Source organism: Hevea brasiliensis, chromosome 14 (assembly GCF_030052815.1).
Source record: "Hevea brasiliensis isolate MT/VB/25A 57/8 chromosome 14, ASM3005281v1, whole genome shotgun sequence".
NCBI lineage: Eukaryota > Viridiplantae > Streptophyta > Magnoliopsida > Malpighiales > Euphorbiaceae > Hevea > Hevea brasiliensis.
The window spans coordinates 85,106,806-85,178,894 of record NC_079506.1 but is presented as its reverse complement, the minus strand read 5'-3'; the positions used below and the strand labels follow the sequence as shown (position 1 = coordinate 85,178,894).

Genomic DNA, 72,089 nt, shown 5'->3' with positions numbered 1-72,089 from the left:
TCTAAAATAATAAGTAAAATACCTTATTTATTATTTATTTACTTATTTTAAAACTACTCTTTAACCAAATAAAAAAATATATCATCCTAATAATTTTTAAATATATCAACACTCTCCTCATTTTAACAACTACAAACATTTTAATAAAATCTTCCTTGCTTATATATATAAAAAAAAGACACACAACACTCAACGATATATCTTTTTAGTTTTTTTGACAATTTAAGTTACTTTTAAGTACATTTTAATCAAACACTTAAACTATTTAAAACTATTTAGGAAATATGAAAATAATTCAATAAATTCAATTAAAAATTGCCACTTGGTATAAAATGTGATGGCTTTGAAATTAGCACCAGGGATAACTTGCCCACTTTAATTCAATTAAAAATTTCCACAATAACTATTTATAGGCAGAGATAAAGAAAATTCAAATCATAATTAATTAGGTCATTAAACCTTTGTTAATTAAAAGAAGTTATTCTTTAATTGAAAGAATTTTAATGTTAATATTTAAATAGGGATAAACCAATGTTAATTAAAAAAAGTTATTTTTTAATTGAAAGAATTTTAATGTTACTATTTAAATAGGGATAACCGCTAAAAAAATCTGTACTTTTCAAAATTTGCAATTCTTTCCTATACTATAAAAATTGCCAAATAAACCTTAAACCTTTTAACCCTTACTAATTCTACTTACCGTTAACAAAACCGTTATCTCATTAATGGAAACACCACGTTAGCCGCCACATCAACTACTACAACATGCCAGTGATATGGTATAATTGGTAAAAATTAAAAAGTATACGGTTTAATTGGCAATTTAATCAATATAGGTTATAATTGCAAAAAATTGAAAGTGCAGGGTTTTTCTGCCAATTTCTTCTGCAACTATTAAAATTAAAATATAAATTATTAATTATTAATTATAAATATATGTTATGTAGATAATTTTCATATGTACTTTATACGTTGCCATCCCTGACATAATGTAAAGACTAAGAAATAAATTTTCCTTAAATATTTACTATAAAAGTTATATACAATTAATTAAAATACATACAACAACAATTACAATTAAGTTTCTAAAAATAGTTAAAATTGGTTATATAAATCAATTTTCTCCATTCAATCATGTTCGAAGCCAATTTTGCATCAATATTTAAAGGTTATAATTTTTGTTATTATTACTTCCTTTCATGTCATTTTAGGCATCTCCATTTTCATTTTCATTTATTTCACCATTATTTTATCATGTTTTAGTGTTAAATCATTTTTAGATTAAGTAAATTAATCCAAATCAAATTGTTAATTAACTCTTAATTTTAAAAGTAATTTGAATTTTGTATAAATTAAAATAGATTGGAAAATTTGCCAAAAAAAACCATACACTTATACATAATTAACAATTATACCCATACTAAAAAAATTACTAATTAAACCCAATACTTTTTAATTCTTACAATTGTGCCCTACCATAGCGTGATGTAACAACTAACGTTTCGTGACATCTAACGTGGCTCTCTATTAGTGAGATAATGGTTTTGTTAATGGTAGGGTAGAATTAGTAAAAGTTAAAAAGTTTAGGGTTTAATCGATACTTTTTATAATATGGGGTAGAATTACAAAAATTTGAAAAATACAGGGTTTTTTGGACAATTATCCCTTTAAAATATTAAAACTCTAAAACGTTAGCAATAAACTTTAGTTAAATAAGTTCGCAATTGCTCTCGAATCAATAGCCCTAATGGCCATAAGTTTTTTTAATGACCATAAGTTATTCTTTATTTATAGTAACAATAATTATAATAATAATAATAATAAATGTGTTTAAAAATATTTCAAAGTAAAAATGAGCTTTGATTTTATTGTTATTGACGTTTTCAAATAAAAAAATTAAGGAACATGATATTGGATAATAATTATATTTATTATTTAATATTTTTTCATTATTTAAATTTGAAAAATCAAATTAATTAAGGATTCTATTTAAAAAATTAAATTCTATAATAATTATATATATTATAACTATTTAAAAAATAAAAAAATTCAATAAATTCAATTTAAAATTATCACTTGGCATAAATGTAATAGTTTTGAAATTCTATATGGCAACATCAGGCAGAAAATCTGCTTGTTATATATATATATATATATATATATATATATATATATATATATATATATATATATATATATATATATATATATATATATATATATATATATATTAAGTGTTGTAATTATTAAAATAAAGAAAATTTTGATATTTTTAAAAATTATTAGGATAATATAATATTTTATTAAGTCAAAGAATAGTCCTAAAATAAGTAGATACGTTATAAGCTAGAAGGGTATCTTAATTATAACTTCTAATTCATTGTAAATAATTTTTTTTATTTATAAATAAAATCAAATACTTATTTACTTATAATTTTTTACTTATAAATGTGTTCGATTAACTTATAAGTCAAGACTAAATATTTTCTTTAGTTTTCTCAAAGTGATAAATAATTGTAGACAAAATAATATTTGGAAAGTAATAAATAAAACTGGATTGATTGAGCACTTTAAAAAAAAAAAATTAATAATCGAATTTTATTAAAATTAATAAAAAAAGACTTTACAATTGATGGACGGATATCCCAACCTTTTTTTTTTTTATTATTTTCTTAAATTTGAATTGAAACCGTGAAACCGATGGGTGACCCGCCTCAACTTGAATATCCATAGGAAATGTTACATAAGGGATTGATTGGGGCTTTCCTTTTCCAAAGTCCAGAAATTAATAATTAAAATTTTCATTTTTATATTCTGAGGACTGTTCTTTTTCTACACAGCAATTTCTGCAGCTTGACCCTACTCAGCCTCCGAAGACTTGCTAATTACCAAAGACTAAATTCCCATTTGGACTACAAGTCTATTGATTTGTCATGTATAATAATAAATTTAAGACCTCGCTTTCCCCTCTCCCTGTATTGACCTAAATAATAATTCAAGCTCATTTCGGAAAATTTAATTTAATGTGTAAATAATTTCCACAACAATATAATTTTTTTTATTACAAATAAGAGAATTGACTAAACATTAAATAATTAAATTAAATTTTTATAAAATTTTAGATTTTAAACGGGAGATTGTATTAACAGATGTCATGATAAAGATGTGTATAGAATGTGCAGACATACGAGTAAAAACAACAAATTAATTTTAATGACATAATCTCATATTTACTAACTCTTAAAACAGAAAATTAAATTGCAAGTTCTCTATAAATAATAAATGATAGTATGTTATAAATAACAAAACTAAAACTAAACTTTAATTTCGGAATTTATAACATTTTAATAAATAGAATTGCCATTCTGTATCATCAAGTTCTTCATTCGGTTCCTTTACAGTGTGGAGAACATGGCCATTTTAATCTTTGTATGGTGCCATTTAATAATGCTAATGCTATCCTAATTTTTTTTATACGTAATTTTTTTAAAAAAAAATTATCAAAAATTAAAATCACTGTTGCCTTCTATCTTTGCAAAATGGACAAGGGAAAATAGAATAGTGTTGAAGCCATTAAAATCCATGCCTTGTTCTTCTCGGCCACACTTTTCTCGATAGAAGCAAGTATTATAATGTATTTGTGTGTATATATATATATATATATATATATATATATATATATATATATATATATATATATATTAGCCACATGCGCAATGCAAATTCAGTTTCTTAATTTTTTTAAAAATTAATATATAAAAAAAATAGCTAATAATAATAAATATGGGAAACTGTGATGTAGAGCAACTGATATTTAATTAAGATCAAAGAAAAAAAGGTTGTAATTTGAAGTATTCTTGTTGTTTAAATTAACTTTGGAGTATAAAAATCTAATTGTTTTTGTTAGTATAAAGTCCAACTCAATTATAAGAATTGAAGATAGAAAAATAAAAGTTCCATAAAAAAAATGGTGAAATTTGCCAAAAAATACCCACACTAATAAATTTTTTACAATTGTACCATACTAAAAAAATTACTAATTAAATCATCTACATTTTAATTCTTACCAATTATACCCTACTGTGGCGTGACATGGCAGCAAATGTGGCATCTGGCGCGGCTATCCATTAGTGAGATAATGGTTTTATTAACAGTAGAATAGAATTGGTAAGAGTTAAAAAATTTAGAATTTAATTGATAATTTTTATAATATAGGGTAGAATTGCAAAAATTTGAAAAGTACAATTTTTTTGGCACTTATCCCTTTAATATTAAAACTCTAAAATGTTAGCCATAGTCTTTGGCTAAATAAATTGGCAATTGCTTTCAAATCAATAGCCGTAATGGCCATAAGTTTTTTCCTAGTGACCATAAGTTTTTTTTTTTTTTAATGACCATAAGTTATTCTTTATTTATAACAACAACAACAACAATAATAATAATAAATGTGTTTAAAAATATTTTAAAGTAAAAATTAAGTTTTGATTTTATTGACATTGACGTTTTCAAATTAAAAATTAGGGAACATGATAATGGATGATAATTATATTTATTAATTAATCTTTTTTATTATTTAAATTTAAAAATTAAATTAATTAAGGATTGTATTTAAAAAATTAAATTCTATAATAATTATATATATTACAACTATTTAGTAAATAAAAAAAATCAATAAATTTAATTTAAAATTGTCACTTGGCATAAATGTAATAGTTTTAGAATCCTATATGGTAATATCAAGGGAAAATTTTGCCTGCTTTATATATATATATATATATATATATATATATATATATATATATATATATATATATATATATATATATATAGATTAGGTGCCATAATTTATTAAAATAAGGATAATATTAATATTTTTAAAAATTATTAAGATAATATAGTCAAAGAGTTGTCATAAAATAAGTAAGATAAGTAAGAAGGATATATTACTTATGACTTCTAATTTATTTTAAATAATTTTTTTATAAGTCAAATTAAATACTAATTTACTTATAATTTTATACTTATAAATATGTTTAATCGACTTATAAGTCAAACTAAAAATTTTCTTTGGTCTTCTCAAAGTGATAAATAATTTTGAACAAAATAATATTTGAAAGGTAACAAATAAAAGTGGATTGACTGAGTACTTATTTAAAAAAAATTTTAATAATTGAATTTGGTTAAAATTAATAAAAAAATACTTTATAATTGACGGACGGATATCCCAACTAATTATTATTTTTATAATTTTCTTAAATTTTGAATTGAAACCATGAAGCCGATGGGTGGCCATCTCAAAGGGATTGATTAGGGCTTTCCTTTTCCAGAGTCCATATATTAACAATAAAATTTTCATTTTTCTATTCTGACGACTGTTCTTTTTCCACAAGACCTCGCTTTCCCCTCTCCCTGTATTGACCTAAATAATAATTCAAGCTCATTTCGGAAAATTTAATTTAATGTGTTAATAATTTTCACAACATTGATAAAGATTTCATGATAAAGATGTGTATAGCATGTGCAGACATACGAGTAAAAACAACAAAATAATTTTAATGATATAATCTCATATTTACTAACTCTTAAAACAGAAAATTAAATTGCAAGTTCTCTATAAATAATAAATGATAGTATGTTATAAATAACAAAACTAAAACTAAACTTTAATTTCGGAAAATATAAAATTTTAATAAATAGAATTGCCATTCTGTATCATCAAGTTCCTCATTCGGTTCCTTTACAGTGCGGAGAACATGGCCATTTCACTCTTTGTATGGTGCCATTTAATAATGCTAATGCTATCCTAATTTTTTTTTATACGTAATTTTTTTTTTAAAAATGGCCAAAAATTAAAATCAATGTTGCCTTCTATCTTTGCAAAATGGACAAGGGAAAATAGAATAGTGTTGAAGCCATTAAAATCCATGCCTTGGTCTTCACGGCCACACTTTTCTCGATAGAAGCAAGTATTATAATGTATTTGTATATATATATATATATATATATATATATATATATATATATATATATTTTTTTTTTTTTAATCCTTTTGGTAAGTGATGCTTCAAAAAATTTATACCATCTCTATTTATTTTTATTTGTTGCATTAATTTTTTTTTTAAATTATATATATATATATTAACCACATGCGCAATGCAAATTCAGTTTCTTAATTTTTTTAAAAATTAATATATAAAAAAAATAGCTAATAATAATAAATATGGGAAACTGTGATGTAGAGCAACTGGTATTTAATTAAGATCAAACAAAAAATGTTGTAATTTGAAATATTCTTGTTGTTTAAATTAACTTTGGAGTATAAAAATCTAATTTTTTTCTTAGCATATAGTCCAACTCAATTATAAGAATTGAAGATAGAAAAATAAAAGTTCCATTAAAAAAAATGGTGAAAGAAGAGTGTTTGTTTGCTTCTTTGGTCTTCGGTCTTCATGTCCTACAGACATTACAAACAAATAACTCATAATATACAAATTATTTTTCCTCTCTCCATTCGGATTATAAATACCAACTGGTTACTCTGATTTTTTAATAACTCAACTTTTCAACTTTAGCTTTCCACTTAAAGAGAATGGCTAGTCTACTATGGTTTGCTCACTTTCTCTCCTTCCTTTTGTTTCACTTGCGTTTCCAAGCTGGTTCTTCTCTACCTTTTTCTTTCAATTCCTCCTCTGCAGCCATGCCGTGCCAACATGACCAGAGTCTTGCCTTGGTCCAATTCATGAAAACCTTTTCTATTAGAAGTAATGCCTCTTCCTGGGATTTCCTTTACCCCAAGCCTTATCCCAAGACAGAGTCTTGGAAAGAGGGCACAGATTGCTGCTTGTGGGATGGGGTCACTTGCGAAATAGAAACAGGTAATGTAATTGGCCTTAACCTTTCTTCTAGCTTGCTCTATGGTACCATCCATTCTAATAATTCTATTTTCCTCCTTCCTCATCTCCATAAGCTTGACCTCTCCAACAATGACTTCAACCAATCTCAAATTGTGCCTCAATTTGGCCAGTTTTTGAATTTAAGGTATCTTAACCTAAATCACTCTGTTTTTGAGGGCCAAATTCCGCTAGAAATTTCTTATCTGCCTGCTTTGGTTTCGCTTGATCTTTCTAAGAACCCTTATTTGATACTTGAAACCTTTATTTTTAACGAGCTTGTTCAAAACCTGACCCAGTTACAGCAATTGGACTTGAGTGAAATAAACATGTCCTTGGTCGGGTCTAGTTCCTTGATGAATTTGTCTTCTTCTTTGACATCTCTCAAACTCAGCGAATGCCAATTGCAAGGGAAATTCCCAGATATCAGTCATCTATCCAAGTTGGTTTTATTGGACCTCTCCTATAACAATTTTAGTGGTGAGATTCCATCCTCATTGGAAAATTTTAAACAGCTTGATACTTTATACCTTGACAACAACAATCTCAATGGTCAAATTCCATCCTTACTCGGAAGCCTTAAGGAACTCTCCTCATTGGACCTCTCCTATAACAATTTTAATGGTGAGATTCCCTCCTCATTTGAAAACCTTAAACAGCTTGACAGTTTGTACCTCTATAAAAACAATCTCAGTGGTCAAATTCTGTTGAAGTTAATAAGTTTCTTATATTTTGTGTTTACTATTTTTAGTAGTATTTAAAATGGTCAATCTAGGAATATGGGTTGCTTTATGTGGGTAGTTTTTCTAAGTGACTTTTAAGTATTTCAATGCAATATTCTGTATCTATATAAGCCCTCATTATCAATGAATTAAGATATGAGAACACACATATGAAAGTGTGTCTTTTGGGCTCCATTTCTAGTTCTGTGCTAATTCACAGTTCTTGAGTTAATATTCCAGACTTGTTCTATTCTGGAATTGTTCTATTTCATCTATTTTCTAACAAGTGGTATCAGAGCTTCCTTGTTCTTGAGGGACTTGTGAAGGGTTCAAACACTTTTTTCTTTGTGAGTGAAATTCAGGTTTTGGGTGAGAGAAAACACAACCCGAAAATGGCCTCTAGTAACAACTCTCTTGGAAATGGTCCTCCAATGTTTAATGGAGAAAATTACCATATTTGGGAGATTAAAATGAAGTCTTATTTAAAGGCTTTGAATTTGTGGGATGCTGTTGAAAATGGAGCAGATCCGCCTCCCCTTGGTCCTAATCCAACTTTGAATCAAATCAAGAATTTTGAAGAAGCAAGTGTAAGAAAGCCGAAAGCTTTGACTTGTCTTCATTCAAGTGTGACAGATGTGATTTTCACTAGAATTATGGCTTATGAAACTCCAAAAGAAGTTTGGGATAAACTTAAGGAGGAGTTTGAAGGGAGTGATAGGGTGAAGAAAGTCAAACTTCGAACTCTAAAAAGAGAGTTTGAGATGCTTAGAATGAAAGAAGATGAAACCGTGAAGCAATATGCCTCAAAGTTGATGGAATTGGTGAATAAGATCAGGCTGCTTGGAGAAAAGTTTGAAGATGCTGAAGTGGTGGAGAAAATCTTGATTAGCTTGCCAGCAAGATTTGAACCAAAGATTTCTTCTATTGAGGAGTCTTGTGATCCTTCCAATTTGTCTATTGCTGAACTAATTGGCAAATTACAAGCCCAAGAGCAGAGAACTAATTTAAGGGAGAATGAGTCAAGTGAAGGAGCCTTTCAAGCTAATCAAACCAGATCTACTAGCTCAACTCAGAATGCTGGATTGGAACAACAATCTGATAAAGGGAGGTCTACTAGCACAAGAAAAGGAAAAGGCAAGGTTCTCTCATGCTCTTTTTGTGGTAAAACTAATCATTTGGTGAAAGATTGCTGGAAGAAAGATAAGTCCAAGGCTCAATGTAGATTTTGCAAGAAGTTTGGACACTTTGAGAGGGATTGTAAATCAAAACAGAATCAGCACAACAACTATCAGGCCAAGAACCAGAACACCAATCAGCATAAGCAGCAAGCTAACTATACAGATGATCAAGATGAGTCCGGAAATGCTTTTATAGCTCAAGTCACAAAAGAGGTCAGTCAACACACTTGGTTGATTGATAGTGGCTGTACTAGTCATATGGCCAAGGAGGAAAGCATGTTTAGCAAGCTTGATAGATCAGTCAACACCAAAGTCACTCTTGGGAATGGACAAGTAGTTCAAGCTCAAGGAAGAGGCACTGTTTCTATGAAAACTAATGTTGGTACAAAGCTTATTCACAATGTCTTATTCATTCCTTCTCTAGCTAAAAATCTCTTGAGTGTACCTCAAATGATGGCCAATGGTTATTCCTTAACTTTCAAGGGCCAACATTGTTTTGTTTATGACAAAGATAGTAATTTGATGTGTAAAGTTGCTATGGTGGAGAAATGTTTTCCATTAAATTGGAATTCATTTTGTGATAGTGTTAACTATGCAAAAATGGATGAGTCTTTTCTATGGCATAAAAGGTATGGGCACTTTAACATGGGTGCTTTGAAGGAAATGCAATCTCAAGGAATGACAAGAGATTTGTATGTTTCCTTTGATGATGGAGCTGTTTGTGGCATTTGTCAATTGGGAAAGTCTCAAAGGCAATCATTTCCTTCTAGTTCTTCATGGAGAGCAAAGAACAAGTTGGAGTTGGTTTACACAGATATTTGTGGTCCAATGAGCATGGAATCTTTTGGCAAAAGTAGATATTTTGTGCTATTCATTGATGACTTTACAAGGATGACATGGATTTATTTTTTGAAGAATAAGGGGAATGTTCTTGAAGTTTTCAAGAAGTTCAAATCCATGGTGGAATTGCAAAGTGGATGCAAGTTGAAGGCCTTGAGATCTGATAATGGGAAAGAGTATGTTTCCCATGATTTCCAAAATTTTTGTGCTAACAGTGGCATAGATCATCAACTGACAGTGAGCTACTCACCACAACAGAATGGTGTGTGTGAAAGGAAGAATAGATCAGTAGTAGAGATGGGAAGATGTCTTCTAGAAGAAAAGAGCCTACCTAAAGAGTTTTGGGCTGAAGCAACATCAACAGCAGTCTATTTGTTAAATAGACTTCCTACAAAGGCAGTAGATCAATTCACTCCAGTTGAAGCTTGGTCCGGAAAGAAACCAACAGCAAAACATTTGAAAGTGTTTGGATCTATTTGCTATATTCATGTTCCAGCAGTTAAAAGAACCAAACTAGATCAAAAGGCAGAAAGAGGAATTTTCTTAGGCTACTCCACTGCATCTAAGGGTTACAGGGTTTATAATCTTGTTTCCAACAAAGTTCAGATTAGTAGGGATGTTGTGGTTGATGAAACATCTCACTGGAATTGGGAGTTGAAGAAAATTGAATTAGATCAAGTTCCCACTTGGCCTAGTTCTGCAGACTCCAGTGCTATTGGCTCAAACAGTAGCACTCAGCTCTCTAATGGCGTGATTAGCTCAAGATCGTCCAATTTTGAAGTTGGACAGTGTAGCACAAATCAACTTCCTTGTGCTAACAACAATGTAGATCAGTCTTCCATTTCTGGTCTAACAAAAAAGGCAGTAGCACAAAAAGGCAGATTGCAGGAAGAAGAGCCACTAGTTCAAAAGACTAGATCACTTTCTGAAATTTATGAGCAATGTTGTCTTGCTATGGAGGAACCTTCAAGCTTTGAAGAAGCTATTAAACAGGAAGAATGGAAAGTTGCAATGAAGGAGGAGATGAAGATGATTGCCAAGAATCAAACTTGGGAATTGGTTGATAGACCAAGTGAGAAGAAAGCTATTGGAGTAAAATGGGTGTATCGTCTCAAGCTAAATCCAGATGGATCAATTAACAAGCACAAGGCCAGACTTGTGGTGAAGGGTTATTCTCAACAACCCGGTATTGATTTTGGAGACACTTTTGCTCCAGTTGCGAGACATGAGACTATTAGGCTTCTTTGGGCATTAGCAGCTCAAAAACAATGGGAAATCTATCATATGGATGTCAAATCGGCATTCCTAAATGGTGAACTTGAAGAGGAGCTGTATGTAGAACAACCTGAAGGTTTCAAAGTTCCCAGCATGGAAGATAAGGTGTACAAGCTTCATAAGGCTTTGTATGGTCTTAAGCAAGCTCCAAGAGCGTGGAACATCAAACTAGATTCTTACTTAGCTCATTGTGGCTTTGTGAAGAGTGAAAATGAGCCAACTTTGTATGTAAAAAATACTGAAAATGGTGATTTGCTAATTGTCTCTATTTATGTTGATGACTTGTTAGTTACAGGAACTAGCTCAAGTCTGATTGATCAATTCAAAAAGGAGATGCAACAAATGTTTGAGATGACAGATCTTGGTCTAATGACATATTTTCTTGGGATGGAAATTTGCCAATCCTCACAAGGCATTTTCATTTCCCAAAGGAAGTATGCTCAAAATTTATTGAAGAAGTTCAAGATGGAGAATTGCAAGGCTGTTAGCACTCCATTAGCTCAAAATCAGAAGCTGTCTAGAACAGAAAAAGGAGAAGAAGTTGACTTAAGCTACTACCGAAGTCTAATTGGTAGTTTACTCTACTTGACTGCCACTAGACCAGATATGTTATTTGCAACAAGTGTGCTATCAAGGTTTATGCAAGCACCAGTTCAAAATCATCTAGTTGCAGCAAAGAGAGTTCTTCGTTATGTCAAAGGTACTATGGACTATGGTATCTCTTTCACACAAGTTCAAGATGGAAAGTTGTGTGGATATGTGGATAGTGACTGGGCTGGATGTCTAGATGATATGAAGAGCACCACAGGCTATTTTTTCTCTTTTGGATCGGGAGTTTTTTCATGGATTTCAAGAAAGCAAGATGTGGTAGCTCAATCTACAGCTGAAGCAGAGTATATAGCTGCTGCAGCTGCTGCTAATCAAGCTGTCTGGCTTAGAAAAGTTCTTTTAGATCTAAAACAGACAAGATCTCTTGAGCTACAACAGAACAAGGCTAATCAGCAGCAATTAGCTCAAGACCAGTTTCTTGATCCAACAGTGATCAAGGTGGACAATCAATCAGCTATTCTAATAGCCAAGAATCCAGTTCAGCATGGTAGAACCAAGCATATTCAGGTTAAGTATCATGCAATTCGACAAGCAGAAAAAGATGGGGAAATTTCTCTTGTCCATTGTAGTTCAAATGATCAACTAGCTGATATTTTGACCAAGTCCTTGGGAAAAGCAAAGTTTGAAGAATTAAGAGAGAAGATTGGGGTTATCAAGAAAACTTATTAAGGAGGAGTGTTGAAGTTAATAAGTTTCTTATATTTTGTGTTTACTATTTTTAGTAGTATTTAAAATGGTCAATCTAGGAATATGGGTTGCTTTATGTGGGTAGTTTTTCTAAGTGACTTTTAAGTATTTCAATGCAATATTCTGTATCTATATAAGCCCTCATTATCAATGAATTAAGATATGAGAACACACATATGAAAGTGTGTCTTTTGGGCTCCATTTCTAGTTCTGTGCTAATTCACAGTTCTTGAGTTAATATTCCAGACTTGTTCTATTCTGGAATTGTTCTATTTCATCTATTTTCTAACAAATTCCATCCTTGCTCGGAAGCCTTAAGGAACTCTCCTCATTGGACCTCTCCTATAACAATTTTAATGGTGAGATTCCCTCCTCATTTGAAAACCTTACACAGCTTTATTATTTGGACCTCTCCTGTAACAATTTTAATGGTGAGATTCCCTCCTCATTTGAAAACCTTAAACAGCTTTATTATTTGGACCTCGAAGACAACAATCTCAATGGTCAAATTCCATCCTCACTTGGAAGACTTAAGAAACTCTCCTCATTGTACCTCTCCTATAACAATTTTAATGGTGAGATTCCCTCCTCATTTGAAAACCTTAAACAGCTTCACAGTTTGTACCTCTATAAAAACAATCTCAGTGGTCAAATTCCATCCTTACTTGGAAGCCTTAAGAAACTCTCCATATTGGACCTCTCCTATAACAATTTTAATGGTGAGATTCCCTCCTCATTTGAAAACCTTAAACAGCTTGACATTTTGTACCTCCACAAAAACAATCTCAGTGGTCAAATTCCATCCTCACTTGGAAGACTTAAGAAACTCTCCTCATTGTACCTCTCCTATAACAACTTTAATGGTGAGATTCCCTCCTCATTTGAAAACCTTAAACAGCTTGATACTTTATACCTTGACAACAACAATCTCAATGGTCAAATTCCATCCTTACTCGGAAGCCTTAAGGAACTCTCCTCATTGGACCTCTCCTATAACAATTTTAATGGTGAGATTCCCTCCTCATTTGAAAACATTAAACAGCTTGACAGTTTGTACCTCCACAAAAACAATCTCAGTGGTCAAATTCCATCCTTACTTGGAAGCCTTAAGAAACTCTCCTCATTGGACCTCTCCTATAACAATTTTAATGGTGAGATTCCCTCCTCATTTGAAAACCTTAAACATCTTGTAATTTTGGACCTCAGCAACAACAATCTCAGTGGTCAAATTTCATCCTCACTTGCGAGGCTTAAAGACGTCTTATCATTGGATCTCTCTTATAACGAGTTTAAAGGTGAGATTCCTTCCTCATTTGAAAACCTTAAACAGTTTCAAATTTTGGAACTCCAAAACAACAATCTTAGTGGTCAAATTCCTTATTATTTTACAAACTTTAAACAATTTCTTGTGTCCCATCCTTTTCCAGGGAAGCAAGCTTTCAAGTCTGGTATACCTCGATTTATCCAATAACTTGTTACATGGCCCAATTCCAAGTTCAATTTTCAAACTTATGGACTTGAGAGTTCTCATTCTTTCATCCACCAAATTGATAGGAGAAGTCTCATCTGTAGTTTGCAATCTAAATTCTCTTGAAATTCTTGACTTGTCGAACAACAGTTTGAATAGCTTCATACCACAATGTTTGGGAAATTTCAGCAATAATCTTTCAGTATTGCACTTGGGCATGAACAAATTCCAAGGAACCATCCTTGAAACGTTTTCAATAGGCAGCAACTTGAGATATTTGAACTTCAATGGTAACCAATTGCAAGGGAGAATCCTACCTTCCATCTGCAATTGTATAAATTTGGAAATTTTAGATCTTGGAAACAATAATATAGATGACACATTCCCCCATTTTCTGGAAACACTTTCGAAGCTACAAATTCTAATTCTAAAATCCAATAAATTTCATGGTTTGGTGAAAGGGACTTCTGCCAATTATTCATTCTCAAAGCTGCGAATTTTTGACCTCTCCAACAACATGTTTAGCGGACCTCTACCTGCGGAGTATTTCAACAATTTCAAGGCAATGATGATCTTTGATTTGAATATGAAATACATGGGGGCGCCAAATCATTCTTATGATTATTCTGTGAGTCTAACACTCAAAGGCTTAGAGATTGAGTTGGTGAAAATCCAAACGCTTCTTACATCCATTGATTTGTCGGGCAATAAATTCACAGGGGAGATCCCATACCAATTGGAAAACTTAAATCACTTAAGTTGCTCAACTTGTCTCACAATCAACTCACAGGCAATATTCAACCATCATTGGGGAATTTGAGCAATTTGGAATCTTTAGACCTCTCTTCAAATCTTCTTGTTGGAAGGATTCCAATGCAGTTGAGACATTTGACATTTTTGGAAGTGTTTCGGGTTTCACATAATCAACTTGAAGGACCTATTCCGGAAGGAAAGCAGTTCAACACATTCGATAGCACTTCATATGAAGGAAATTTGGGATTGTGTGGATTTCCGCTAGAAAAATGTGACAGTGGGGAGAGGCAACAACCAACAAAGATCAAAAGAAATTGATTCCAAGTCTAAAATTGGATTTGGATGGAAAGCTATATCGGCGGGGTATGGATGTGGAGTAATATTTGGTATTGCAATGGGATATGTTGTGTTTAAAACAAGAAAACCTGCATGTTTTGTGAGGATGGTTGAAGGTGAAAGGCATCGAAAGCTAAAAAGATTTAGCAATTAATGTTCAAAGAGAAACTTTTCAATGTGACTGGTGTTTACAGGTATTATGTCGTGATATCTCTTGCTTTGCATATAATCTTAGGTTAATTAGCTTTTTTTTTTTTTTTTCTCTTTTTATATAAATATACTTAAATTGTTTTTTTAGGAAATAAATTATTCTTATTGTTAATTAGCACAATATTTGATCTTATTGTTATAAGATTTTATCCATTTACTATGAATTTCTTACAATTCTTTTTTTTCTTTATGAATTTTCTACCTTGTTAGGCAGATGAAGAATAAGTAAGAAGATGCGGCCAAATGAAGATACGGTCTTGGATGCATAGCACATGTGAATGTGGGGCAAATCTAGCACAATTGTTCTATCATGTATAAATTTATCTTGTTATGCTTCTCTCTTTGTCTTTGTTTTCTACATATATAAGTTTTCTTCGATAAAGAAAGTTTTTGTATATCTAAAATTGGGAGTTGTTGTGACAATTCATTTTAATTTAGCTATCGTGTTTGGGCTGAGTTCCATTTCCGATTGGCCTTAATTATATGTTGGTTGGTTATTATTATTATTGTTTTTTAATAATCTCCAAACACATTGATTTATTTAAAAATCTTTTTTTATATTTATATATGGTAGATTGGAAAGTGTTTATTGGCAATGATTTAAGCTCATACATATATAGATAGCTTTGATGAATGGGTCTTTTCCTTCAATGTGGTTGGCTGGGTTCCTCTTCCCGTAGGATGGGCGAAGGTAAATACTGGCGACAGTGTTATTCCAAGAGTGTCTAAAGCTACCTCAAAGGGCCTTGTGCGCCAATAGAGGGGACTATGGCTAGGCTGATTTGCTTGTAATTTGGCAGCTTGCGATGTGTACGGGTTGAGCTTTGGAGGTTGCTACGTGGTTTGGATCTTGTGTTAGATTTTAATTTCGATTTTGTTATTGTAATTAGGCCAGATCAAGAGCTTCAGTTTGCCAATGAAGTTCGGAAACCACAGAGGCTTTGTACTTGTGGAGTATGTTACAAAGCAGGAGGCACATAATGCAGTTCAAGCACTTTCAAGCAACCATCAGTATGGTCGACATTGGGCTCTGAAGAAGGCAAAGGAGGGCCCGAAACGGCTGCTCAATTTATTGAAGAGCAAGCATAATCCAACTAAGTTACCAGAGAAAAGGAAGCACCTGGCTGTCTTTGGATGAAGGAACGATGAAGCACAACTAATTCTATTAATTTGTCTCTAAAACTTTTTCCTCCTTTGAGAGTAATAATTTTATGGAATTTAATATTTAAAATTTATTTTACCACAAATTATGAAAATAGATTAAATGTTGTCTCTATTTATTTTATCGATTAAATGGTAAAAAAAAATTTAAACATTTGTAAGTTTTGCAAATTGATGAATTCAATTGTTTTTATTAAATTTATTGTTAAAAATTGAAAGTAATATGAAAGGTTTAGAATCAAATTGATAATACTAAAATGTTGGACTAAAGCTGAAAAAACTTAGAAAATTTTAGATTCTTTTATTCATTTAGCCTATTTTATCCCTATAAAGTCAAAATTTTGAAGTAATAATTAATATAATAATCATAACTTAAGGTTCTAATGTATTTCCACTTTGGATTAGGCGACAAACTAATTAATAAGACTAATCATGCCTCAATAAGGACAGCGTTTTAAATATTAGTCCCACATTTTAAAAGAAGAGACCGCTCCTCCACAAGTGACTATAATTTGAAACAGCTTAAAAAAAAATAATAATAAATTTATCTTTATGAAATAATGGATCTTTATCAGATAATGGGAGTAAAATAATTATTTTAAACATGACGCAAGAGCATGATGTGTGTCGACTAATAGGGCTACTCATGTTTTAATAAGGACAACCTTTTTAAATGTTATTCTCATATTTTTAGAGAAGTGTCTACCCCTAAAAGCGAATATAATTTGAGGTAGATGAAAAAAAAAATAAAGTGAGATGATGTGTCACTTCTACTATGGCCTGCTCACTTCTTCCATTTGTTTCACTTGCACTTTCAAGCTTCTTCTTAATTTGCCCTTTTTCTCTCTCTTTTTTATTTTTTTTTATTTTGACTTCCTCCTCCTCTGCAATGTTGTGCCTTCGTGATCAGAGCCATGCCTTGCTTTATATCAAGAAAACATTTCCATTAAAATTTGAAAGGGCTACAGGGTTGACACCATAAATTTGGGTTTTGCAATAAAGAGTGAGAAAACTGTTGGGCTTGAGTCCCTTCTATGTGGAGAGCCCATTTTGTTGAAGTCCACAATCATTTTGGCCCACACACACACACACACACACACACACACACACACACACACATATATATATATATATGTTTTCTTTCTGTTACACATTTACAGCAGCCCTATTCTCACTTTTGATAGTCCAAAGACATTAGAAGGGTGGGAAAAAAACGGAGAAGTACTCTGCACAATTTTCTGCAGAAATTTTCATGGTGGACAACTCACATTTCTGAGATTTCTGAGCTTGTTTACCGTTGGATCAAGCTTAAATTTGGTCTGTAGCATCTTCACCTCTGGTTCTTCATTGTGAACGGTGGATATCTTGTTTGGAGCTCTGTCTACTGCTTTTGGTTGCTTGAACAGTTATTGTTTTTATTGATTCTCAGCACAAACTAGTTTCATCATTTACAACAATCGGAAGGTCATTTGTGGTCCGATTGAGCTGAATTTTAGTGGGCACAGTGGGGACATATCATTTTTTGACAATTAGAAGGTGTTCAATTTGGATGGGCAGTAGCTGTGTTTTAGCGAATTCTCTCCAAAACTTTGTTTTCTCTTGTTAATTCATTTGAATTGTCTTGAGATTTTTGGTTGAGAATTGTTTATGGTGTTTGTAATTGTTGTAAAACTTGATTTTGTGATAGTAGAGCTGTTTCAATGGACCAAGAGAGGTCCCATGACTTTTATCCTTCACTTTGAATGAGTTTTCCACGCAAAAAATTGCCTTGTTCTTGTGTGATTGATTTGTGCATTTGTTGAGCAGCTTATTATTGTGATTATTTGCTACATATATACTCAATTGTTGTTCTTCATAGGTTCAGACAAATAGGAAGAGTTTTTTGGTTTAAATTGTTGTCCATTTACTTCCTATCAAACTGGTATCAGAGCTCAGTTCCTTGAGTGATTGCCTTGTGTAAAACAATGGAAGTTAATACAAGTAGAATGATTTGTTTGAATGACACAAATTATCACTTGTGGAAAAATAAAATGACAGACCTTTTATTTGTGAAGTCACTGCATTTACCTGTATTTGCTAGTCAAAAGCCAGATTCTAAAAGTGATGAAGAATGAGATTTTGAGCATGAGCAAGTATGCGAGTTTATTCAGCAATTTGTTGATGATAATTTTTATAACCACATTTACAATGAAAAACATGTTAGAACCTTATGGAATAAGCTTGAATCATTGTATGCTTCAAAGAGTGGTAATAACAAATTATTTTTGCTGAACAAAATGAAGCAGTTGAAATTTAAAGAAGGTAGTTCTATAGCTGACTATTTGAATGAGTTCAGGAAAACTATAGATTAGCTGTCTAGTGGGGGCATAAAATTTGATGATGTGATTCTTGGCCTCTGGTTACTTAATACTCTACCTAATTCTTGGGAGAACTTTTTAAGTATCACTTACAAATTTAGTTCCCAATTGTGTTGTCTCCTTCGAAGCTGCTGAGAAAGGTGTTCTAAATGAAGAAATGAGAAGAAGGTCTCGAGCTTCTTCATCACATACAAAGGTTTTGGTTACTAAAAGCAGAGGGAGAAGTAAAAGCAAGAGTCATGATCAGAATAATAGAAGCAGAAGTAGGAGTAAATCAAAGTCAAGGTATAAAACCTTGAATGTCATCACTGTGGTAAAACAGGGCACATCAAGAAATATTGTTTCAAGTGGAAAAAACAGAATAAAGCTAAAAATGGCAAGCAAGAAAGGAAGGGCAATGATGATACTAATGATCGTGTCAACACTACTACTTCAGATGATTTGGCTGTTGTTTATCATGAAAACATGGTTAATGTTGCCAGCAATGAAGTCAATTGGGTATTTGACAGTGATGCTTCCTTTCATGTTACATCAAGGAAGGAATTCTTTACATCTTATACTCTAGATGATTTTGGGGTCTTGAAGATGGGTAATGATGGAGTGTCAAAGGTAGTGGGCACTGGAACTGTTTGTTTGGAGATCAACACTGGAACAAATTACTGCTCAAGGATGTCAGACATGCATTAGATGCTCAATTGCATTTGATCTCTGCTAGTAAACTTGATGATAATGCATACTCTGGCATATTCAATGATGGGCAATTGAAACTCACTAAAGGTTCACTAGTTGTGGCTAGAGGAAAGAAGTCTTCGGGCTTATACTGGTTGCAAGCTTTAATCTCTACCAATCTTGTGAATGCAATTGAGAGTGATAGTTCTTCAGAATTATGGCATAAGAGGTTGAGTCACATTAGTGAAAAAGGGCTTAATTGTCTAGCTAAGTAGAATCTGCTTTCAGAATTAAAAGATGGAAAGATAGACAGATGTGATCATTGCTTGATTGGGAAGCAGAGAAGGGTCTCTTTCAAACATCATCCTCCTTTCAAGAAAAAGGATTTGCTTGAGCTGGTACATTCAGATGTTTGTGGTCCTTTGAAGGTAAAGTCATTTAGTGGTGCACTTTATTTTGCTACTTTTATTAATGATTGCTCAAGAAAGCTTTGGGTTCATGTCTTGAAGTCGCTTTGATCAAGTGCTTGAAGCATTTAAAGAATTTTAAGCTTCTATTGAAAGAGAAATAGGAAAGAAGCTAAAATGTATCCAAACTGATAATGGTGGAGAATATTGTGGGCCTTTTGATGTATATTGCACAGAACAATGTATTAGATATCAGAAAACACCTCCTAAGACTGCTCAGTTAAATGGTTTAGCAGAAAGGATGAACAAAACATTAATAGAGAGAGTCAAATGTTTGCTTTTAGATGCAAAATTGCCTAGATCTTTTTGGGGAGAGGCATTATGCACTATTCCACATTCAATTAATTTAACTCCTACTGTTGCATTGGAGGCTGATGTTCCTGATAGGGTGTGGTATGTTAGGGATGTTTCCTATAACCACTGATGTGTTTTTGGCTGCAAATGCTTTGTGCATGCCCTTAAAGATGAGAGATCCAAGTTAGATGCCAAGACAAGGCAATGCATCTTTATTGGCTATGGTCAAGATGAGTTTGGCTACAGGTGTTATGATCCAGTTGGAAAGAAACTTGTTAGAAGCTGTGATGTGATCTTTGTAGAGGATTAGACCATTGAAGATATTGACAAGGCAGAGAGGTCAAAGTCTGAAACTAATGGTTTGATTGATTTGGATCCAACTCCTACAATAGATATGCCTAATGAAGTTGAGGTTGATGTGCAAAATGATACTCAGAATAATGAAGCTGAGGGTGAACATGAAGTTAGAGATGAGGTAGATTCTCTTATACATGAAGTAATTGATGATCAATAATAGACACATGTTGAGCAACCTGAATGCTACCAAGAAGCTATTGAGAGTGAGCACAAGGTAGAATGGGTTACACCTATGAAGGATGAAATGCAGTCTTTGCTCCATAATCATACTTTTGAACTAGTTAAGCTTCCCAAAGATAGAAAAGCCTTGAAGAAATGGTGGGTCTTTAGGGTGAAGCAAGAAAAAAATTCCTCATTTCCACGATATAAAGCTAGATTGGTTGTTAAAGGCTTCAGTCAGAAAAAGGGATTTAATTTTGAGGAGGTCTTATCACCAGTGGTCAAAATGTCATCAATTCGAGTTATTTTGGGTTTAACTGCAAGTCTTAACTTAGAAGTTGAACATATGGATGTGAAAATAGCTTTTCTCCATGGTGACCTAGAGGAGGAAATTTACATGGAATAGCCTGAAGGTTTTATGGTAAAAGGAAAAAAGAATTGTCTGCAAATCAAAGAAGACCTTGTATGGTTTAAAATAAGCGCCTAGGCAGTGGTATAAGAAGTTTAAGTTAGTTATGGTTCAACAAGGCTATAAGAAGACTACTTCTGATCCTTGTGTCTTTGTGTAGAAATTCTCTAGTAATGACTTTATCATTTTGCTTGTGATACCCCTTACCCATCAGCCGAGTGGTGGCTGGAGCTTGACTCACTGGGACCCGATCCTTATTATGGATAAGTCAGGGTGGACACAGCTCAAGTTGATCTCGCTGGCCCCTGCATTTGAACATTAAGAGAAAGTCTGGCTTTGAGTTGATCTCGCTGGCAAATGTTGGAACTAAGAGAGCTTTTCAAGAAATAAATCAGACAGAGTCTGACCATAAACTGGGCCTCGCCTATATATAGGGAACTCAACTCACCCTCACAACCCACAATCAATCAGTTTAATAAAATGGGAGCTCAGCTCGCTCATCCAAAATATATGTCCATCTCATTCAACCATACATGCATAATATTAAGTTTACAACCTCAATTAATAATCTTTTACAGCCCCAAATTAATAAAATATTTCTAGGACATGCGGAATTCTACAGTTTAAATCAACAACATAACATAAATATAAATACAGGGACTAGTAGACCTTCGAAAAAGAAAGCAGGTAAGTCACAAAGAAAAGCCTTCCTGAAGCCTAAAAAAAAATGGTGAACAGGAGTGAGTGTTCAACTTATAGAGTAAGATATTGATTTTATATACAATTTATATAACTATCTAAATCTAGTGTATCCCTAAGAATGAAATGCAACATCTTCACAGAATTCAAACAAGTCAAGTCATAATCACACCAAAGGCAATGTGGAGCACTCACACACCCTTGTGTCAAATCCATACTTACTCCCATATTTACGACCTCGCTTTCCCCTCTCCCTGTATTGACCTAAATAATAATTCAAGCTCATTTCGGAAAATTTAATTTAATGTGTAAATAATTTTCACAACAATGATAAAGATGTCATGATAAAGATGTGTATAGCATGTGCAGACATACGAGTAAAAACAACAAATTAATTTTAATGATATAATCTCATATTTACTAACTCTTAAAACAAAAAATTAAATTGCAAGTTCTCTATAAATAATAAATGATAGTATGTTATAAATAACAAAACTAAAACTAAACTTTAATTTCGGAATTTATAACATTTTAATAAATAGAATTGCCATTCTGTATCATCAAGTTCCTCATTCGGTTCCTTTACAGTGTGGAGAACATGGCCATTTTACTCTTTGTATGGTGCCATTTAATAATGCTAATGCTATCCTAATTTTTTTTTATACGTAATTTAAAAAATTTTAAAAAAAATGGTCAAAAATTAAAATCACTGTTGCCTTTTATCTTTGCAAAATGGACAAGGGAAAATAGAATAGTGTTGAAGCCATTAAAATCCATGCCTTAGTCTTCACGGCCACACTTTTCTCGATAGAAGCAAGTATTATAATGTATTTGTATATTTTTTTTTGTTTTTTTTAATCCTTTGGTAAGTGACGCTTCAAAAAATTTATACTATCTCTATTTATTTTTATTTGTTGCATTAATTTTTTTTTTCAAAATTATATATATATATTAACCACATGCGCAATGCAAATTCAGTTTCTTAATTTTTTAAAAAATTAATATATAAAAAAATAGCTAATAATAATAAATATGCGAAACTGTGATGTAGAGCAACTGATATTTAATTAAGATCAAAGAAAAAAGGTTGTAATTTGAAGTATTCTTGTTGTTTAAATTAACTTTGGAGTATAAAAATCTAATATTTTTTGTTAGTATAAAGTCCAATTCAATTATAAGAAACGAAGATAGAAAAATAAAAGTTCCATTAAAAAAAATGGTGAAAGAAGAGTGTTTGTTTGCTTCTTTGTTCTTCGGTCTTCATGTCCTACAGACATTACAAACAAATAACTTATAATATACAAATTATTTGACCAAATAAAAAATTATATTATCCTAATAATTTTTAAAAATATCAACATTATCCTTATTTTAACAACTACAAACCTTTTAATAAAATCCTCCTTACTTATATAAAAAAAAACACAACATTAAATGATATATCATTTTTAGTTATTTTAATAAATTAAGTTATTTTTAAGCACAATTTAAACGAACACTTAAACTATTTCAAACTATGTAGGAAATATAAAAATAATTAAATAAATAAAATTAAAAATTTCTACTTGATATAAATGTGTTAGCTTTGAAATCAGCACCACCAGGGATAACCTGTCTGCTTTGATTCAATTAAAAATTGCTACATTAACTATTTATAGGCAGAGATAGAGAAAATTCAAATCAAAATTAATTAGGTCACTAAATCATTATTAATTAGAAAAAGTTATTCTTTAATTGAAATAATTTTAACATTACTATTTAAAATAGGGATAATTGCCTAAAAAACCCTTTACTTTTCATATTTTTACAATTCTACTCTATAGTATAAAAATTACCAATTAAACTCTTAACTTTTTAACTCTCACCAATTTTACGCTACTGTTAACAAAATCATTATCTTACTAACGGAGATGCCATATCAGTCGCCACATCCACTACCATGTCATGCCAATAATAGGTTATAGTTGGTAAAAATTAAAAAGTATATGATTTAGTTGGCAATTTAATTAGTATAGGATATGATTACAAAAAATTGAAAGTATAGGGTTTTTCTGTAAATTTTTTCTAAAATTATTAAAATTAAAATATGAATTATTAATTATTAATTATAAATATATTTTATGTAGATAATTTTCAAAAGTACTTTGTACGTTGCCATCTCTAACGTAATTTAAAGACTAAAAAATAAATTTTCCTTAAATATTTACTATAAAAATTATATAAAATTAATTAAAAAATATATAACAACAATCACAATTAAGTTTTTAAAACTACTTAAAATTTATTATATAAATCAATTTTTGCCATTCAATTATGTTCGAAACCAATTTTGTATCAATATTTAAAAGTTATAAATTTTTTATTATTACTTCCTTTTATGTCATTTTAAGCATCTCCATTTTTATTTCATTTCTTTCACCACTATTTGATCATATTTTAGTGTTGAATCATTTTTAGGTCAAGCAAATTAATCCAAATCAAATTGTTAATTGACTCTCAATTTTAAAAGTAATTTGAATTTTGTATAAATTAAAATAGATTGGGAAATTTGCCAAAAAATACCCACAATAATAAATTTTTTACAATTGTACCATACTAAAAAAATTACTAATTAAATCATATACTTTTTAATTCTTACCAATTGTACCCTACTGTGTGGCGTGACATGGTAGCTGATGTGGCATCTGACGCGGCTATCCATTAGTGAGATAATGGTTTTATTAACAGTAGGATAGAATTGGTAAGAGTTAAAAAATTTAGAATTTAATTGGTAATTTTTATAACATGGGGTAGAATTGCAAAAATTTGAAAAGTACAATTTTTTTTTGCACTTATCCTTTTAATATTAAAACTCTAAAATGTTAGCCATAATCTTTGGCTAAATAAATTGGCAATTGCTTTCAAATCAATAGCCTTAATGGCCATAAGTTTTTTTTCTAGTGACCATAAGTTTTTTTTTTTAAATGACCATAAATTATTCTTTATTTATAACAACAACAACAACAACAATAATAATAATAATAATAATAATAATAATAATAATAATAATAATAATAATAATAATAATAAATGTGTTTAAAAATATTTTAAAGTAAAAAAAATGAGTTTTGATTTTACTGACATTGATGTTTTCAAATTAAAAATTAGGGAACATGATAATGGATGATAATTATATTTATTAATTAATTTTTTTTATTATTTAAATTTGAAGATTAAATTAATTAAGGATTGTATTTAAAAAATTAAATTCTATAATAATTATATATATTACAACTATTTAGTAAATAAAAAAATTAATAATTCATTTTAAAATTGTCACTTGGCATAAATGTGATAGTTTTAGAACCTATATGGTAATATCAATGAGAAAAATTGCCTGCTATATATATATATATATATATATATATATATATATATATATATATTAAGTGCCGTAATTTATTAAAATGAGGATAATGTTGATATTTTTAAAAATTATTAAGATAATATAGTAAAATAGTAGTTATAAAATAAGTAGATAAGTAAGAAGAATATATTACTTATGACTTCTAATTTATTTTAAATAATTTTTTTATAAGTCAAATTAAATACTAATTTGCTTATAATTTTCTACTTAAATATGTTTAATCGACTTATAAGTCAAACTAAAAATTTTCTTTAGTCTTCTCAAAGTGATAAATAATTTTAGACAAAGTAATATTTGAAAAGTAACAAATAAAAATGGATTGATTGAGTACTTATTTAAATTTTCATTTTTCTATTCTGACGACTATTCTTTTTCTACAAGACCTCGCTTTCCCCTCTCCCTGAATTGACCTAAATAATAATTCAAGCTCATTTCAGAAAATTTAATTTAATGTGTAAATAATTTTCACAACAATGATAAAGATGTCATGATAAAGATGTGTATAGCATGTGCAGACATACGAGTAAAAACAACAAAATAATTTTAATGATATAATCTTATATTTACTAACTCTTAAAACAAAAAATTAAATTGCAAGTTCTCTATAAATAATAAATGATAGTATGTTATAAATAACAAAACTAAAACTAAACTTTAATTTCGGAATTTATGACATTTTAATAAATAGAATTGCCATTCTGTATCATCAAGTTCCTCATTCGGTTCCTTTACAGTGTAGAGAACATGGCCATTTTACTCTTTGTATGGTGCCATTTAATAATGCTAATGCTATCCTAATTTTTTTTAGACGTAATTTTTTTTTTTAAAAATGATCAAAAATTAAAATCACTGTTGTCTTCTATCTTTGCAAAATGGACAAGGGACAATAGAATAGTGTTGAAGCCATTAAAATCCATGCCTTGTTCTTCTCGGCCACACTTTTCTCGATAGAAGCAAGTATTATAATGTATTTGTATATATATATATATATATTTTTTTTTTTTTCTTTTTTTTTCAATCCTTTGGTGAGTGATGCTTCAAAAAATTTATATTATCTCTATTTATTTTTATTTGTTGCATTAATTTTTTTTCCAAAATTATATATATATATATATATATATATATATATATATATATATATATATATATATATATTAACCACATGCGCAATGCAAATTCAGTTTCTTAATTTTTAAAAAAATTCATATATAAAAAAATAGCTAATAATAATAAATATGGGAAACTGTGATGTAGAGCAACTGATATTTAATTAAGATCAAAGAAAAAAAGGTTGTAATTTGAAGTATTCTTGTTGTTTAAATTAACTTTGGAGTATAAAAATCTAATTTTTTTGTTAGTATAAAGTCCAACTCAATTATAAGAATTGAAGATAGAAAAATAAAAGTTCCATAAAAAAAAATGTTGAAAGAAGAGTGTTTGTTTGCTTCTTTGGTCTTCGGTCTTCATGTCCTACAGACATTACAAACAAATAACTCATAATATACAAATTATTTTTCCTCTCTCCATTCGGATTATAAATACCAACTGGTTACTCTGATTTTTTAATAACTCAACTTTTCAACTTTAGCTTTCCACTTAAAGAGAATGGCTAGTCTACTATGGTTTGCTCACTTTCTCTCCTTCCTTTTGTTTCACTTGCGTTTCCAAGCTGGTTCTTCTCTACCTTTTTCTTTCAATTCCTCCTCTGCAGCCATGCCGTGCCAACATGACCAGAGTCTTGCCTTGCTCCAATTCATGAAAACCTTTTCTATTAGAAGTAATGCCTCTTCCTGGGATTTCCTTTACCCCAAGCCTTATCCCAAGACAGAGTCTTGGAAAGAGGGCACAGATTGCTGCTTGTGGGATGGGGTCACTTGCGAAATAGAAACAGGTAATGTAATTGGCCTTAACCTTTCTTCTAGCTTGCTCTATGGTACCATCCATTCTAATAATTCTCTTTTCCTCCTTCCTCATCTCCAAAAGCTTGACCTCTCCAACAATGACTTCAACCAATCTCAAATTGTGCCTCAATTTGGCCAGTTTTTGAATTTAAGGTATCTTAACCTAAATCACTCTGTTTTTGAGGGCCAAATTCCACTAGAAATTTCTTATCTGCCTGCTTTGGTTTCGCTTGATCTTTCTAGGAACTATGATTTGATACTTGAAACCTCTATTTTTAACGAGCTTGTTCAAAACCTAACCCAGTTACAGCAATTGGACTTGAGTGAAATAAACATGTCCTTGGTCGGACCTAGTTCCTTGATGAATTTGTCTTCTTCTTTGACATCTCTCAAACTCAGCGAATGCCAATTGCAAGGGAAATTCCCAGATATCAGTCATCTATCCAAATTGGTTTTATTGGACCTCTCCTATAACAATTTTAGTGGTGAGATTCCATCCTCATTTGAAAATCTTAAACAGCTTGATACTTTATACCTTTACAACAACAATATCAATGGTCAAATTCCATCCTCACTTGGAAGCCTTAAGGAACTCTCTTCATTGGTCCTCTTCGACAATGATTTAAATGGTGAGATTCCCTCCTCATTTGGAAACCTTAAACAGCTTCATACTTTGTACCTCAGCAACAACAATCTCAGTGGTCAAATTCCATCCTCACTTGGAAGCCTTAAGGAACTTTCTTTATTGATCCTCTCTGGCAACAAATTTAATGGTGAGATTCCCTCCTCATTTGGAAACCTTAAACAACTTGATATTTTGGACCTCCACAGCAATAGTCTCAGTGGTCAAATTCCATCCTCACTTGGAAGCCTTAAGGAACTCTCCTTAATGGACCTCTGCTCTAACAATTTTAATGGTGAGATTCCCTCCTCATTTGGAAACCTTAAACAGCTTGGCATGTTGTACCTCCATAACAACAATCTCAGTGGTCAAATTCCATCCTCACTTGGAAGCCTTAAGGAACTTTCTTCATTGATCCTCCTCGACAACAATTTTAATGGTGAGATTCCCTCCTCATTTGGAAACCTTAAACAGCTTCGTATTTTGGACCTCCACAATAACAGTCTCAATGGTCAAATTCCATCCTCTCTTGGAAGCCTTAAGGAACTCTCTTCATTGATCCTCTCTAACAACAGATTTAATGGTGAGATTCCCTCCTCATTTGGAAACCTTAAACAGCTTGATATTTTGGACCTCCGCAACAATAGTCTCAATGGTCAAATTCCATCTTCACTTGGAAGCCTCAAGGAACTTTCCTCATTGGACCTCTCTTATAACAATTTTAATAGTTAGATTCCCTCCTCATTTGAAAACCTTCAGCAACTTGATGAAATGTATCTCAACAACAACAATCTCAGTGGTCAAATTCCATCCTCGCTTGGAAGCCTTAAAGAAATTTCTATTTTGGATCTTTCCTATAACAATTTTAAAGGTGAGATTGCTTCCTCATTTGAAAACCTTAAACAACTTCAAATTTTGGACCTCTAAAACAACAATCTCAGTGGTCAAATTCCTAATTATTTTACAAACTTCAAGCAATTTTACAGGTCCCATCACTTTCCAAGGAAGCAGGCTTTCAAGTTTAGTGTACCTCGATTTATCCAATAACTTGTTACATGGCCGAATTCCAAGTTCAATTTTCAAACTTGCGAACTTGAGTGTTCTCATTCTTTCATCCAACAAATTGATAGGAGAAGTCTCTTCTGCAGTTTGCGAGCTAAATTCTCTTGAAATTCTTGACTTGTCAAACAATAGTTTAAACGGCTTCATACCACAATGTTTGGGAAATTTCAGCGACAATCTTTCAGTATTGCACTTGGGCATGAACAAATTCCATGGAACCATCCTTGAAACGTTTTCAATAGGCAGCAACTTGAGATATTTGAACTTCAATGGTAACCAATTGCAAGGGAGAATCCCACCTTCCATCTCCAACTGTATAAATTTGGAAATTTTAGATCTCGGAAACAATAATATAGATGACACATTCCCCTATTTTCTGGAAACACTTTCGAAGCTACAAATTCTAATTCTAAAATCCAATAAATTCCATGGTTTGGTGAAAGGAACCTTTGCCAATTATTCATTCTCAAAGCTACGAATTTTTGACCTCTCCAACAACCTGTTTAGCGGACCTTTACCTGCAGAGTATTTCAATGATTTCAAGGCAATGATGATCTTTGATTTGAATATGAAATACATGGGGGCACCAAATTATTCTTCTTATGATTATTCTGTGAGTCTGACACTAAAAGGCTTAGAGATTGAGCTGGTGAAAATCCAAACACTTCTTACATCCATTGATTTGTCGGGCAATAAATTCACAGGGGAGATCCCACAGTCAATTGGAAAACTTGAATCACTTAAGTTGCTTAACTTGTCTCACAATCAACTCACAGGCAATATTCAACCATCATTGGGGAATTTGAGCAATTTGGAATCATTAGACCTTTCTTCAAATCTTCTTGTTGGAAGGATTCCAATGCAATTGACATATTTGACATTTTTGGAAGTGTTCCGGGTTTCACATAATCAACTTGAAGGACCTATACCCGAAGGAAAGCAGTTCAACACATTCGATAACACTTCATATGAAGGAAATTTGGGATTGTGTGGATTTCCGCTAGAAAAATGTGACAATGGGGAGAGGCAACAACCAACATCATCAAAAGAAATTGATTTCAAGTCTAAAATTGGATTTGGATGGAAAGCTATATAGGCAGGGTATGGATGTGGAGTAATATTTGGTATTGCAATGGGATATGTTGTGTTTAAAACAAGAAAACCTACATGGTTTGTGAGGATGGTTGAAGGTGAAGGGCATCGAAAACTAAAAAGATTTAGCAATTAATGTTCAAAGAGAAACTTTTCAATGCGACTGGTGTTTACAGGTAATATTTTGTGATATTTCTTACTTTGCATATAATTTCAGGTTAATTAGCTTTCTTTTTTCTCTCTTTTTATATAAATATACTTAAATTGTTTTTTAGGAAATAAATTATTCTTATTGTTAGTTAGCACAACATTTGATCTTATTGTTTTAAGATTTTATCCATTTACCATGAATTTCTTACAATTCTTTATTTTTTTTTTTTTTTTTGAATTTTCTACCTTGTCATGTAGATGAAGAATAACTAAGAAGATGCGGCCAAATGAAGATACAGTCTTAGATGCATACACATGTGAATGTGGGAGCAAATCTAGCACAATTGTTCTATCATGTATAAATTTATCTTGTTATGCTTCCCTCTTTGTCTCTGTTTTCTACATATATAAGTTTTCTTTAATAATGAAAGTTTTTGTATGTCTAAGATTGGGAACTTGTGTTAGATTTTAATTTCTGTTTTGTTATCGTTGAGCTATAGTCTGACTGTATATTCCTTTATTTCGAATGAAACCCCGATTTGAGCTACAATATATCAATCTTGGACTATATTTGTCGTTTGTTGAACAAGGATTGGTAGGTCCATTTTCAGCATATTTATCGTGAGGCCAACTTATGTGCTGATTGACTGGCACGTTATGCACATTCCTTTCTAGCTGGATTGATGCGGTTGCAAGAGGCTCTGAGTAGATTCTTTAATTGTTGCAGCATGCGTGACTTTATTTTGTTTTTCTCTCTATTCTTTTTCTGTAAAAATGAAGATAATAAATTTGTCTTATTCAAAACCTAACCAAGCTAATTAAGTGCAATTGACTTACTGCTGTTCAATTGAATCAAATCACCGAGGTCACACACAACATTTAAACAGGTCTATCCAAGCCCCCCTTCAAGATTTGGGATCCCATTGATCATAAACATGGCTCTCCCAATTTGCACCCATATGGACAGGTCTAATGTGAGTACGTAAGCAGCCCAATCAAAAAGAAATTTCACTCCATTAATGGTAATGGGGCAAGGATGGTGTAGAATATTGTGAAGAGTGGGCCTTGTGCACCAATAGAGGAGACTATGGCTAGGCGGATTGCTTGTAATTTGGGAGCTTGTGATGTGTACAGGTTGAACTTTGGAGGTTGCTACGTGGTTTGGAACTTGTGTTAGATTTTAATTTCTATTTTGTTATCGTAATTAGGCCAGATCAAGAGCTTAAGTTTGCCAATGAAGTTCGGAAAGCACAGAAGCTTTGCATTCGTGGAGTATGTTATAAAGCAAGAGGCACATAATGCAGTTCAAGCACTCTCAAGCACCCATCACTATGGTCGACATTTGGCCGGGAGAGAGCAAAGGAGAGCCCTAAACAGCTGCTAAATTTATTGAAGAGCAAAATGGCTTGCATAATCCAACTAAGTTACCAAAGGAAAGGGAGCACATGGCTGTCTTTGGATGAAGGAACGATGAAGCACAACTACTTTTATTAATTTGTCTCTAAAATTTTTTCCTCCTTTGAGAGTAATAATTTTATGAAATTTAATATTTAAAATTTATTTTACCACAAATTATGAAAATAGATTAAATGTTGGAGCACAAAAAATTTAATTTTTTATGGTATAAAAGTTGTCTCTATTTATTTTGTCGATTAAATGGTTAAAAAAAATTTAAACATTTGTAAGTTCTGCAAATTGTTTTTATTAAATTTATTGTCAAAAATTGAAAGTAATATGAAAGGTATAGAATCAAATTGGTAATGCTAAAATGTTGGACAAAAACTGAAAAAACTTAGAAAATTTTAGATTTTTTTATTCATTTAGCCTATTTTATCCCTATAAAGTCAAAATTTTGAAATAATATTTAATATAATAATCATAAGTTACTATTTTAAATATTAATTAATTTAAAAATATCTCTACATAATGCATACATTTAAACTTAAGGTTCTAATGTATTTCCACTTTGGATTAGGCGACAAACTAATTAATAAGACTAATCATGCCTTAATAAGGACAGCCTTTTAAATATTAGTCCCACATTTTAAAAGAAGAGACCGCTCCTCCACAAGTGACTATAATTTGAAACAGATTAAAAAAAATAATAATAAATTTATCTTTATGAAATAATGGATCTTTATCAGATAATGGGAGTAAAATAATTATTTTAAACACGACGCAAGAGGATGATGATTAACAGGGCTACTCATGTTTTAATAAGGACAACCTTTTTAAATGTTATTCTCATATTTTTAGAGAAGTGTCTACCCCTAAAAGCGAATATAATTTGAGGTAGATGAAAAAAAAAAGTGAGATGATCTGTCTACTTCTACTATGGCCTGCTCACTTCTTCCATTTGTTTCACTTGCATTTTCAAGCTTCTTCTTAATTTCCCCCTTTATTTATTTATTTATTTTTTTTGACTTCCTCCTCCTCTGCAATGTTGTGCCTTCATGATCAGAGCCATGCCTTGCTCTATATCAAGAAAACATTTCCATTAAAATTTGAAAGGGCTACAGGGTTGACACCATAAATTTGGGTTTTGCAATAAAGGGTGAGAAAACTGTTGGGCTTGGGTCCCTCCTATGTGAAGAGCCCATTTTGTTGAAGTCCACAATCATTTTGGCCCATTAGGGCTACACACACACACACACACACACACACACACACACATATATATATGTTTTCTTTCTGTTACACATTTGCAACAGCCTTATTCTCACTTTTGACAGTCCAAAGACATTAGAACAGTGGAAAAAAACAGAGAAATATTCTACAGAATTTTCTTTAGAAATTTTCATAGAGGACAACTCACATTTCTGAGATTTTTGAGCTTGTTACAGTTGAATCAAACTTAAATTTGGTCTGTAGCATCTTCACATCTGGTTCTTCATTGTGAACAGTGAAGATCTTGTTTGGAGCTCTAGTTCTAATGCTTTTGGTTGCTTGAATAGTTACTGTTTTTATTGATTCTCAGCACAAACTAGTTTCATCATTTACAGCAATCGAAACGTCATTTGTGGTCTGATTGAGCTGAATTTTGGTGGGCACAATGGGGACATATTTTTCTTTAATTTGGACTGTGGAGATCATTTTTTGACAATTAGAAGGTGTTCAATTTGGATGGGCAGCAGCTATGTTTTGGTGAATTCTCTCCAAAACTTTGTTTTCTCTTGTTAATTCATTTGAATTGTCTTGAGATTTTTGGTTGAGAATTGTTTATGGTATTTGTAATTGCTGTAAAACTTTATTTTGTGATAGTGGAGTTGTTTCAATTGGACCAAGAGAGGTCCTGTGGTTTTTATCCTTCACTTTGAAGGAGTTTTCCACGTAAAAAATTGCCTTGTTCTTGTGTGATTGATTTGTGCATCTGTTGAGCAGCTTATTATTGTGATTATTTGCTACATATATACTCAATTGTTGTTCTTCATAGGTTCACACAAGTGGAAAAATTTTTTTGGTTTAAATTGTTGTCCATTTACTTCCTATCAAACTGGCATCAGAGCTTGGCTCCTTGAGTGATTGCCTTGTGTAAAACAATGGAAGTTAATACAAGTAGAATGATTTGTTTGAATAGCACAAACTATCACTTGTGGAAAAATAAAATGACAGACCTTTTATTGTGAAGTCACTGCATTTGCCTATACTTGCTAATCAAGAGCCAGATTCTAAAAGTGATGAAGAATGAGATTTTGAGCACGAGCTAGTATGCAGGTTTATTCAGCAATTTGTTGATGATAATGTTTATAACCACATTTGCAATGAAAAACATGCTAGAAACTTATGGAATAAGCTTGAATCTTGCTTCAAAGAGTGGTAATAACAAATTATTTTTGCTGAACAAAATGAAACAGTTGAAATTTAAAGAAGGTCGTTCTATAGCTGACTATTTGAATGAGTTTAGGGGAACTGTCGATTAGCTGTCTAGTATGGGCATAAAATTGATGATGAGATTCTTGGCCTCTGGTTGCTTAATACTCAACCTAATTCTTGGGAGACTTTTTAAGTATCACTTATAAATTTAGCTCCTAATTGTGTTGTCTCCTTCAAAGCTGTTGAGGGAGGTGTTCTAAATGAAGAAATGAGAAGAAGGTCTTAGGCTTCTTCATCACATACAAAGGTTTTGGTTACTGAAAGCAGGGGGAGAAGTCAAAGTAAGAGTCATGATCAAAATAATAGATGCAGAAGCAAGAGTAAATCAAAGTCAAGGTATAAAACCTTGAATGTCATCACTGTGGTAAAACAGGGCACATCAAGAAATATTGTTTCAAGTGGAAAAAAGAGAATAAAGCTAACAAAGGCAAGTAAGAAAGGACGGGTAATGATGATAATAATGATCATGTCAACACTACTACTTCAGATGATTTGGTTGTTGTTTATCATGAAAACATGGTTAATGTTGCCAGCAATGAAGTCAGTTGGGTATTTGACAGTGATGCTTCCTTTCATGTTACATCAAGGAAGGAATTCTTTACATCTTATACTCTAGGTGATTTTGGGGTCTTGAATATGGGTAATGATGGAATGTCAAAGGTAGTGGGCACTAGAACTATTTGTTTGGAGACCAACATTAGAACAAATTACTGCTCAAGGATGTCAGACATGCACTGGATGCTCGATTGCATTTGATCTCTGGTAGTAAACTTGATGATGATGCATACTCTGGCATGTTCAATGATGGGCAATTGAAACTCACTAAAGGTTCACTAGTTGTGGCTAAAGGAAAGAAGTCTTCGAGCTTATACTGGTTGCAAGCTTTAATCTCTACCAATCTTGTGAATGCAGTTGAGAGTGATAGTTTTTCAGAATTATGGCATAAGAGGTTGACTCACATTAGTGAAAAAGGGCTTAATTGTCTAGCTAAGAAGAATATGCTTTTAGGATTAAATACAAAGATAGACAGATGTGATCATTGCTTGATTGGGAAGCAGAGAAGGGTCTCTTTCAAACATCATCCTCCTTTCAAGAAAAAAGATTTGCTTGAGCTGGTACATTCAGATGTTTGTGGTCCTTCGAAGGTAAAGTCAGATGATTGCTCAAGAAAGCTTTGGGTTCATGTCTTGAAGTTAAAGGATCAAGTGCTTGATGCATTTAAAGAATTTTAAGCTTCTGCTGAAAGAGAAATAGGAAAGAAGCTGAAATGTATCCAAACTGATAATGGTGGAGAATATTGTGGGCCTTTTGATGTATATTGCACAGAATAATGTATTAGATATCAGAAAACACCTCCTAAGATTGCTCAGTTAAATGGTTTGGCAGAAAGGATGAACAAAACATTAATAGAGAGAGTCAAATGTTTGCTTTCAGATGCAAAATTGCCTAGATCTTTTAGGGTTGAGGCATTGTGCACTGTTCCACATTAATCAATTTAACTCCTACTGTTGCATTGGAGGCTGATGTTCTTGATAGGGTTTGGTATGGTAGGGATGTTTCCTATGACCACTTACATGTTTTTGGCTATAAATGCTTTGTGCTTGTCCCTGAAGATGAGAGATCCAAGTTAGATGCCAAGACAAGGCCATGCATCTTTATTGGCTATGGTCAAGATGAGTTTGGCTATAGGTGTTATGATCCAGTTGAAAAGAAACTTGTTAGAAGCCATGATGTGATCTTTGTAGAGGATCAGACCATTGAAGATATTGACAAGGCAGAGATGTCAAATTCTGAAACTGATGGTTTGATTGATTTGGATAGATATGCCTAATGAAGTTGAGGTTAATGTGCAAAATAATACTCAGAATAATGAAGCTGAGGGTGAACATGAAGTTACAGATGAGGTAGATTCTCCTGTACATGAAGTAATTGATGATTAATAATAGACACATGTTGAGCAACCTGAATTCTTCCAAGAAGCTATTGAGAGTGAGCAGAAGGTAGAATGGGTTACAGCCATGAAGGATGAAATGCAGTCTTTGCTCCATAATCATACTTTTGAACTAGTTAAGCTTCCCAAAGATAGAAAAGCCTTGAAGAAATGGTGGGTCTTAAGGGTGAAGCATGAAGAAAATCCCTCATTTCCATGATACAAAGCTAGATTGGTTGTTAAAGGCTTCAGTCAGAAAAAGGGATTTGATTTTGAGGAGGTCTATCACCAGTGGTCAAAATGTCATCAATTCGAGTTATTTTGGGTTTAGCTGCAAGTCTTAACTTAGAAGTTGAACAGATGGATGTGAAAATAGTTTTTCTCCATGGTGACCTAAAGGAGGAAATTTACATGGAATAGCCTAAAGGTTTTGTGGTAAAAGGAAAAAGAATTGTCTGCAAATCGAAGAAGACCTTATATGGTTTAAAATAAGCGCCCAGATAGTGGTATAAGAAGTTTGAGTTAGTTATGGTTCAACAAGGCTATAAGAAGACTACTTCTGATCATTGTGTCTTTGTGCAAAAATTCTTTGATAATGACTTTGTCATTTTGCTACTGTATGTTGATAACATGCTCATTGTGGGTCCTAACTCTTTCAGGATTGATAATTTAAAGAAAGAGTTGAGCAAGTCCTTTGCAATAAAAGATTTGGGACCAGAGAAGCATATTCTTGGCATGAAGATCATCTGTGATAGAAAATGCAAGAAGTTATGGCTATCTCAAGAAAAATACATTCAGAAGGTACTACAGCTGTTCAATATGGCTAAAGCTAAAGCTGTAAGTACACCTTTTACCACATCTTTTAAATTGAGTGTCAAATAGTCGCCTTCTAGTGAGCAAGAGAAGGAAGACATGCTAAGAATCCCTTATGCATCTGTAGTAGGGAGTTTGATGTATGATATGGTTTGCACTGGGCCAGATATAGCTCATGTAGTTGGTACAGTTAGTAGATTTTTGTCTAATCCAAGAAACGAGCACTGGAATGCAGTAAAGTGGATATTAAGATATCTCCGTGGCACTTCTAGTTTAAAACTATGTTTTGGAGCTGACAAACCTATTCTCACTGGTTATACAGATTCTGATTTAGCAGGTGATATTGATTCGAGAAAGTCTACTTCTGGGTATTTGATCACCTTTACAGGGAGAGCTATGGCATGGCAATCCAGATTGCAAAAATGTATTGCATTGTCTACTACAGAAGCTAAGTTTATTGCAGCTATTGAAGCTTGCAAAGAGCTGCTTTGGATGAAGAAATTTGTGAATGAGCTTGGATTCACATAAAAGAGATATGTACTATTTTGTGACAGTCAAAGTGCTATTCATCTTGGTAAGAATCCTACTTTTCATGGTAGATCTAAACATATTGATACGAGGTATCATTGGATTCGAGATGTTTTTGGACTCCAAAGTGCTTGAGCTTGACAAAATACACACCAATGATAATGGTTTTGATATGTTTACAAAAGTTCTACCAATAATGAAATTTGAGACATGCTGTTTGATTGCCAGTTTGGCAAATTCCTCGACATAGTCGGGAGGGGGAGAATTGTTGGGCTGGGTCCCTCCTATGTGGAGAGCCCATTTTGTTGAAGTCCACAATCATTTTGGCCCATTATATATATATATATATATATATATATATATATATATATATATATATATATATATATATATATATATATATATATATATATATATATATATATATATATATATGTTTGCTTTCTGTTAACACTTCTGATTGTTCAAAGACATTAGAAAGGTGGAAAGAAACAGAGAAGTATTCTGCAAAATTTTCTGTAGAAATTTCCATGGTGGACAGCTCACATTTCTTAGATTTTTGAACTGGTTTATCGTTGGATCAAGCTTAAATTTGGTCTGTAGCATCTTCACATCTGGTTCTTCATTGTGAACAGTGGAGATCTTGTTTGGAGCTCTAATTCTGCTGCTTTTCATTACTTGAACAGCTATTGTTTTTATTGATTATTTGCACAAACCAGTTTCATCATTTACAGCAATTGAAAGGTCATTTGTGGTCCAATTGAGCTAAATTTTGTGGGCACAGTGGATACATATTGTTCCTTAATTTTGACAGTGGAGATTGTTTTTTGACAACTAGAAGGTGTTCAATTTGGATGCGCAGCAGCTGTGTTTAGGTGAATTCTCTCCAAAACTTTGTTATCTCTTATTAATTCATTTGAATTATCTTGAGATTTTTGGTTGATAGTTGCTTATGGTGTTTGTAATTGCTGTAAAACTTTATTTTGTGATAGTGGAGCTGTTTCAATTGGACCAAGAGAGGTCCCGTGATTTTTATCCTTCACTTTGAATGAGTTTTTCACATAAAAAATTGCCTTGTTCTTGTGTGATTGATTTGTGCATCTGTTGAGCAGCTTATTATTGTGATTATTTTGCTGCATATATACTCAATTATTGTTCTTCATAGGTTCACACAAGTAGGAAGAAATTGTTGTCCATTTACTTCCTATCAAAGACAAGTCCTGTTGGTTTGGTGATTTTTTTGGTGTTTATATATGTTTTTTGTTTGGCATTTTGAGATTTAATTTTGAAGCAAAGCTGATCCTAATCAATTGCATCATGGAAATTGGTAAAATTTTGATTTTTTTTTTAGAGAAGTCGATGCTTTTTGGCTTTTGTAAGAATGGGAGTTTAAATGTGACTGAGGTTAATGGTAATGCAATGCTTAAATATGGAATTTTGTGGGAAAGATTTTACTTAGAGCCTATTAAATGGATAATTTCATCTTTATTTATATTGGTTTTCTTTGGAATATGTCATTTGCAATAAAACAATTTAATTGAATTCTCACACAATTTTGATTTTTATTTCTTTTAAAATGAAAAATTTTTTATTGAATTCTTTTATTCCAAATATGAAAATTAATTAAAAAGAAATCAATTGGATTGTTTTGTTATAAAATTCTGTTTCCAAACAAGGGGATTAAGTGAAGCTCATGAAGCTTGTTGATGCAAAATAGATTGATGTTTTATCTTTTTTCTGTTAATATTGTTTTATAGATAATTTGATTAGTATCTTTCTTTTTTTTTTTTCTTTTTCCCCCTTGCTTTATAAGCTGCGGTCAGTGAAGAAAAAAGTACCATCACCTATGAAGGTGTGAGTGTTTTTTTCCCTTTATTCGTTCCGATAGAATTGTTTAGTTAGCGATCACATTGAACCGGTATAAAAAATCTAATAATTTGAAACTAAAAATTGTTTATGAACTTATGTGCAGTCCCTGAAGCAAATATGCAAACATTCCCACCAAATAATAATGGAGGAGGTAGCAGCCGGGGCTATCAAACTCTTGGAAGTCCACCAGATAAGGTGTTTAAATATTTTATTTCCATGGTTTTGAAAGAGTTATTGTGGATTATTAAGCTTGGTTATGTTCTTGTTTTTATCCTTGGCAATTCTCGCTATTATTTATTTTTTGTGAATCATTTTGTGGATCAATAATATATTTTTGTAATTTATTTTCCAAAATAACATTTCTACCTTGAGGTAGCCGAGACTGAGTCTTGGTCATATATTTTGTTATGTTTAAGCAAGTAGGTTCTCAAAACCAATATGCAAACAATGACTTGCACATTATATGCAGAATTCGTACACACATTACATTCACATTCCTTTGCATTAGAGCTTTGCTTTTTTACTTCTTTAATGATTTTTTTTAGCTAATGTATGAACAGGGCATTTGGTTGGCCTGGAAACATGAAAAGTAATAGCCTGATAACATCATCTTTGCGGTGAAATTCATGAAAACTAAAACTATTGAAGAATTTCTCCCATCATAGTTAGTTTTACTTAGCATAACTGTATGCTTATAGGTATTGTGGCTATAAATAAGGAATGACATTCTTATATTTTTTTCCCTTCTCAATATGTAAGATTGACATCATCACTAAAATAGATATATATCCTAGGCTTAGAAATGTTATGATTACGTGCAATCTGTTTTGATTAATTAAAATACTAAAGTTAGAAATTGCACATTTTAAGTATTTTAAGAAGTTCAAGGATAACTAATACAATAAAAAGTTCAAGGATAATTAATACAATAAAAAGTTCAAGGATTTAACTATATATTTAAATAAATCTGAAAATATTATGTATAATAATATTTGAAATAATTGATAGAAAAATCTATCTAGCAGCGAACCTTGACCGACATCAATGGTATCATGCTTGGTCTCTTTCCATTGGAGAAGAATAATTTTCTTTCTTTTTTATTTATGTGTTGGTAATATCAACATTTATAATTAAAAAGACAAGTAATATTTAATAGTACTAAAGTCGTCTTTAAAACTGTAAAGTTTTAAATTTCAATCAAAATCAATTATAAAAATATTGCTAGTAATAACTAGATATCCATCTAATTAAATACTTGTGGAAATAAATGTCATAAAAATTAAATTCCACTTTTATGTGTAAAGAATGGTGTAGAATACGATGAGGAATAGAGTTATCATTCAAATTAGAAATTGATTGATATGTCTAATAATCAAAGAAAAGGCAAAGTCAAACTTAAGAATCCATCTAATTATATGCTTGGGGAAATAAATGTCATAAAAATTAAATTCCACTTATTATGCGTAAAAAATTGTTTAGAATATAGTGAAGATTAGAGTTAAGTCATCATTCAAATTAGAAGTGGATTGATATGCCTAATAATCAAACTAAAGCAAAGTCAAACTTGAGAATCCATCCAATTGAATGATTGTGGAAATAAAGGTCACAGAAATTAAATTCCACTTATTATGCGTAAAGAATGGTGCAAAATATGATGAAAAATAGAGTTTTTTTTTTCTTTGTTTTTTATAAGCAAGAAATTTTATTAAATGAAACGAAGACCAGGAAAAATTTAGTTTACATCATCTAGCTAAGCCCCGATTAGCAGACCTCCCCAATACGCCTTACCTAAAACAATGCTAAGTGAAAAAAAACGTGGTAAACATGGTATTCTTGGAGCAAGACAACTAACAGTCCAAAAACAAAAATGATAACAAGTGCACATAGAATAAGGAACCACAACGCAAAGCTACAACAAGAGTCACAATAAAGCAATTACTTACGATTAGGGCTGAGCAGATTTCGGTTCAAACCGAAAAATTGAATCGAATTGAGTCAATTAGATTCAATCGGTTCGGTTTTAAAATTTAATCGGCTCGGTTCGGTTTTACATTATAAAAATTTCGGTTATTTCGGTTCCGTTCCGTTTTGAAGAGAAAAAATCAATTAAACTGAATCGAACCGATTAGTAATTTATATGTTCAAATCGAACTAAATCGAACTGAATTGATTTTTGAATTGATTTATTTTTATGGGAAATTTATGAATTATATTTAATTTTATATATATTAATTGTTTAATTTCATTGACTAATTGTTATTAGGTTCAAACCAAAATCAAAATTAGACCAAATAACTTTAAAATCAAGTCTAAATTAAAAAATCAATAAAAAATCAAAACCGATCGGTTTAAACTGAATCGAACCAAAATAAAGTGGTTCGATTCAATTTGATTTTTACCTATTTTAGTTCGATTCGATTTCTAAAATATATAATTTGATTTTTATAATTTAATTCGATTCGATTCGATTCGGTTCAGTTTGAATCGAATGCTCACCCCTACCCAGGATGCACAGCCATCAGACCAAAATGAGAGATACCATAGCATGTAGTCCTCGACCAGTGTCAACTATAGAACCGCTATAAACTCACAGTTGCGGCTAAGTCATCATTCAAATTAGAAGTTGCTTGATATGTCTAAAAATTAAAGATAAGCGAAGTCAGAAAATGTGTTTAACTTATATGCACCAAAGAAGTTAGTATACCATTGCCACACACGAACAAAACCTTATTATGTTATTAATCATAGTATTAGTAGCTCTATTCTGATGGAGATACTCCTCCATTTAAAAGTAGGTACATTTTAATTGTAATTAAGATATTTGAAATTTGAGTGTCTTTTATCATTATATGAAAAAAATAAAATCTCATATATATAATTTAATTATAATTTGAGATTACAAACCAATATTTTCATTGTATAACCTAATAAATTCAACGAAGTTAATCTTGTCGGTGAGGAGCTTCATTATTCTTCATCAATTAAATACTTAAAATACTGGTTTATGACCCGTATGGTGAAAGTTATTTAATAGTTGAAAGTTATTTAATAGAACGGGCTATCTCTTGCTTTATGATCCACCAAATATTATATAGTCTTCAGACCTCCTACGAATAATTATAAAAATAAATAAATAAATAAAACTAATCACCACTTTGTGACATGTTACATAACTGGTTAGGGGCTATTTTGCGTCATGGAACACTTGAACTTTAGCTCGATGTTAGTTGGATGGTGAGGACATTTTCTCTTTCAGCAACTTTGTCAAGATCTCACTTCAGTTGGTCCAAGGGATAGCTTTCATATATATCATAATTTATGAAAGAAAAAATATATACTTGGGTTTTTCATTAATTTATCATTTTTTTTAATTAATTAAGAAAATTAAGTGCTCTGATTAATGTCTTGAAGATTACAGAATTAATGATATATCAATCTACAAATTATGAGGTGATATCTATATGGAGTAAAATGTTATGATTATGTGCAATCCATTTTGATTAATTAAAATACTAAAGTTTGAAAGTGCACATTTATGTATTTTAGGAAGTTCAAGGATAATTAATACAAAATTAATACAATAAAAAGTTGTACTAGGGAGGCCTGATGACTGCGGTTTAGATGAGCAAAATATGCAAAATTTTTCCTAGCTTTTTTATTAATAATATATATGCTTATAAAAAAAATTCAAGGATTTAACTATATATTTAAATAAATCTAGAAATATTATGTATGATAACATTTGAAATAACTGATAGAATAATCTATTTAACAGTGAACCTTGAATGACGTTAATGGCATTGTGCTTGGTCTCTTTACATTGGAGGAAAATAATTTTTTCTTTTTTTTTTTATGTGTTAGTAATATCAACATGTATAATTAAAAAGACAAGTAATGCTTAGCTTAATAGTACTAAAGTCGTCTCTAAAACTATAAGTTTTAAGTTTCAACCAAAATTAATTGTAAAAAAGAAAAATACTAGTAGTGACTTGAGAATCCATCTAACTAAATGCCTGTGGAAATAAATGTCATGAAAATTAAATTCCACTTGTTATGCTTAAAAAATAGTGTAGAAAATGGTGAAGAATAGAGTTGAGTCATCATTCCAATTAGAAATTGATTGATATTGTCTAATAATCAAAGAAAAAGTAAGTCAAACTTGACAATCCATCTAATTATATACTTGTGGAAATAAATGTCATAAAATTAAATTCCACTTGTTTTGCCTAAAGAATGGTGTAGAATATGGTGAATAATAGACTTAAGTCATCATTCAAATTAGAAGTGGATTGATATGTCTAACAATCAAAGTAAATAGAAGTCAAACTTGAGAATCCATCCAATTAAATGCTTGTGGAAATAAAGGTCATAGAAATTAAATTTCACTTGTTATGCATAAAAAATGGTGCAGAATATGATGAGTTGAGTCATCATACAAATTAGAAATTGATTGATATGTCTAACAATCAAAGAAAAGCAAAGCCAGTGATGCATGCATTAAATATCATCATTTAGGAGTAATTTTTGCACATAATTTACCCTTATTCATAGCTATTATTTTAGATATTAGTATATATTTAGTCAAATTTACAATTTTCACATTTCTTAGTTTAATTTTTGGAATTTATTTGTTTTGTAGGTTAAATCTGGAGAAATTTGATGTATTTTGATCAGAGTAGCCATTTGGAGGAGATTAAAGTCGAATTGCAAAAAAATTTTGAAGTTGAGTAAAAAATGGCCGAGAGCGACACAACCTGCAGCACAACCGAATTAGCTTATGTCGCAGGTTGTGTCGATCGTCAGATATTCACGCCGAGAGCGACACAACCCGCGACACAACTGACTCGGCTTATGTCGTTTTTACTGGAAAATAATTGACGTGGCATTTCCGTTACTCCAGCTTTTTACCTCACTTTCTCTGGATCCTTCCCCCTTTTACCCATTCTAGAACAGTCCCCTCGCCTATATAAAGTGCCCTTTATCACTTTCTTTCCATATAGAGAGCAAGGGAGTCATTTTCGGAAAAGTTAGAAAGAGAGAAGGAGGAGCACCTTCTGCATTTTCTTCCAGCAGCAGCAAGGATCACGTTTCTGCACTTTTCTGCAGAGATCCTTCTGCAATTTGCTGGGTTTTTTCTACCCCTTTTAGCTTACATTTCCATTATTTCTTCATTTCTTCATTTGGGTTTGTCTTTAAACAATGATTTGTGAGTAGTTGATTGAGATTCTAGAGATGGGTTTGTAAATATTGATTTGTTTTGTGGTTTTGAACTGATTTGGCCATTTAAATGAAGATTGTTATATTTTGATTTATTGCTTGTGTGCTTATTGCCTTGCTTGATGAATGGGCCCTCATTAAGTTAAGTTTTAATCCTTAATAGATGGACTGAAAAGTGAATATTGGGGATGGATAATCTTGCAATAAACTTTATTTTCTTGGTGTTAGAAATAAGCTAAGAAGATTAAGGGGAACTTTCCAAAAATCAATTAGAGCATTAATTGGGTTTTTGTTAGGTTTGAAATACCGTGAAAACATGGTTTAATTTAATGAAAACCAACTTTGAGATGCTTGAAAAAGGTTTCAAAAATTTAAGAATTGATTTCCCTCAAAATTGCAATTCTCATGTGTTTGGCTAAATTAGGGATAAACCACATGCAAACAATATTGAAAATCCAATCTCTAGAATCAATTTAATTTTCATTGAATTTAGATTTAAATCCTCCAAATCTCATAAATAGCAATTCCAGTTTAAATCCAATCTCTAGAATTACTTTATTTTTATTTTTATTGAATTTAGATTTAATTCTTCTTAATTTCATAAATAGAAATTTGCAATTAATTTTCGGTAATCTAGTTTAATTAATTTTAGTTAATTGTTTGATTTAGCATTAATTCCTTAAATACCAATTTTAATTCCAAATTTCATTTTACATCTTTAAATTTTGTCACTCTAATTAGCTTATACTTTTATTTCCAATTTAAGCACAATTCCCTGTGGGATCGATATCAATTTTTAAAACTATACTACTGTGACCCGTGCACTTGCGGACTACACAACACAGTACACCAGCCAGAAAATGTGTTCAATTTTAATTTATGTGTACCAATAAGAATTTGGTATACCATTGCCACATACAAATAAAGACTTATTATGTTATTAATCACAGTCTTAGTGGCTTTATTCTGATGGAGATACTCCTCTAATTAAAAGTAGGTATATTTTAATTGTCATTAAGATATTTAAAATTTGAATGTCTTTTATCATTATATATATATAATTTGAGATTAAAAACCAATATTTTCATTGCATAACCTAATAAATTGAATGAAGTTAATCTAGTGGGTAAGGGGCTTCATTATTCTTTATCAATTAGGATTTCGACTCTGCTAATTAAAGCTTCATTATTTTATAATTGAAAATGACAAGTTTTTATCTCGAGAAAATGGACAAGGGAAAATAGAGTGTTGAAGCCTTTAAAACCCATGCCTTCGTCCTCGTAGTCATACTTGTCTTGATGGAAATAGTCGACTATGGAAAGTGAAACCCTATGGAAATTGACACTTCCGAACATTATCTTCAAAATAAGTCGTCTTGACTTGACTGAAACCTCCTTTGAAGCTTGGATTGAGATAGCAGTAGACATTCAACAATGAAATAGATAAGGTCATTACTCATTAACTCCCTGCCCCGGCGTTCACGCCTGCGCTTGGATTGAAATCGATCAAACTGGAAGACTGGAAGCTGACGAATACATATTATTTTTCAATACCAGATTCAGATTTTAGCTTAGCTAATCCTTACGTCATGCTCGTGCATCAATTTATTGATTAGAGGTTTAAATGCAATCATTACCAGTATACAATCTTCTTTATTTTTAAAGAGAATTGTAAAAAAAAAAAAAAAAAAAAAACCAAATAAATTTATACTTGCAACATCTAATAAATTATTTTTTTAATAATAAAATATAATTTTTAATTTTTAAATATTAAAATTATTTAAAATTTTAATTAAAAACAAAAAGAAATTGAAGTACATGAAACAAAAATTATTTAATATTAAAATTATTATTTTTAATATTTCATTGTTAAAAACAGAGAAATTGAAGCCATTAAAATGCTTGCCCTGGTCTTCACGGCCATACTTGTCTTGATAGAAGCGACTTTTATAAAGTATTACTATTTTTGTGAATCCTTTAGTAAGTGATACTCCTAAAAATTATATTCATTAGTAGTTATAAGTCTTGTTGAATAAATACATAAATTGGAAATAATTCACTTCTATGATAAATTGGAAATATATATATATATATTAGAGAAATATAAAAACAAGTACAAATATATTAACTAAGTTACACCATACAAAATTTCTTTAATTTTATGTTTTATGTGTTTATTATCTTAATTTTGGAGAAGAAGAAAGAGAGAATGAAAAATATCAATCTTAAAATGAAAAAAGTGAGAGAGGAGAGTAAAAAAAAGAAAGAAAATGAGTGTCTAGGAGAAATCAAAGCACCCTGTAAAAGGATGAAGAGGCTAGGTATTTGATATCTAACATAATATTATGTACTAATTTATTTATTTTTAATGATATAGGGATCCATCGTTTAATATCGTGTTAATAAATAATATTTTTTAGATTTCCGATTTCCTTAATTATAGCTAATTTACTAATTTTAAGACCATATTAAACCACTAGTATAGGCATTTAATTATATATATATACATAACCACATGTGCACTGTAATGCAAATTAAGTTGTATACCTCCTCATATCGGAGTTGAGAAAACCTTTTTTGTTAATGTTTTAAAAATTAATATATAAAAAAAATATTAGCTAATAATAATAAACTGTTACCTTTTTCTTTCAATTCCTCCTCTCCAGTCATGCCGTGTCTACATGACCAGAGTCTTGCCTTGCTCCAATTCAAGAAAACCTTTTCCATTAGAAGTAATGCCTCTTCCTGGGATTTCCCTTACCCCAAGCCTTATCCAAAGGCAGGGTCTTGGAAAGAGGACACGGATTGCTGCTGGTGGGATGGGGTCACTTGCGACATAGATACGGGTAATGTAATTGGCCTTAACCTTTCTTCTAGCTTGCTCTATGGTACCATCCATTCTAATAATACTCTTTTCTTCCTTCCTCATCTCCAAAAGCTAGACTTCTCTAACAATGATTTCAACCGCTCTCAAATTGTACCTCAGTTTGGCCAGTTTTTGAATTTATCATATCTTAACCTAAACCACTCTGTTTTTGAGGGCCGAATTCCACTAGAAATTTCTTATCTGTCTGGTTTGGTTTCGCTTGATCTTTCTAGGAACAATTATTTAATACTTGAAGCCACTACTTTTAATGAGCTTGTTCATAACTTATCCCAGTTACGGGAATTAGACTTGAGTGAAGTAAACATGTCTTTGGTTGCACCTAGTTCCCTGATGAATTTGTCTTTTTCTTTGACATCTCTCAATCTCCATTCTTGTTCATTGGAAGGCAAATTCCCAGATATCAGTCATCTATCTGTACTGGTTTCACTTGATCTTTCTGATAACTATGATTTGATACAAGAAAGCACTTATTTTAAAAAGCTTGATCAAAACCTAACCCAGTTGCAAGAATTGAACTTGAGTGGTGTAAACATGTCTTTGGTTGCACCTAGTTCCTTGATGAATTTGTCTTCTTCTTTGACGTCTCTTAAACTAAGCAGAAGCCAATTGCATGGGAAATTCCCAGATATCAGTCATCTATCCAAATTGGTTTCATTGGTCCTCTCCCACAACAAATTTAATGGTGAGATTCCCTCCTCATTTGGAAACCTTAAACAGCTTCATACTTTGAGCCTCCGCAACAACAGTCTCAGTGGTCAAATTCCATCCTCACTTGGAAGCCTTAAGGAACTCACTTCATTGGTCCTCTCCTACAACAAATTTAATGGTGAGATTCCCTCCTCATTTGAAAACCTTAAACATCTTCTATTTTTGGACCTCAGCAACAACAATCTCAGTGGTCAAATTTCATCCTCACTTGGAAGCCTTAAGGAACTCACTTCATTGGTCCTCTCCGACAACAAATTCAATGGTGAGATTCCCTCCTCATTTGGAAACCTTAAACAGCTTCATAATTTGCGCCTCCGCAACAACAGTCTCAGTGGTCAAATTCCCTCCTCATTTGAAAACCTTAAACATTATCTACTTTTGGACCTCGGCAACAACAATTTCAGTGGTCAAATTTCATCCTCTCTTGGAAACCTTAAGGAACTCTTTAAATTGGATCTCTCCTATAACAATTTTAATGGTGAGATTCCCTCCTCATTTGAAAACCTTAAACATCTTCTAATTTTGGACCTCAGCAACAACAATCTCAGTGGTCAAATTTCATCCTCACTTACGAGGCTTAAAGTCGTCTTATCATTGGATCTCTCCTATAACAATTTTAAAGGTGAGTTTCCTTCCTCATTTGAAAACCTTAAACAACTTCAAATTTTGGACCTCTAAAACAACAATCTCAGTGGTCAAATTCCTAATTATTTTACAAACTTCAAACAATTTTACAGGTCCCATCACTTTCCAAGGAAGCAGGCTTTCAAGTTTAGTATACCTCGATTTATCCAACAACTTGTTACATGGCCGAATTCCAAGTTCAATTTTCAAACTTGTGAACTTGAGTGTTCTTATTCTTTCATCCAACAAATTGATAGGAGAAGTCTCTTCTGCAGTTTGCGAGTTAAATTCTCTTCAAATTCTTGACCTGTCAAACAATAGTTTGAACGGCTCCATGCCACAATGTTTGGGAAATTTCAGCAACAATCTTTCAGTATTGCACTTGGGCATGAACAAATTCCATGGAACCATCCTTGAAACGTTTTCAGTAGGCAGCAACTTGAGATATTTGAACATCAATGGTAACCAATTGCAAGGAAGAATCCCACCTTCCATCTCCAATTGTATAAATTTGGAAATTTTAGATCTTGGAAACAATAATATAGATGACACATTCCCCCATTTTCTGGAAACACTTTCGAAGCTACAAATTCTAATTCTAAAATCCAATAAATTTCATGGTTTGGTGAAAGGGACCTCTGCCAATTATTCATTCCCAAAGCTACGAATTTTTGACCTCTCCAACAACATGTTTAGCGGACCTCTACCTGCGGAGTATTTCAACAATTTCAAGGCAAAGATGATCGTTGATTTGAATATGAAATACATGGGGGCACCAAATCATTCTTCTTATGATTATTCTGTGAGTCTGACACTCAAAGGCTTAGAGATTGAGTTGGTGAAAATCCAAACACTTCTTACATCCATTGATTTGTCGGGCAATAAATTCACAGGGGAAATCCCACAGTCAATTGGAAAACTTAAATCACTTAAGTTGCTCAACTTATCTCACAATCAACTCACAGGCAATATTCAACCATCATTGGGGAATTTGAGCAATTTGGAATCATTAGACGTCTCTTCAAATCTTCTTGTTGGAAGGATTCCAATGCAATTGACATATTTGACATTTTTGGAAGTGTTTCGGGTTTCACATAATCAACTTGAAGGACCTATACCTGAAGGAAAGCAGTTCAATACATTTGATAGCACTTCATATGAAGGAAATTTGAGATTGTGTGGACTTCCACTAGAAAAATGTGACAATGGGGAGAGGAAAAAACCAACAACATCAAAGGAAGATGATTCCAAGTCTAAAAATGGATTTGGATGGAAAACTGTATTGGCAGGGTATGGATGTGGAGTAATATTTGGTGTTGCAATGGGATATGTTGTGTTTAAAACAAGAAAACCTACATGGTTTGTGAGGATGGTTGAAGGTGAAGGGCATCGAAAGCCAAAAAGATTTAGCAATTAATCTTCAAAGGGAAACTTTCAATGTGACTGGTGTTTGCAGGTAATATTTCGTGATATTTCTTGCTTTGCATATAATTTCAGGTTAATTAGCTTTCTTTTTTTTTTTTTTTTTTATCTCTTTTTATATAAAAATGCATAAATTGTTTTTTTAAGAAATAAATTATTCTTATTGTTAATTAGCACAATATTTGATCTTCTTGTTATAAGATTTTATCCATTTACCATGAATTTTTTACAATTCTTTTTTTTTTTTTTTTGAATTTTCTACCCTGTTAGGTAGGTGAAGAATAACTAAGAAGATGCGGCCAAATGAAGATACAGTGTTAGATGCACAGCACATGTGAATGTGGGGGCAAATCTAGCACAATTGTTCTATCATGTATAAATTTATCTTGTTATGCTTCTCTCTGTCTCTGTTTTCTACATATATAAGTTTTCTTAAAATAATGAAAGTTTTTTTATGTCTAAGATTGGGAACTTGTGTTAGATTTTAATTTCTATTTTGTTATTCTTGAGCTATATTCTGACTGTATATTCCTTTATTTCGAATGCAATTTGACCTACAATATATCAATCTTGTACTATATTTGCCATTTGTTGAACAAGGATCGGTAGGTCCATTTTCAGCATATTTATCGTGAGGCCAACTTATGTGCTGTGATTGACTGGCACATTATGCCCATTCTTTTTTAGCTGGATTGATGCGGTTGCAAGAGGCTCTGAGTAGGTTCTTTAATTGTTGCAGCATGCATGACTTTATTTTGTTTTTCTCGCTATTCCTTTTCTGAAAAAATGAAGATAATAAATTGTCTTATACCAAACCTAACCAAGCTAATTAAGTGCAATTGACTTACTGCCATTCAGTTGAATGAAATCACCGAGGTCACACACCATATTTAAACAGGTCTATCCAAGGCCCCCTTCAAGATTTGGGATCCCATTGATCATAACCATGGCTCTCCCAATTTGCGCCCTTATGGATGGTCTAATGTGAGTACGTGAGCAGCCCAATCAAAAAGAAATTCCACTCCATTAATGGGGCAAGGATGAGATTAAGGCTTCCTGCCTCCATCTCCACTTCGATCCACCTTAATTTTTGTGTTCATATGATGTATATTTGTACGTTATGATAAAATATTTTAAGTATATATTTTTATTTATTATAAAATTAAAGAATTAAAATGAGAAATCCCTTCCTGCTTTACCTTCTCCTTGGCCATTTTCACTTGGGTCCTCCTCCTTGATACCTAAAGAGGCAGGGATGGAAAAAAGGAGAAAACTAACCTTGTCCTACCTACTCGTCATGCTCCTATTATTTTAAGAAAATTCAAAAGAATTCTATCATTTTAAAATATATTTTAAACACAAATTTGGAATAAAAGCCCAAATTCCAGCCTATGATTATTCTGGCACAAGTGAAGTTTTTCTTCATTTTTATTTATTTTTTTTTATAGAATTGTCTTTATGCATTGATGCATTCCTCCTATTGAGGATAAAAGTTTTAATCTAGAGATCAATATAACATAATTAACCGAAATTCATATGAAAAAATTTAAAATATTTAAAATAAAAATAAAAAAAAAACATTTTAAACATTACAATTTACAAAATTTCGAAGTTTCACAATTAATCACAAATAAAATATTTCATAAAAATTAAAAAAAAAAATTGACTATAAAACTAATCCAGTACTTGAATTTCTTAAAATCAAGATCTCTAAACTTGAAATTGTTAAAGCATATGTATACATATTTGCATCAATTACCTAAATTGTTTAAGGGTATAAGGAATAAGATGTTCTCGAAACTTTCCCTAATTATGCAAATTGTGAGTTTATCACCCGTTAGGTGAAAGTTATTTAATAGAACGGGCTATCTCTTGCTTGTGATCCACCAAATATTATATAGTCTTCAGACCTCCTATGAATAATTAAATTAAATTAAAAAAAAAAAAAAAAACATAGTCACTACCTTGTGACATGTTACATTAACTGGTTAGGAGCTATTTTGCGTCATGGAACACTTGAACTTTAGCTCAATGTTAGTTGGTTGGTGAGGACATTTTCTCTTTCAGCAACTTTGTCAAGATCTCACTTCAGTTGGTCCAAGGGATATCTTTCATATATATCGCAATTTATTCATTTATCATTATTTTTAATTAATTAAGAAAATTAAGTGCTCTAATATAATGTCTTCAAAATTACAGAATTAATGATATATAAACCTACAAATTATGGGGTGATATCTATATGGAGTAAAATGTTATGATTATGTGAAATCCGTTTTGATTAATTAAAATACTAAAGTTAGAAATTGCACATTTATGTATTTTAAGAAGTTTAAGGATAATTAATATAATAAAAAGTTGTACTGGGGAGGTCTAATGGACAGGGTTTAAATGAGCGAGGTATGCTATGTTTTTCCTGACTTTTGGTTAATGATATATATGCTTATAAAAAAAATTCATGGATTTAACTATATAGTTAAATAAATCCAGAAATATTATGTACAATAACATTTGAAATAACTGATAGAATAATCTATTTAGCAGTGAACCTTGAACGACATTAATGGTATTGTGCTTCTCTTTACATTGGAGAAGAATAATTTTCTTTCTTTCTTTTTTTTAATGTGTTAGTAATGTCAACATTTATAATTAAAAAGACAAATAATGCTTAGCTTAACAGTAATAAAGTCATCTCTTAAACTATGAAGTTTTAAGTTTCAATGAAAATTAATTGTAAAAAAGAAAAAAGCTATAGTAGTGACTTGAGAATCCATCTAATAAAATGCTTGTGGAAATAAATGTAATTTCACTTGTTATGCTTAAAAAATGGTGTAGAATATGGAGAAGAATAGAGTTAAGTCATCATTCAAATTAGAAATTGATTGATATTGTCTAGTAATCAAAGAAAAACCAAGTCAAACTTGAGAATCCATCTAATAAAATGCTTGTGGAAATAAATGTCATTTCACTTGTTATGCTTAAAAAATGGTGTAGAATATGGAGAAGAATAGAGTTAAGTCATCATTCAAATTAGAAATTGATTGATATTGTCTAGTAATCAAAGAAAAACCAAGTCAAACTTGAGAATGCATCTAATAAAATGCTTGGGGAAATAAATGTCATTTCACTTATTATGCTTAAAAAATGGTGTAGAATATGGAGAAGAATAGAGTTAAGTCATCATTCAAATTAGAAATTGATTGATATTGTCTAGTAATCAAAGAAAAACCAAGTCAAACTTGAGAATCCATCTAATTATATACTTGTAGAAATAAATGTCATAAAAATTAAATTCCACTTGTTTGGCCTAAAGAATGGTGTAGAATATGGTGAATAAAAGACTTAAGTCATCATTCAAATTAGAAGTGGATTGATATGTCTAACGATCAAAGAAAAGCGAAGTCAAACTTGAGAGTCCATCCAATTAAATGCTTGTGGAAATAAAGGTCATAGAAATTAAATTCCACTTGTTAGTCCATCCAACTAAATGCTTGTGGAAATAAAGGTCATAGAAATTAAATTTCACTTGTTTTGCGTAAGGAACGATGCAGAATATGATAAAAAATAGAATTTGATCTACCATTGCCACGTACCAATGAAGGCTTATTATGTTATTAATCACAACCTTGGGGCTCTATTCCGAGGAGATCTCCTCTGATTAGAAGTAGATATATTTTAATTTTAATTAAGATATTTAAAATTTGAATGTCATTTATTATTATATAATATATATATATATATACACACACACACACGCACACTTTAACTCTTTAAAGGTGGAATTGAGAAATCCTTAACATCTTAATTTTTTTAATTAATTAATTTCTTCTCCTTCGACTTGTAAGTTGCAAGATAAGATTCCTTTAATCTACCAATAACTAGAACAACATACACATCTTCTTTGTATATTCTGGCACTAGTAAAGATTGCATTGCATAAAATAGTAGAAGCGACATGTAGTAGTACAATACTTAATTATGGCAAAATCATTTACTACTCAAGACTAATACTTAATTAAAAATACTTGTAGGATTATTTCCATTTTTTTTTTTTATAGGATTGTCTTCATACATTGATGGATTCCTCCTAATGAGGATAAAAGTTTTATTCTAGTGATAATTTAAGACAATTGTTGGTATATATGGAAGAGAATAATAGAATATAGCAGCAGAAGATATATTTTATTTGATTCATCAAGCTTACATATATAGAACTTGGAATAACAGAAATTCAATAAAAATTCTAAGTCCTAGCAGCTGATTACGTGATCCACAAAATCTCAAGTAAGACTAACAGTTTCCTAAAGAATAGGAACTAATTATTGACAAGGAAATATTCCAATTTTGAATTAGTAAAACAAGGTTACGTGCAGTCCAAAAGCATTATTCTAACAGCAATAAACTGAAATTGATATGAAAAAAATTTATACTTTTATATAATAAAACTATTTAAATACTTTAAATAACAAACTTTTGAACATTACAATTTACAAAATTTCGAAGTTTCATAATTAATCAAAAATAAAATATATACTAAAAAAAAAAAAAAGAAAATAAACTAAAAATTTAATCCACTACTCGAAATTCTTAAAATCAAAATCTCTAAACTTGAAATTGTTATAGCATATGTATACATATTTGCATTAATCACCTAAAAATCAGCTAATTACTATGTTTAAGGCATAAGAAATAAGAAGTTTTCGAATTTGACGTTCCCTGATTAATAACTGTGAGTTATCACCTATATGGTGAAAGTTATTTAATAGAAAGGACTATCTTCTGTTTTGTAATCAACCAAATATTATACAATCTTTAGAGCTCCTATGAATAATTTTTTTTAAAAAAAAAGGCCTAATCACTACCTTGTGACATGCTGCATTAACCGGTTAGGAGCTATTTTGCATCATGGAACACTTGAACTTAGCTCAACGTTAGTTGGAAGGTGAGGACATTTTCTCTTTCAGCAACTTTGTCAAGATCTCACTTCAATTGGTCCAAGGGATATTTTTCATACATATCATAATTTATGAAAGAAAAAAATATATATACTTGAGTTTTTAATTTATCATTATTTTTATGCTAAGCTTAATAGTACCAAAGTTGTCTCCAAAATTATGAAGTTTTAAGTTTCAATCAAAATCAATTGCCAAAAAAAAAATGCTAGTAATGACTTGAGAATCCATCTAATTAAATGCTTGTGGAAATAAAGGTCATAGAAATTACATTTCACTTGTTATGCGTAAAAAAAAATGGTGTAGAATATAGCGAAGAATAAAGTTAAGTCGTCATTCAAATTAGAAATTGATTGATATGTCTACTAATCAAAGAAAGCAAAATCAGGCTTGAGAATCCATCTAATTAAATGCTTGTGAAAATAAATGTCATAGAAACTAAATTTCAGTCGCTATACGTAAAGAATGGTGTAGAATATAATGAAAAAGAAGAATTCATCATTCAATTTATAAATTGATTGATATGTTTAATAATCAATAATCAAAGAAAAAGCAAAGTCAGAAAATCTGTTTAACTTTAATTTATACTCACCAAAGAATTTGAGATACTATTGTCACATATGAACAAAGACTTATATATTATATTATTAATTATTGTCTTAGTGCCTCTATTCCGACGGAGATACTCCCCTAATTACAAGTCTTCAATGTATTAAGAAGAGAGATGAATTGATTGAAAATGACAAGTCAAGTCACAGGCTTTATCTCTGCAAAATGGACAAGAGATAACGGAGTGTTTAGCCATTAAAATCCATGCCTTTGTCATCACGGCCACAGTTGTCTTCATTGAAGCAGTTGATTAGTACCATATATTTGTGTACTTAAGGTTATTTTTGTGAACCCTACGGAAATTGATACTCCAAACATATTCATGGTTATAAGTCATCTTGACGTGACTTGAAGCTTGGATTGAGATAGCAATTGCACCATTAGACTTTGAACAGTGAACTAGTTAAGGTCATTAACTCCCTGCCTTGGCATTGACGCCTATGCTTGGATTGAAACTGATCAAACTATTTCTTGATGTCAAGTCTCCTTCACATTTGGAAGAGCAAGACTGGTGGCTGACGAATGCAGATTTTTTTTTTTTTTCTCATAGTAAATTCATATTTAGCTTAGTCAATCCTTGATTGTGAATGAGTGAATGAAGGAAGGAGAGTGTCAAAAAGGGATGTAGAAGAAATTGAAGCACCTGGAAGAGGATATTTTAAACTTTCAAAATCTATATTTGGTATCTGACCCTTTGTTGTATCCTTAATTATGCAGCGAAATAAAGAGAAAGTAAATAGGAAAAATGAAGAGAAAAAAAAAAAGAAAGAAAATTTAATATGAATAACATCTTCATATTCCTACATTTTCTTCTATTTCACTCCAATTTGAAGGAAAATATTTTGCATTAATTAATTAAAAGGATTTGAGAAATGAAATTTTATTTCTATTCTCCGTTCTTTCTGTATCCTACTTAATGTCTAAACAAGAAGAATTGAAGAAATCATTTTTTCCCATTCTCCATTTCTCTCAATTCAAACAAATTATAAAATAACTATACAACTAAGAAACAAGAAAAGGTAAAAGGAGAATGAATTTTAAAAAATAATAATAATTTATTTTTTCCTAATAATATTTTCCTAATTCCCAATTCCATTAATTAAAGTTAATTTACTAATTTTAATGCCATATTAAACCACTTGGCATTTAATTATAACTATGATTTCTCAATTTTAGCATTATAATGTATATTAGATTACTACTGTTATTATTTAAACTTTGGTGGACTCTTGAGCAATGCAAATTCAGTTACGTCTCCTACTATAGGAGTTAAGAAATTTTTTTTTAAATAATAAATATTTTTTGTTAGTACAAAGTCCAACTCAATTATAAGTGTTGAAGAATGAAAAGTAAAAGAAGAGCGAGTCATTTATCTGCTTCTTTATTTGGTCTTCAGTCATCACGCCCTGCAGACTTTAGGAAACTCCCTCCAAACTCCAAAATTCTTTCATTCGGATTATAAATACCAAATGCTTACACTGATTTTTTAGTAACTCAACTTTTCAACTTTAGCTTTCCACTTCAAGAGAATGGCTAGTCGACTATGGCTTGCTCACTTTCTCTGCTCCCTTTTGTTTCACTTGCATTTCCGAGCTGCTTCTTCTTCACCTTTTTCTTTCAATTCCTCCTCTCCAGCCATGCCGTGTCAACATGACCAGAGTCTTGCCTTGCTCCAATTCAAAAAAACCTTTTCCATTAGAAGTAATGCCTCTCCCTGGGATTTCCCTTACCCCAAGCCTTATCCAAAGACAGGGTCTTGGAAAGAGGACACGGATTGCTGCTGGTGGGATGGGGTCACTTGCGACATAGAAACGGGTAATGTAATTGGCCTTAACCTTTCTTCTAGCTTGCTCTATGGTACCATTCATTCTAATAATACTCTTTTCTTCCTTCCTCATCTCCAAAAGCTTGACCTCTCTAACAATCATTTCAACCACTCTCAAATTGTACCTCAGTTTGGCCAGTTTTTGAATTTATCATATCTTAACCTAAACTACTCTGTTTTTGAGGGCCGAATTCCACTAGAAATTTCTTATCTGTCTGGTTTGGTTTCGCTTGATCTTTCAAGGAATTATGATTTGATACTCAAAGCCACTGTTTTTAACGAAATTGTTCAAAACCTAACCCAGTTACAGGAATTGGACCTAAGTGATGTAAACCTGTCTTCGGTTGCAACTAGTTCCTTGATGAATTTGTCTTCTTCTATATCATCACTTGCACTCTCCTCTTGTGAATTGCAAGGGAAATTCCCAGACAACATAATTCGACGGCCAAACCTCCAATTGCTCGATTTATCGGGCAATGAAGATCTCACTGGTTCCCTACCTAGGCATAATTGGAATAACTCCTTCCGTTCCTTGTCTCTTTCTGCGACAAAAATTCCAATATATTTAGACCATGACTTCATTAGTAATTTAAAGTCCTTGGAAACACTGGAACTTCGTGCCTGCAACTTTGGAGGTTCAACTTTGGAATTGTTTGGTAACTTGACTCAACTCATTAACTTGGACATCTCTCATAATAATCTCAGCGGTCAAATTCCATCCTCACTTGGAAGCCTTAAACAACTCCTTTTATTGGACCTTTCTTACAACAATTTTAGTGGTGAGATTCCCTACTCATTTGAAAGCCTTAAACAGCTTGAAACTTTGGACCTCCGCATCAACAATCTCAGTGGTCAAATTCCATCCTCACTTGGAAGCCTTGAGGAACTCTATTCATTGGACCTCTCCTATAACAATTTTCATGGTGAGATTCCCTCCTCATTTGGAAACCTTAAACAGCTTCATACTTTGAACCTCCGCATCAACAATCTCAGTGGTCAAATTCCATCCTCACTTGGAAACCTTGGGAAACTCTATTCATTGGACCTCTCCTATAACAATTTTAATGGTGAGATTCCCTCCTCATTTGGAAACCTTGGGGAACTCTATTCATTGGACCTCTCTTCTAACAATTTTAATGGTGAGATTCCCTCCTCATTTGGAAACCTTAAACAGCTTCATACTTTGAACCTTTGCAACAACAATCTCAGTGGTCAAATTCCATCCTCACTTGGAAACCTTGGGGAACTCTATTCATTGGACCTCTCTTCTAACAATTTTAATGGTGAGATTCCCTCCTCATTTGAAAGCCTTAAACATTTTCTACTTTTGGACCTCGGCAACAACAGTCTCAGTGGTCAAATTTCATCCTCACTTGGAAACCTTAAGGAACTCTTTATATTGGATCTCTCCTATAACAATTTTAATGGTGAGATTCCCTCCTCATTTGAAAACCTTAAACATCTTCTAAATTTGGACCTCAGCAACAACAATCTCAGTGGTCAGATTTCATCCTCACTTACGAGGCTTAAAGTCGTCTTATCATTGGATCTCTCCTGTAACAATTTTAAAGGTGGGTTTCCTTCCTCATTTGAAAACCTTAAACAACTTCAAATTTTGGACCTCTAAAACAACAATCTCAGTGGTCAAATTCCTAATTATTTAACAAACTTCAAACAATTTTACAGGTCCCATCACTCAAGGAAGCAGGCTTTCAAGTTTAGTATACCTCGATTTATCCAACAACTTGTTACATGGCCGAATTCCAAGTTCAATTTTCAAACTTGTGAACTTGAGCGTTCTTATTCTTTCATCCAACAAATTGATAGGAGAAGTCTCTTCTGCAGTTTGCGAGTTAAATTCTCTTCAAATTCTTGACCTGTCAAACAATAGTTTGAACGGCTCCATGCCACAATGTTTGGGAAATTTCAGCAACAATCTTTCAGTATTGCACTTGGGCATGAACAAATTCCATGGAACCATCCTTGAAACGTTTTCTATAGGCAGCAACTTGAGATATTTGAACTTCAATGGTAACCAATTGCAAGGTAGAATCCCACCTTCCATCTCCAATTGTATAAATTTGGAAATTTTAGATCTCGGAAATAATAATATAGATGACACATTCCCCCATTTTCTGGAAACACTTTCGAAGCTACAAATTCTAATTCTAAAATCCAATAGATTTCATGGTTTGGTGAAAGGGACCTCTGCCAATTATTCATTCTCAAAGCTGCGAATTTTTGACCTCTCCAACAACACGTTTAGCGGACCTTTACCTGCGGAGTATTTCAATAATTTCAAGGCAATGATGATCTTTAATCTGAATATGAAATACATGGGGGCACCAAATTATTCCTCTTATGATTATTCTGTGAGTCTGACTCTCAAAGGCTTAGAGATTGAGTTGGTGAAAATCCAAACACTTCTTACATCCATTGATTTGTCGGGCAATAAATTCACAGGGGAGATCCCACAGTCAATTGGAAAACTTAAATCACTTAAGTTGCTCAACCTGTCTCACAATCAACTCACAGGCAATATTCAACCATCATTGGGGAATTTGAGCAATTTGGAATCATTAGACCTCTCTTCAAATCTTCTTGTTGGAAGGATTCCAATGCAATTGACATATTTGACATTTTTGGAAGTGTTTCGGGTTTCACATAATCAACTTGAAGGACTTATACCCGAAGGAAAGCAGTTCAACACATTTGATAACACTTCATATGAAGGGAATTTGGGATTGTGTGGATTTCCGCTAGAAAAATGTGACAATGGGGAGAGGCAACAACCAACATCATCAAAAGAAATTGATTCCAAGTCTAAAAATGGATTTGGATGGAAAGCTGTATTGGCAGGGTATGGATGTGGAGTAATATTTGGAGTTGTAATGGGATATGTTGTGTTTAAAACAAGAAAACCTATATGGTTTGTGAGGATGGTTGAAGGTGAAGGGCGTCGAAAGCTAAAAAGATTTAGCAATTAATCTTCAAAGTGACTGGTGTTTACAGGTACTATTTCGTGATATTTCTTGCTTTGCATATAATCTCAGGTTAATTAGCTTTCTTTTTTTTTTCTCTTTTTATATAAATATACTTAAATTGTTTTTTTAGGAAATAAATTATTCTTATTGTTAATTAGCACAATATTTGATCTTATTGTTATAAGATTTTATCCATTTACCATGAATTTCTTACAATTCTTTTTTTTCTTTATGAATTCTCTACCTTGTTAGGCAGATGAAGAACAAGTAAGAAGATGCGGCCAAATGAAGATACGGTCTTGGATGCATAGCACATGTAAATGTGGGGGCAAATCTAGCACAATTGTTCTATCATGTATAAATTTATCTTGTTATGCTTCTCTCTTCGTCTCTGTTTTCTACATATAGAAGTTTTCTTAAAATAATGGAAGTTTTGTATGTCTAAGATTGGGAACTTGTGTTAGATTTTAATTTCTATTTTGTTATCGTTGAGCTATAGTCTGACTATATATTCCTTTATTTTGAATGAAACCCCAATTTGAGCTACAATATATCAATCTTGGACCATATTTGCCGTTTGTTGAACAAGGATCGGTAGGTCCATTTTCAGCATATTATCATAACCTACAAATTTCAGCACATTATGCACATTCTTTTCTAGCTGGATTGATGTGGTTGCAAGACGCTCTTAGTAGAATTCTTTATTTGTTGCAGCATGCGTGACCTTTCAGAAAGTTGTCCTTTGTTAGTCTTTGTGTTTTTGTTTTTCTCTTTATTCATTTTCTAAAAAAAATGAAGATAATAAATTTGTCTTATACCAAGCTAATTAAGTGCAATTGACTTACCGCTATTCAGCTGAATGAAATCACCGAGGTCACACACCAGGTCTATCCAGGGTCCCCTTCAAGATTTGGGATGCCATTGGTCATAACCAGGTATATTTGTAGGTTATGATAATATATTACAAGTATATATTTTTATTTATTATAAAATTAAAGAATTAAAATAAGAAATCCCTTCCTACTTTACCTTCTCCTTGGTCATTTCACTTGATACCTAATGAGGCAGGTGCGGAAAAGGAGAAAACAAACCTTGTCCTACCTACTCGTCCTGCTCCTATTATTTTAAGAAAACTCAAAAGAATTCTATCATTTTAAAATATATTTTAAACACAAATTTTATAAAAATATTTTTTTGAATTCCTTTAATTGACAAAATTGAATTGCAATGCCTTCGTTAATAAAGTTAATAAAGTTAAGGTAATAAATTTTGTTTAACTTTTTCCTGATATACTTTCCAATTATTGTTAGAACTAATGGATATTGTTTTCAATGTATATTATTAAGGACATATTAGTAAACTAATCAATAAACTATCAATTAGTGATTAGTCACATTTGGATTAAAAGCCCAAATTCCAGCCCATGATTATCCTTTGCGCGTGCAACGCCTGAACTTGAAGGTGAAAGTTGAAACATGAAAAATTTGGAATGGCCAATAACATAATCATTTTGGAGAAATTCATGAAAACTGAAACTATTGAAGAATTCTTCCATTACATTTAATTTCTTCTCCTTCGTGGGGTAACTGGCAAGGTAAGATTCCTTTTATCCACCAGTAGCTAGAAGGAAACACATCTTCTTTGTATCTTCTGGCACAAGTGAAGATTGCATTGCATATACAATTCCAAAGCTTTAAGCAATAGTAGAAGCGACATGTAGTACGTTGTATAATACTTAATTATATCAAAATCATTGACTTCTCAAGAATAATACTTAATTAAAAATACTATTAGGATTTTCTTCATTTTTATTTATTTTTTTTTTATAGAATTATCTTCATACATTGATGGATTCCTTCTAATGAGGATAACAGTTTTATTCTAGAGATCAATATAACATAATTAACCGAAATTCATATGAAAAAATTTAAAATATTTTAACTTTTTAAAATAACAAACATTATAAACATTACAATTTACAAAATTTCAAAGTTTCACAATTAATCAAAAATAAAATATTTCCTAAAAATAAAAAAGAAAATAGACTATAAAACTAATCCACCACACGAATTTCTTAAAATCAAAATCTCTAAACTTGAAATTGCTATAGCATATGCATACATATTTGCATTAGTTACCTAAATCAGCTAATTACTATGTTTAAAGGGATAAGGAACAAGAAGTTCTCGAGACTTTCCCTGATTGTACAAATTGTGAGTTTATCACCTGTATGGTGAAAGTTATTTAATAGAATGGGCTATCTCTTGCTTTGTGATCCACCAAATATTATATAGTCTTCAGACCTCCTTTGAATACTTAAAAAAAAAAAAAAAAAAAAATAATAATAATAATAATAATAATCATTACCTTGTGACACGTCACATTAACTGGTTAGGAGCTATTTTGCGTCATGGAACACTTGAACTTTAGCTTAATGTTAGTTGGATGGTGAGGACATTTTCTCTTTCAGCAACTTTGTCAAGCTAGATCTCACTTCAGTTGGTCCAAGGGCTATCTTTAATATATATCATAATTTATTCATTGATCATTTTTTTTAATTAATTAAGAAAATTAAGTGCTCTAATTAATGTCTTGAAAATACAGAATTAATGATATATCAATCTACAAATTATGGGCCGATATCTATATAGAGTAAAATGTTATGATTATGTGCAATCTGTTTTAATTAATTAAAATACTAAAGTTAGAAATTGCACATTTATGTATTTTAAGAAGTTCAAGGATAATTAATACAATAAAAAGTTGTATTAGGGAGGTCTAATGGTCGGGTTTAAATGAGCAAGGCATTCTAAGTTTGTTTTGACTTTTTGATTAATAATATATATGCTTATCAAAAAAAAAATTCAAGGATTTAACTATATGTTTAAATAAAATCTAGAAATATTGCATACAATAACATTTGAAATAACTGATAGAATAATCTATTTAGCAGTGAACCTCTTGAACGACATTAATGGTGTTGTGCTTGGTCTCTTTACATCGGAGAAGAATCATTTTCTTTTTTTTTTTTTCTCGCATTTGTTGGTAATATCAACCTTTGTAATTAAAAGGACAAAGCTTAATAGTATTAAAATCATCTCTAAAATTATGAATTTTTAAGTTTCAATCAAAATTAATTGTAAAAAAGAAAAATACTTGTAGTGACTTGAGAATCCATCAAATTAAATGCTTGTGGAAATAAATGTCATAAAAATTAAATTCCACTTGTTATGCGTAAAAAATGGTGTAGAATATGGTGAAAAATAGAGTTAAGTCATTATTCAAATTAGAAATTGATTGATATTATCTAATAATCAAAGAAAAACCAAGTCAAACTCGAGAATCCATCTAATTATATGCTTGTGAAAATAAATGTCATAAAAATTAAATTCCACTTGTTTTGCCTAAAGAATGGTGTAGAATATGGTGAATAATAGACTTAAGTCATCATTCAAATTAGAAGTGGATTGATATGTCAAACTGGAGAATCCATCTGATTAAATGCTTGTGGAAATAAAGGTCACAGAAAATAAATTCTACTTGTTGTGTATAAAGAATCGTGCATAATATGATGTAAAATAGAGTTTACTCATCATACAAATAATACAAATTAGAAGTTGATTGATATGTCTAATAATCAAAGAAAAGCAAAGCCAGAAAATGCGTTTAACTTTAATTTTTATGCACCAAAGAATTTGGTCTACCATTGCCACATGCGAATGAAGGCTTATTATGTTATTAATCATAGTCTTGGTGGCTCTATTCTGATGGAGATACTCCTCTAATTAGAAGTAGATATATTTTAATTTTAATTAAGATATTTAAAATTTAAATGTCATTTATCATTATATAAAATAAACTGAGCCAAAATAGAATGATTTTGGAAGAAATTTAAAAGAGTGTCCATTTACGTCCATAGAACTCTTTCAAATTTCTTCCAAAAGGTGGTATATCATTATGTACCATTTTCACTTTATTTGCAAACTTAACTGAGCCAAACTAAACTTCCTTAAGCTTAGGCCCGAAGGCGCTGAAATTTCATTATTCTTTATCAATTCAGATTCTCTACTGCAGCTTCATTATTATTATTATTTTTTTTTCCTTCAGACAGAAAAAATTAATAGTCAGTTGGGCGTTTATTCCATGACTCCAAAGAGAGTTCATGGCTTAACGCATAGCAATTAGCAATCTAAATCACTGTTTTTTTCCCCACCACTTGATGGGTGGTGTAGTTTTCAACCCAAACCAACCCACCCCAAGAAATGGTGTGGAAATTTGACCTAATATGTAGGTGTGTCAATGAATTTCTTCAATTTTTTTTATTAAAATTTTATAATTGAAAATGACAAATTAAGTCACTGCTTTAATCTTTAGAAAATGGACAAGGGAAAATAGAGTGTTGAAGGCATTAAAATTCATGACTTGGTCTTCAATGCCATACTTATTTTCATAGAAGCAGTTAACTATAATTATGCATTTATATAATTCTTATTGTTTTTGTTTGGAAATGATACTCCTAAACATTATATTCATTGGTGGTTATAAGTAGTCTTCTTGAGTGAAACCTCCTTTGAAGCTTGGATTGAGATAGGAATTATAGCTACCCATACACTTTTAATTTCATTTAAATTTGAAATTCTAATTTACGTCTGATCTTGTGACTTTGCAGCCAATTTTCTAATATATATATAATGTCCCATTACACACTTGAACTCTTTAAAGGTGAAATTGAGAAATCCTTAACATCTTAATTTTTTTAATTAATTAATTTCTTCTTCTTCGTCTTGTAAGTTGCAAGATAAGATTCCTTTTATCCACCAATAGCTAGAACTGCATACACATCTTCTTTGTATATTCTGGCACTAGTTAAGATTGCGTTGCATATACAATTCCAAAGCTTTAAGCAATAGTAGAAGCAACATGTAGTATTACAATACTTAATTATGTCAAAATCATTTACTACTGAAGACTAATACTTAATTAAAAATACTAGTAGGATTATCTTCATATTTATTTTTTTTTTTTTTATAGGATTGTCTTCATACATGATGGATTCCTCCGAATGAGGATAAAAGTTTTATTCTAGAAATAATTTAGCATAATTAACCGAAATTAATATGAAAAAAAAATGTACACTTTTATATAATAAAAATATTTAAATATTTTGAAAAACAAACCTTTGAACATTACAATTTACAAAGTTTCGAAGTTTCATAATTAATCAAAAATAAAATATTTCCTAAAAAATAAAAGAAGAAAATAAACTATAAAATTAATCCACTACTCGAAATTCTTAAAATCAAAATCTCTAAACTTGTAATTTTTATAGCATATGTATACATATTTGCATTAATTAACTAAATCAGCAAATTACCATGCCTAAAGGTGTAACGAATAAGAAGTTATCGAATTCGACTTTCCCTATTTACTAATTGGCAGTTTATCACCTGTATGGTGAAAGTTATTTAATAGAAGGGACTACCAGGATATCTCCTGCTTTGTGATCCACCAAATATTATATACTCTTCAGACCTCCTATGAATAATTAAAAAAAAAAAAAAAAAACACTAATCACTACCTTGTCACATGTTACATCAACTGGTTAGGAGCCATTTTGCGTCGTGTAACACTTGAACTTAGCTCAATGTTAGTTGGATGGCGAGAGCATATTCTCTTTTAGCAACTTTGTCAAGATCTCACTTCAATTGGTCCAAGGGATATTTTTCATATATATCATATATATATATATATATATATATATATACACTTGGGTTTTTCATTTATCATTATTTTTAATTAATTAAGAAAATTAAGTGCTCTAATTAATATCTTGAAAATTACAGAATTAATGATATATCAATCTACAAATTATGGGTGATATCTGCATGGACTAAAATGTTATGATTATGTGCAATCCGTTTTGATTAATTAAAATACTAAAGTAAGAAATTGTACATTTAAGTATTTTAAGAAGTTCAAGGATAATTAATACAATAAAAAGTTCAAGGATTTAACTAAGTATTTAAATAAATCTAGAAATATTATGCATAATAACGTTTGAAATAACTGATAAAATAATCTATTTAGCAGTGAACCTTGAAAGACATTAATGGTATTGTACTTGGTCTCTTTACATTGGAGAAGAGTAATTTTCTTTCTGTTTTTTTTTTTTTATGTGTTAGTAATATCAAAATTTATAATTAAAAGGACAAGTAATGGTTAGCTTAGTAGTACTAAAATCATCTCTGAAACTGTAAAGTTTTAAGTTTCAATCAAAATTAATTGTAAAAAAGGAAAATGCTAGCAATGACTTGAGAATCCATCTAATTAAATGCTTGTTGATGCATACATTTTGCATAATCATTTAGGTTTAATTTCATAGCCATTTTATTTGATTATTAGTCACTTTTAGCTAATTCATTAGTTATTTATTTAGTTTTTCATAATTGTCAATTTTGGATTAATTTGTAATTTTTACTTTGTTTTGTAGGAAAAATGGTGTTTTTGAAGGACTGAAAAGAAATTTTGCTATTGAGGAGTGACTTCTACATCTAAAGATGTCAAAAACAAGTTTTAAAGTTGAAATATGCATTGGCTAAATTGCGCATAACTTGCCGCATAAGCTATGCAGATCTGCATAAGGAGAGTGCATAGCTTATGCAGATTCACGCCTCCCTTATGCAATCTCATGGAATTGTGCATAACCTATGTGCCTAGTTATGCAGTTTCGTATAAGTGAACCAGAAACCAGCCGAAAACTGCATAAGGGACTGCATGACTTATGCAGTCCACTTATGCAGTCCCACAAAGATTTCATTAATGAGCTGGCAGAAGATTCCCTCAGAAAATCCCTCCTAAAACACACCATTTTAGGGCTCCATGTCAGAAAATGCTATAAATAGCCCAATTTCCCATTTTAGAAAGGAAGGAAAAAGGAGAGGAAGAAAGGGAAAGGTGCAGGCAGCAGCTGAAGAGTCACAAACACCTCCCACACCATTTCCAATCAGATTTGGAGATTTCTTTCTTTTCTTACATTTTTCCTACCTTTCTAGTGTTTAGTTTCTTGTTTCTTAGCTTAGATTAAAGCTTTATTTCCTTATAAACTCAGAATATCTTGTAAACATTATGGATAGTGAGTAGTTTTATTTTGATTCTGGAGTAAGGGATGTAATATTTGAGATATTTTATGGATTTTGATTGGGTAATCCATATTTTGTGGTGTTAATGAGTTTTATTCATTTCTTGTGTGCTTAATGACATGCTTAGTGTAGGATCCCATTAAGTGATGTTCTTAATCCATAGTTGAGGCACCGAAAGGAGAAGGCCTTGTGATAGATAATCAAGAAATTGGACTTAATTAACTTAGATCTAGAAATAGACTAAGGATTAAGAGGATTCACAGATTAATTAAAGAACCTAATGGGTCTTAATTAACTCTAACTCCACGAAAGTAGGATTAGATTGATTAAGGCACTCTTTGTCTCACTCGAAAGGGTATTCAAAGGATTTAAGAATTAATCTCCTTAAAACCGGTAAGTTCCACAAGATTGAATAACCAATTTAAAATCCCAAAATAGCTTGAATATGAAATCCCGAACTCCGGAATCGCCTTTTTATCATTGTTAATTCCTAATTGAATTTAATTGCTTGCCATTTTAAATTTTGCCATATTCCAACTTGCTTATTTTAATTTGATGCAATTTTAGTTTAATCATTACATTGTCGAATAGATCATTAATTTTACACATATAGAATTCATACTTCAATACCCATCAATTTATTGCTTTAATTTCAAAATTAGTTTAAATTAGGCAACTTTTTATATCAAAAATTCTATCATTAACACAACTCCTCGTAGGAACGATATCTTTTCTATATTACTTGTACGACCCGTGTACTTGCGGTTGGGCCACATCAAGTTTTTGGCGCCGTTGCCGGGGAGTTGTTTGTTTAAGATTAAATTCTTGATTATTTTAGTTGTTTTTAGTTTTATCTTTGTTATCTTTTCATTTTGTGTTTGTTTGTTCTTTTTCAGGTACTTTTGATCTTTTATGAGAAGAGCTAGAAGCACAAGTGACACATCCTTATTGTTTAATCCTGAAATTGAGAAATTTTGTAAAGCCAACAAGAAAGAAACCAGAAAAAGAAAAGAAGCTTTGAGAGAAACTGAATTAGAAGGCATATGGTCGATTTAAAGAATCAGAATTGGTGGCGGTAATGCTGGAAATGATCGAAACAATGAAAATGCAGCCCAAGGTGAAGAGGTTGTAAATGCTAATGTGCCTAGGGCAAGTATGATGGATCATGCTTTTCCTCGTTTTGATGACTTGAGAGAAAGCATAGCAAGACCAAGAATTGATGCAAATAGCTACAAGATGGATTTTGGAGTTCTTCAAATGATTCAAAATTCACAATTTGGAGGACATCCTTCTGAAAATCCACACACACATCTAAAGAAGTTTGCTATGATTTATGATATGCAAAAACAACCTGGAGTATCTGATGATGCAGCAAGATTGAAGCTATTCCCATTCTCTTTGAAAGATAGAGCATTGGATTGGCTTGATTCTTTACCTCACAACTCCATTACAAATTGGGAGCAACTCACTGATGCATTTCTTGCACAATATTTTCCACCTGGAAAAACTCAAGAATTGAGGAATCAAATGACAGCTTTCAGACCAAGAGAAGATGAAACTCTTTATGAATCATGGATGAGATGGAAGGAATTAGAGAGATAATGCCCACATCATGCCATTCCAAAATGGATGATAAACCAGAATTTTTACACCAATGTTACTCCTGCAATCAGAGGGATTATTGATGCTCAAACAGGAGGAGAATTTATTATGAAGCATGAAGATGAAGCTTATGAGCTATTGGAGAAAATTGCAAAGAATACTCATCTTTGGAGTAGTCCAAAAGGACCAGCTCCAACTCAAAAGAGACAAGCTGCTGGAATGTATGACCTTGATCCATTTAACATGATTAATGCAAAGTTTGATGCACTTACAAATGTTTTGGCCAAGAAGATGGAAGATTTAAGTATGTTAGTTAGTTCATCATCATCATCTGGAAGTTCACAACAAGTTGCTTATGCAGAGGGAACTACCAGCTGTGGAGTAGACTATGGAGATCAAGCTGCATATGTTGGTAATTATGGAAACAAACAAATGGGGAATTCTTACTCTCAAACTTATAATCCAAATTGGAGGAATCATCCCAACTTTTCATGGGGAAATCAGCAAAATCAAGTTCCAAATCAGAATTTTCAACCACAACAGCAACAAGGAATCCCATATCAGCAAAATAGGCAACCATTGCCTAATTTTTAGCAGAAAAATATGAATCCTCCACCAAAACAGCTAGAACAAAGTTCCACCACAGAAGCTTTATTACAACAGATTCTTGCTAACCAAACTAAGCATGATGAGGAGATGAGAGAGATGAGAGCAAAGCTAGAGCAGATGCAAACACATAACAGAATGCTAGAAAATCAGATTGCACAACAAGCATCTTCCTCAGGTACCAAGTCTTTTGAAAAACTTCCAAGTCAACCAAAAAATCCAAAAGAGCAGTGTCAAGCTATTACTTTAAGAAGTGGGAAAGTTATAAATAATGAGAAGAGTGAAAAAAATGAGAAGAGTGAAAATAGTGAGAGGAGAGAAAATGAGAAAGAAGCTGATGAGAGTGAAAAACAAGAAAGTGCAGAAAAATGTAAAGAGAAAATTGAAGAGAAGGAAAAGAAGTATATACCTCCAGAGGCTTACAAGTCACAACTTCCCTTTTGCACAAAGATTTCAAAAAGCCAAGCTTGATAAGCAATTTGGGAAGTTCTTAGAGGTTTTGAAGAAGCTATACATAAATGTGCCTTTTATTAATGCTCTTTCACAAATGCCCTCTTATGCAAAATTCTTAAAAGAAATTCTCTCAAACAAGAGGAAACTTGAAGACCATGAAACTGTAGCTTTGACAGAAGAATGTAGTGCCATCCTTCAAAGGAAACTTCCTCCAAAGCTCAAGGATCCAGGGAGTTTTTCAATTCCATGCCACATTGGGGAATCATGTTCTATAAAAGCTTTATGTGATTTAGGGGCTAGTGTAAGCCTTATGCCCCTCTCCATTTATGAGAAGCTCAATATGGGAGATCTAAAACCAACCCACATTTCTCTTCAGTTAGCTGACAGATCAATTAAGTATCCTGAAGGGATTTTGGAGAATGTGCCTCTGAAGGTTGGGAAGTTCTATATACCTGTTGACTTTGTCATCTTGGACATGGAGGAGGATTCTAATATCCCAATCATCTTGGGAAGGCCTTTTCTAGCTACAGCAGGAGCATTAATTGATGTTAAGGGAGAAAAATTGACTCTTAGAGTTGGTGAAGATCAATTGGTTTTCAATATTAATAACACTATGAAGAAGCATCATTCTTAAGCTGATACTTGTTTGAGAATTGATATCATTGATGAGCTGGTTGAAGAACACTTCAGAAAGAGATATCCGGAAGATCCACTTGAAAATTGCTTGGTTCATGGAGGAGGCATAGACTATGACAACCCTCATGTGGCTGCATATGCTCAACATTTAGAGGGAAGTCCACCATTCATTTCTGCTCCAGTTTTTCAACTCACACAAAAGGAAAAAGTCGAATCTAAGCAACCATCATTCAAGGAAGAAGATGCACCTAAGGTAGAACTTAAGCAACTTCCTTCTCAGCTCAGGTATGAATTTCTTAGCACTAATAACACTTATCCAGTAATTGTAAATGCAAATTTAAGTACCTTAGAGGCTGATAAGTTGTTAAGAGTGTTGAGGCAATTTAGGAAAGTTTTAGGGTATACCATAGATGACATTAAGGGAATAAGCCCATACTTTTGCATGCACAGAATCATTTTGGAAGAAAATTGTAAGCCATCTATTGAACATCAGAGGAGGTTGAACCCAAATATGAAAGAAGTTGTTAAAAAGGAAATTTTGAAGTTGCTTGATGCAGGGATCATATATCCTATCTCGCATAAGTACTTGGGTGAGCCCAGTACATGTTGTCCCAAAAAAGGGTGGAATGACAGTGGTCAAAAATGAAAATAATGAATTAATTCCCACCAGAACAGTGACTAGTTGGCGAATGTGCATAGATTACAGAAAATTAAATATAACCACTAGAAAAGATCATTTTCCACTTCCCTTCATTGATCAGATGTTAGAAAGACTAGCTAGGCATTCTTATTTTTGCTATTTAGATGGGTATTCAGGTTTTTTTCAAATCCCTATCCATCCAAATGATCAAGAGAAAACCACTTTTACTTGTCCATATGGAACCTTTGCTTATAGGAGGATGCCATTTGGGTTGTGTAATGCACCAGCCACTTTTCAAAGGTGCATGATGGCAATCTTCTCAGATTTCATTGAAGACATAATGGAGGTTTTTATGGACGACTTTTCTGTTTACGGATCTTCATTTGACATATGCTTGGCTAATCTTTCTAAAGTTTTACAGCGATGTGCAGATACTGACCTTGTGTTAAACTGGGAAAAGTGTCATTTCATGGTTCAGGAAGGGATAGTGCTTGGACATTTGGTGTCTAACAGAGGAATAGAGGTTGATAAAGCCAAGGTTGAAGTGATAGAGAAGATGGCTCCTCCTACCAATGTCAAGGGAATTCGAAGTTTTCTAGGACATGTTGGGTTCTACAGACGCTTTATCAAGGATTTTTCTAAAATAGCCAAACCTTTGTCTAATTTGTTAAGTCATGACACACCATTTGTATTTGACCAAGAGTGTTTGGATGCCTTTTGCAGGTTGAAGCAAGCTCTTATCACTGCACCAATCATGCAACCGCCCGATTGGAGCCTACCTTTTAAAATTATGTGTGATGCTAGCAACTATGCAATTGGAGCTGTTCTTGGTCAAAGAAAGGATAAAAAGGCTTATGCTATTTATTATGCTAGTAGAACACTGGATGAGGCTCAAACAAATTATGCAACAACTGAAAAGGAATTCTTAGCAATTGTCTTTGCATTGGAAAAGTTTAGACCTTACATTATTGACTCAAAGGTGGTTATCTTTTCAGATCATG

At 31.7% G+C, this 72,089-nt stretch overlaps 2 protein-coding genes, 1 non-coding gene and 1 pseudogene across 3 annotated transcripts; 3 read left to right on the top strand and 1 right to left on the bottom strand.

Annotated features, from left to right (window-relative positions):
- Positions 1 to 26,524: 26,524 nt before the first annotated feature.
- Positions 26,525 to 29,759, top strand: LOC131173034 (receptor-like protein 9DC3; annotated as a pseudogene).
- Positions 29,760 to 46,310: 16,551 nt separating this feature from the next.
- Positions 46,311 to 49,638, top strand: LOC131173033 (receptor-like protein 9DC3). Its single transcript, XM_058134688.1, has 3 exons — positions 46,311 to 46,323; positions 46,621 to 48,028; positions 48,366 to 49,638. Exons 1-3 carry the CDS (start codon positions 46,311 to 46,313, stop codon positions 49,636 to 49,638), a joined length of 2,694 nt encoding a protein of 897 aa, XP_057990671.1.
- A 7,094-nt stretch (positions 49,639 to 56,732) lies between these two features.
- On the top strand, positions 56,733 to 69,750 carry LOC131173032 (receptor-like protein 43; the record flags this gene model as incomplete). The annotated part of the gene is made up of 4 exons (XM_058134687.1): positions 56,733 to 57,601; positions 57,752 to 58,383; positions 58,715 to 59,977; positions 69,719 to 69,750. Coding segments are annotated over exons 1-4 (2,796 nt in total), but the record flags the coding sequence as incomplete, so codon positions are not given.
- LOC131173537 (small nucleolar RNA R71) lies at positions 68,664 to 68,770 on the bottom strand. Its single transcript, XR_009143853.1, has one exon. It is a non-coding gene; the product is annotated as a small nucleolar RNA R71 (small nucleolar RNA).
- Positions 69,751 to 72,089: the final 2,339 nt, after the last annotated feature.

What these genes read in the sequence shown, in the direction of transcription:
- LOC131173033 (XM_058134688.1), top strand. An exon ending in ATTTCATCCTCTCTTGGAAA is followed by an intron (nt 48,029 to 48,365) that starts CCTTAAGGAACT and finishes AAGCAGGCTTTC; the next exon opens with AAGTTTAGTATACCTCGATT.